This window comes from Hibiscus syriacus, unplaced genomic scaffold, assembly GCF_006381635.1.
Source record: "Hibiscus syriacus cultivar Baekdansim isolate YM2019G1 unplaced genomic scaffold, ASM638163v2 tig00110076_pilon, whole genome shotgun sequence".
Taxonomy (NCBI): domain Eukaryota; kingdom Viridiplantae; phylum Streptophyta; class Magnoliopsida; order Malvales; family Malvaceae; genus Hibiscus; species Hibiscus syriacus.
This window is the reverse complement of record NW_024062586.1, coordinates 1,818,623-1,890,711: the sequence shown is the minus strand read 5'-3', so window position 1 is coordinate 1,890,711 and position 72,089 is coordinate 1,818,623. Positions and strand designations below refer to the sequence as shown.

The 72,089-nt window shown below is 33.5% G+C and overlaps 1 protein-coding gene, 1 non-coding gene and 1 pseudogene across 2 annotated transcripts; 1 reads left to right on the top strand and 2 right to left on the bottom strand.

Annotated features, from left to right (window-relative positions):
• The first annotated feature begins 19,726 nt into the window (after positions 1–19,726).
• On the top strand, positions 19,727–19,833 carry LOC120214608. Its single transcript, XR_005524886.1, has one exon. It is a non-coding gene; the product is annotated as a small nucleolar RNA R71 (small nucleolar RNA).
• Positions 19,834–38,388: 18,555 nt separating this feature from the next.
• Positions 38,389–45,458, bottom strand: LOC120214593 (annotated as a pseudogene).
• Positions 40,482–42,523, bottom strand: LOC120214592 (putative 4-hydroxy-4-methyl-2-oxoglutarate aldolase 2). Its single transcript, XM_039212449.1, has 2 exons — positions 42,436–42,523; positions 40,482–41,196 (listed from the first exon to the last, which is right to left on the bottom strand). Exon 2 carries the CDS (start codon positions 41,179–41,181, stop codon positions 40,681–40,683), a length of 501 nt encoding a protein of 166 aa, XP_039068380.1. The 5' UTR covers positions 41,182–41,196; positions 42,436–42,523; the 3' UTR covers positions 40,482–40,680.
• Positions 45,459–72,089: the final 26,631 nt, after the last annotated feature.

Genomic DNA, 72,089 nt, shown 5'->3' with positions numbered 1-72,089 from the left:
GTTTGTTTACAACCAGCGGTCCCTTCGTCGTGAAGTTGAACTTGCGTTGTCTGGAGTCCAATATCCTTCGCTGTGAAGTTGAAATTGGCTCCGAAATTGGGAAATTGTTGGATGACAACCAGCGGTCCCTTCATCGTGAAGTTGAACTTGCGTTGTCTGGAATCCAATATCTTTTTCTGTGAAGTTGAAATCGGCTCCGAAATTAGGAAATTGTTTGTTGACAACCAGCGGTCCCTTCGTAGTGAAGTTGAACTTGCGTTGTCTCAAGTCCAATATCCTTCGCTGTGAAGTTGAAATTGGCTCTGAAATTAGGAAGTTATTTGTTGACAACCAGCGGTCCCTTCGTTGTGAAGTTGAACTTGCGTTGTCTGGAGTCCAATATCCTTCGTTGTGAAGTTGAAATTGGCTCTGAAATTGAGAAGTTGTTTGTTGACAACCAGCGGTCCCTTCGTCGTGAAGTTGAACTTACGTTGTCTGGAGTCCAATATCATTCGCTGTGAAGTTAAAATTGGCTCTGAAATTGGGAAGTTGTTTATTGACAACCAGCAGTCCCTTCGTCATTAAGTTGAACTTGCGTTGTCTTGAGTCCAATATCCTTCGCTGTGAAGTTGAAATTGGCTCTTAAATTGGGAAATTGTTTGTTGCAAACTAGCGGTCCCTTCGTCGTGAAGTTGAACTTGCGTTGTCTGGAGTCCAATATCCTTCGTTGTGATGTTGAAATTGGCTCTGAAATTGAGAAGTTGTTTGTTGACAACCACGTCCCTTCGTCGTGAAGTTGAACTTGCGTTGTCTGGAGTCCAATATCCTTCGTTATGAAGTTGAAATTGGCTCTGAAATTGAGAAGTTGTTTGTTGACAACCAGCGGTCCCTTCATCGTGAAGTTGAACTTGCGTTGTCTGGAGTCCAATATCCTTCGTTGTGAAGTTGAAATTGGCTCTGAAATTGAGAAGTTGTTTGTTGACAACCAGCATCCTTCGTTGTGAAGTTGAACTTGCGTTGTCTGGAGTCCAATATCCTTCGCTGTGAAGTTGAAATTGGCTCTGAAATTGGGAAGTTGTTTATTGACAACCAGCGGTCCCTTCGTCGTGAAGTTGAACTTGCATTGTCTGGAGTCCAATATCCTTCATTGTGAAGTTAAAATTGGCACTGAAATTGTCCCTTCGTTGTGAAGTTGAACTTGTGTTGTCTTGAGTGGCACGATATCCTCCTTCGTGGATTTGAAATCGTGAATGTTTGGCTTCGAGTTAGATATCCTTCGTTGTGAAGTTGAAATCTACTCTCGAGTAAATTGTGAGTTCGAGAGAAACTTTCAATATGTTGAGTTGGTCGAATTGTAGCTTCTTGCTACTGAGTTAAGAAACCAACATGAATCTTTAAAGGTGCTTTTGAATCGAGTATCCTTCGTCTTGAAGTTGAAACTTGACTCTAAAAGCTGCAAAAATTTATGTATGTGGAAAATGATAAATATGATGCTCTAAAATGTATGCATAAGATGCATGTACTGAATTGGTTATATTTTATCTCCTAAAAAAGGTCTGATAATTTGCATTAGGATATTGAATCCCCAAATGATACCCCAATATCCAAAAATGCCCCAATATTTGATGTTGAATCTTCAAAGATGCCCCAAATGTTCCTCATTTCTTGCTTCAACATTGATTCTGAGCATGAGTTTGTGTCTAAAAGTCACAGTCATTTACCAAGATCCACTCTAGAGAGACTGCCTTGTTTGAAAAAAATGTTTTTCTTTCTCTTTTATTTTCAAAGTTATGAAAATATCAATTAAAAGAGTTTTGAAAAATGTTTGATCCAAAGTTTTGAAAATATTGTCACTTTCACGGTTTTACAATTGAGACAAATCATAAACTAGAGTTCATCGGATATCAAAGAATTAATTACAATGTTAATCCTTCATTAAATTATAGTTATTTGACACGTGCCAAGATCAAAGCTATCTTTGGGAAATGGTTAAGTAAGGAAAGGATAAAAAGGACTCAGGTTATTGTGTTTGGTCAAAGGTTTGGCATTTGATGCTCAAAGGTTTGGCATTTGATGCTCAAGGGTTTGATGGGGTAGCTTGCATGCTCCTCTACTGGAAATGTTCTCCGACTCCCAGCTTTCATAGTCACATTTGGATTGTGCGGTGCCTTATCAAGGAATTTGTGTGATCGCCTCAGTTGCACAATTTTTATATTTGAGCCACCTTTTCAGGTTTTCAACTCGAATCCTCCTTTGGTTTCAAGATGTTATTCAGGATTTATGTCTTGAACCCCCCTTGTTTTTTTACCATGCATTAATTACATTGTTTTTTGCAAACAAAGATTAATCCTGATGGGCGGGATGAAATCTGAAGATAGTCTCTTCTGTTTAGAAATCCATGTATGATTAGAAGGGACTTTTAAGGTACGTAATGTAGGTTAGGGTTTATGGTTATGAAAGAAAAGAATAAATAGGCCCAAACAAGTGTTTCAGGGTGTTGAACCAAGGATCAATTCATTCTGATGCCTTCAATCATGTCTTGCTCAAAATGTCTCTTTCTTGAAGCTCTATGATCTTCGAGTGAAGTGATTCAGTGATTCGGGAATGTTTGTGCTTGATCAATCTCATAGTTTGAAGCTTGATGTACCATTTGTCTTTAGGGAATCTTTGCATGTGCTTTTTTGTCCCTTTTTTCTTTTGATTTTTGTTTTTTTTTGTTTTCTTCCTTTTTGCTTCTTTTCTTTTATGTTTTTGCCCTTTTTGTTTTGATTGAATCTTTGCACTTAGCATTTGGTTCACCTTTTAGTATCTCATCTGAATCAATATCTTCGCTCATGTGAGCATATTTCTTCCACCTTGCCCCCCAGTGTGGAGGGTGATCCTTGGTTAGGGTTGAATCAGAAGAAAAATACTACAGGATCAAAAGGGGACACAAGGGATATATTTTTTCTCCTGTTGTGAATGGATAAAGAAAAAAAGCCATTCATCATTTCATACATAAATCTTCACAGAAGAGGTATCCCCAGGGGGATAGATTTTCAAGATTAATTCTATTCACATGAAAACAGTGTAATTAATGTATGATAGAATTATTTCGAATGAATTCTTCTTCTTTTTTCCCAGATGTCTCAATATTCAGGCTCCCTGCGAGATGCCCCAAGTTGGTTCTTTAGAAGAATGCTTATGTTAAAATGAACAACTCAATGCCTTGGGTTTTAATGGTAAGAAAAGTTATTTTTTAGTCTAAAAAAGACAGTGGTGTGATCTTATTGACTCAAAGAAAGGTATGAGTGTATCAAAAAGATAAAGGCAATGTTCAAGAATTTCAAAAGGAGGTAATGTCAAAATTTCGTCTTTTTGGTAATGACCACGAGTTGTTTTGTGCAAAGAATCAATGTATTTTATTCTGGGGTTTGAGACAGGGTAAGAAAGGTCTAATCTTTCCATATGTCAAAAATCTATAATTCTTGAAGAATTAAAATAATCATTAATTCATTTAATATTCGAAGAACTAAAGATTAAAATTTGTTCAATTGCCCACCTTAGAAAGCAGCATAAATTCAATCATTTAAAAGATTAAGCAAACATGAAAGATCAAAGACGTGTTCAAACAAAACAATCCTCTAAGTGCAAATGGTATATGCCATGCCCCCTTCTTCGGCAAGCGCCTTACAGTTTTCAGAGGAATGTTTGGGGCTTCTTATGTGGTAACAGCTAACAGCTTTAACATTGTAGCCCTTAGGATATGGGGATTCTTTTCTTAGATCATCCTGACAGGCTTTGTCCTACAATCAGCTGATCAGGCTCCCACTGTATTGTTTTCAGTTTTTTTCTTTTGATGTTACAATCTTGCTTCCATGTGGTGTCATGTGGTTAAAACCACTTCATCAAATCCTTCATGAAGAAATTTCATGTTTATGAAAATTCTTAAAAATGAAAAGTAGATGCAAAATGCAAAAGAAAAATGCATGAGATGTTCTAGGCATTGATTCGAAAACATGTCTGTTATTATGAATAATCCTTATTGGGGACAAAAAGTGTTTTATCTTTTAAGAGACAAAAATATCTTGACAGCTTCTGACATGTTGACTAGTCTTCTGCCTTCGTCTGTCATCGGTTGAATACCCTGTCGAACCGTTCAGACTCTTTTGGCCAAAATGTGCAAGTGACAAGTTGTTTACCCCAAAAAAAGGTATCGAATGACTGCATCTCCGACTTTCACTCTCTGTCCCTCAATCCAAAGCTTATCGACTTGTTTCTGGAATTCATCTTGTTCTCGTAGTTTTTGAAAGGAATCTCCGGGTCAGTAACTTTTTCCTCGTCTTGCCCCTGCAATCTTTGCCTCTCAAAAATTTGACTTTAGTGTGCTTGGTGTAAATTCCGGTCCATTTGGAGTCCTTTACAATGTAGCAAGGTGACATATTCTTCGATTGAGGGTACCATGTCTTCTGGATTAAATGTGATACATAGTCACCCTGTAGATTGTCCTCTATATTTTCATCTCTTGTATTACAACCCCTTTGTCCATTAATGCATATTATTCATGTTTAATAAACATGTTTTTGGTGGATCAACACCTTTTTTAAATGATGCATATAATGTAAATAAAATAAAAGAGAAGAAATGAAATGAAAAGAGTTAGTAAGGTAAATCAAAATAATAAAATGAAAAATCCTACCCCACATGATATCTACCCCAGATGCTTTAATTCCTACTCGGACATGATCTCTATCCCGCATGCTAATTCCACACAAATCCTAACCACATATTTGTCTAGTTCGCATGCTTTGAACATAAAAATAATCATGAAACAAAACAGCCTAGGTTTTGGAATGAGGTTTTGGGGTGGGCTCTAATTCTCCATAGCCTCACGGTTTAGGTTCTAAAAAATAATACCCGAGTTCTCCTTGCCGGTGCCCCTTGGGCTTACCAGACCCTTAGTCCTAAACCCATCAGAGGCTTGTGTGGACTAAGTTAAACTCGATAGGACACATTCTCTTATGCCGCACGGTGAATAAATTCACACGAAGACATAAGGTGAATCCCGAAGGCTACTTGCTAGGCCGCACGGTGAATAAATTCACACGAAGGCGTCGCTTTCACCCCCACTTAAATAGGGTTCGGAGCTCGGGTATAGAGCCTTAGACTGAAAAAAGTTGAAAATCTGAAATCATTAAAAAACATCATTACAACTATTTATTTGAAAAATAATCAAAGACAAATAATTAGAATCGAATAAATAAATTAAAATTTAAACTTGTAATTTTCGCTAAAAAGACAACCAGAAATTAATTTCGGCCTGACTCACTTACCTGTCCCCAGCGGAGTCGCCAAGTTGTCGCAATCGTCTTTCGGTTGGGCACCGGAATTGGGCTTCGACTTGAAAAATGTGGGTTGGAGTCACCACCGATCATTTATTTAAAACAAATGCGTTGATCGGATACCCTATTTCTTACATGATCTGCGTCTTTCCAAAGATGTGTCGGGTTCGGGAGTCGGTTACGATCAAGGAAGGATTAGCACCCTTGAACCGCCCTTTCGGTACTACGTAATTTCCAGTTGTCTTTGATTAAGAAAATTGCAAGTTAAATTAAAAGGTAAAATTTGATCCGAATTACTTACCCTTAATGAGTTTATGGAAATACCCTTAAAAATAAGATGTTAAAAGAAAATAATAATAATAAAAGAAAGTAACAAAACTAAAGAGTAAACCAAGGAAATAAATGAAACCAATAATAATAAACATAAAATAATTGGATAAAACAAAAAAAATAAAATGAAATTGAATAAAATAAAATAAATGAAGATAAAATATATATAAAATAAGAATAAAAAAGGTAAAGTGTTTTTTTAAAAATGAAAAATAATAATAAGAGAAAAAAAACTAAAAATATAATGAAAATAAATAAATAGTATAAATAAAATAATAAAAAATATACATATATAAAAATATAAAAATGTATGTATAATATAATAAAATACTAAATAGTAATAATAATAATAAATAAATGAAAAATAAATATACATATAATATTAACTAAAAAAATAGTAATCATAGAAATATAAAATAAAATGATGATGTAAGAATATAATATAACGTTAAGAAAATATAGTAAAAAATAGTAAATAAGTAAACATAGATAAAAAATAATATATATATATATATAATAGGAAATAATGTAATATAACGTAAAAAATGAAAAAAAAGAGAACTATAAATAAATAAAAATATAATTAAATATATATATATATACATATAAATAATAAGGGTTAAATTAAAACAAAAAATGAATTAGGGGTCGAAATTAAAATCCAATTGAAGAAAAAACGAATCTGCGTGTATTGAAAATCAGGGGGACCGAAATGGGCATTAACCCACTGTAGAGGCAAAACACACACATCCACACGACCCGTTTATAAAAATCCGAATAATGTTTCAAAAAAACACAAGCCTCGGGGGCTAGATCTATAAAAACAGATCTTAAAAACGCCCCTGTTCATTGGCCAAAAACACTTCTCTCGGTTTTCTTTCGAATTAAAACAAAGCAAGGGTAAGGAAAAATAACATGCGAAAGTATGAACTTTACCTTTCAAAATATAAATGCTTCGAAAAATGGCTACGAGTTGCTTGTAATTTTTGCTTGGTATGAGACAAATAGCATTGTATGTCACACTTGATAGGAATGGTAACTTACTCAATTCCATAATCAAAAAAGTTGTTGTTTCATCTATAAAACTTGTGCACAACAACATCAGCTGAAATGTATTCGGCTTCAGTGGTAGAGAATGCAACACAATTTTGTTTCTTTGAAAACCAAGAAATCAGCATATTTCCAAGGAATTGGCAAGTACCGGAGGTGCTTTTTCTATCTAATATGCATCCTCCATAATCCGCATCAGAAAAGGCATGCAAGCTAAAGCTAGAGTCTCTAGGATACCAAAGTCCTAAACTAGGAGTGTTCTTAAGGTATCTAAAGATTCTCTTAACAGCTAGTAAATGTGATTCCTTAGGACATGATTGAAATCTAGCACATAAGCAAACACTAAACATAATGTCGGTCTACTTGCAGTTAGATAAAGCAAAGAGCCAATCATGACCTATATAATTAACATCTACACATTTACTCCTTCATCTAAGTCAAGCTTGTTGAAGAGCTCATTGGAGTGTCATGAGGTTGCCATTTTCCAGTCCAAACTTCTTGAGCATTCTTTGACGTACTTAGCTGATGATGAATATGTTATCTTTCTTTGCTGATTTGGAGTCCCAAGAAAATGAGAGCTCCCCCATCATGCTCATCTCAAAACTCACTTTGCATTAGCTTAGAAAATTCTTGGCAAAGAACATAATTAGTAGAACCAAATATTATCATCAACATAAATTTGAACTACTATAAATCTTTACCTTTATGCTTTAAAACAATGTAGTGTCAACCTTTCCTTTTGAAAAACCTTTTTCAATTAAAAAGTTTGACAATCTTTCATACCAAGCTCTAGGAGCTTGGTTTAAACCATAAAGTGCTTTTGTCAATTTAAGAACATGATCAGGAAATTTTGAATCTTCAAAACCTGGAGGTTATTCCACATACACTTATTCCTTTATAAAACCATTTAAAAATGCACTTTTAACATCCATTTGATATAATTTAAATTCATGAAAACATGAAAATGCTAATAACATTTAATTGCTTCCATCCTAGCTACGGATCATATGTTTCATCATAGTATTGCTTCTTCTTGAGTATACCCTTGAGCAAGTCTAGCATTGTTTCTCACTATATTACCACTCTCATCAAGTATTACTAAACACCCATCTAGTACCTACAGTAGATTTATTACTAGGCCTTTCAACTAATGTCCATACTTTACTTCTCTCAAATTGATTTAATTCTTCTTGCATAGCCATAATCCAATGTTCATCATTTAATGCTTCTTTAATATTCTTAGGCTCTATGCATGAAATAAATGCAACATAATTACAAATATTTCTAAGAGAATATCGAGTTGTTACCCCTTTGGATGGATCACCTATACTCTCACCATCCTTGACATAGTTGTACTCTCTTGGATAAGATACATCCCTTTCTTCAATAGTTGGATTTTCAAGAGGATCAGAGTTTCCTCATTTTTTGTTCTTTGATGATGGTTCTCCAACGTCATTTCTAACGTCATTGTATTTATAACACCTACATCATTCATTCACACAAGAATCCTTCCTCGGAAGGGGATTATCATCGAAAAACAACATGTATTAGACTCTTCTACAACTAAAGTTCTTTATTAATACTCGATAAGCTTAGAATTTAAGGAAAACCCAAAAAAATTCCTTCATCACTTTTAGCATCAAATTTGCCAAGGTTTTCTTTACCGTTGTTTAAAACAAAACATTTACATCCAAAAGGATAAAAATAACCAATGTTAGGCTTTTTATTTTTGAAAATTTGATATGGAGTTTTCTTTAAAATAACAAGCGGTATTTGTGGCTTCCGCCCAAAAATATTTTGGCAAATTATTTTCACAAAGCATGGTTCTAGCCATTTCTTCTAAAGTTCAATTTTTCCTCTCAACAACTCCATTTCGTTGAGGGGTTATAGGTGCTGAAAAATTGTGGCTAATACCATTAAAATTACAAAACTCAGTAAATCCAAGATTTTCAAATTCAGTGCCATGATCACTCCTAACACTAGTTTTAGAGTAACCTTTATCGTTTTGGATTACTTTTGAAAACGTGATGAATTTTTCTAATGCTTCATCTTTAGTACTTAAGAATAGAACCCAAGTATATCTAGAATAGTCATCTACCAAGACAAATGCATATTGTTTTCCACCCAAGCTTGTAGTCCTAGTTGGCCCAAAAAGATCTATATGGATCAATTGTAATACTCTACTAGTTGATACGTCATTAATGTATTTAAAAGAAACTCACTTTTGTTTTCCTTTAGCACAAGCATCACATATTTTATCATTATCAAATTTAAGCTTAGGCACCCCTCGAACTAAATTACCTTGAGTTAGCCGTTGCAAAACACTTATACTAGCATGTCCTAGTGTCCTATGCCATAACCAACTATCATGTTCATATTTAGCAACTAGGCACAAATTAGTCATATCAATAGAATCTAAATGCACCATGTATATGTTTCCTATTCTATGACCAACAAGCATAATCTGATTAGATGCAAAGTCAATGAATTTACAACCATTAATATCAAACATGACATTGAATCCCTTATCACAAAATTGACTAATACTCAATAGATTATGCTTTAATCCATTCACATATAAAACATTCTTAATTTGTATGGAAGAGGTATTACAAATAGTACCAATACCTTCAATGTGACCTTTTTAATCATCACCAAAAGTCACTTCTCCTCCATTTTTGGCGTTCAGCTAAATGAACAGGTTTTTATCTCCGGTCATGTGTCTTGATCATCCACTATCAAGGTACCATGAATTTGGATTTGTTTCTCGTGCCTTGTAGCAATGCTCATTTTTCTACAAACATAGATTAATTTCTAATTTTTGTACCCAATTCTTTTGTGTCCATATTCTTAGTTTCCAAATCCTAGTCCCCTTAGGTATCTATTTGTGTAGGATATCCTTATCTTTAGTAGTAATGAGCTCTTTAGGAACCCATATACTTCTAACGATTTTTCCATTAGAGGTTCTTTGGGGACCTCTATGATTGTAGTTTTAAAACTTTTTCTAACAAAGTTGGGTTTTGAATTTTCTCCATTTTCAAAACGTTTTGTTCCAACTTTATCAAAAGAAGTTTTAAGATCATCAATTTTATTTTGATGATCATCATTGACCTTTGAAAGTATATTTTGCAAATCCAAATTTTTCTTTTCAAACTCTTCTAGTTTGATTTGCAAATCTTTGATTTTACTTTCAAGATCGTTGTTGGTTTTGGATATGAGTTTATTTTCATTTTTCAATTTTGAAACATCATTTTTATATTTTAAAAACAATTTCTCATAATTCGAAGCCAACCCATTATATTCCTCTAATAACTCATCATAGGATAATTCATTAAAATCAGATGAGTTAGAGGTTACCTTAGAATCTTCCCCGTTTACCATCAAGCACAAGTTTGCTACTTCTTGTTCCTCGTCATCGAAACCTTCTTCATCGCTCCATGTAGCCACATGAGCCTTGTGCTTATTCTTTGATTGACCCTTTCTCTTCCATTGTGGGCAATCATATTTGACATGCCCCGACTTTTTGCATTCATAGCAAATGATTGGGTCCTTCTCTTTTGGTTCATTTTTTAGGCATTCATTTCGTTTGAATTTTTTCCTCGGTAAAGTCTCATCATTTTTCTGAACTGTTTGGCAAACAATGCCATTTCCTCATCATCGTCATCTTTATCCGAATCACTCTCATCTTTTGTGGATTTGAGAGCAACTCCAATGTTTTTCTTCTTCTCCTTGTCCTTTGGTGTCTCTTCAATCTTATCGAGGTCCACCTCATCTTTAAGCATCATTTCTTGAGTGAGGAGTGAACCGATTAGCTCTTCAAGAGTTAAGGACGTTAGATCCTTAGACTCGATGATTTCCGTCTTCTTTGATTGCCACAATTTTGGAAGGGAGTAAACTAGCTTCCTCACAAGCATTCCATTTGAAATGATCTCTCCATATGATTTGAGACCATTGACAATCGTTGAGAATATATCCGTCATAGCTTTGATATCTTCATTTGGTTTCATCCTGAAATTTTCATATCTATGCGTTAGAATACTAATTTTAGATTTCTTTACCTCATCAGTACCTTCATGAGTGACTTGAATTTTTTCCCATATTTCTTTGGCGGTTGTACAAGATGAAACTCTTCCATATTCATCTGGTCCAAGAGCACAAAATATAATATGGATGGCTTTGGAGTTGAGCTGGAACATTTTTATCTCTCCTTCACTCTATAATCTTGGATGAGTGAGAGGCTTGAAGTATCCTTCTTCTATGACATTCCATGCTCCCATGTCACTTGCTTGAATGAAGTACATCATTCTATTTTTCCAATAGGCATAGTTCGCCCCATTGAAGAAAAGAGGCTTGTTGACAGGCATCGAATCGAGACCGAAGTCGAAGTTTGAAGTAGAGGCCATTGATGACTTTGATTATCGATGTAACTCTTCCCAAATCGACTCAAGAGACGATTAAACCTTCAAATGAGTTAGGCTCTGATGCTAATTGTTGAGTTAATTGATTGACGAATATGGCCAAGAGGGGGGTGAATTGGAAATTAAAATTTTGGTGGAAGCTTTTGCAGAAAATTGAAAGAAATTTCCACAGCGATTTAGAGTGGTTCGACTTTCTCAACCAAAGTCTACGTCCACTACCTTAGCTATCCACACTAAGGATTTTCCATAAATTCACTAATTTTTCTTTCTTTTGAGGACAAAGAGTAACCTTACAAACCCTCAAGAATTATACCCCAAATTCTTGAGAACACTCTCTCTCAAAGAGAACAATACAAATTTGCAAACTTACAAGGAAATCCTCAATGGGTATATTGTTTGCACAATTCTAGAACAAAGAAAAGAACACTCAAGAATGAATACAATTGAGCACAATAAGTGTTCTTGAAAGCAAAATGAATATTGAATGAAAAATAGGCTTGAAATGCTCAAACTTGAGGTTTGATGCTTTCTCTTTGATTTTCTCTTGATTCTAGTTCGCTGATGTTTCTTGTTATTGATCAATGGCTTCTAAGCTTGCTTAAATACACGTTGAATCACTTCTGAACGTTGGGGATGATTAGTGAAGATAATATAGTCGTTTTAGTGTGAAAACAATTAATATTTCTGATTGGAGCATGGGGGGAATCGGTACCCCTAATGGGGAATCGGTTCCCTATGTGTAAAATTCAAATATTTCGACCATTGAACAGTGGGGGGAATCAGTACCCCCTGTGAGGAATCGGTTCCCTCCGAGCATACTGGAATTCTCGGAGCCAAACCATTCAGGGGGAATCGGTACCCCCTTGGGGAGAATCGGTTCCCTGTGAGCAATCTGGAATTTTTGGCTTTGAAATGGTTCGAAATATTTTGTAAAATTGTTTTGAGATTATTTTAATATTAAAACTTAATTTTACACTTGAGTAAGGATTAATAACGACATTTGAAAGATTTGGAGTAATATTTTGATATTCGAATAATTATATCGAATATACTTAGAAAATCTTTTCGGAAAATCTTAAAATTCATTTAACCTAATTTGTTATATCGAAATATCAAAATGTTTTAAACATACTTACCTAAATAATCACTATCCTAAAAAAAACCAAAGCTGATTTAGGAAATTGATGTATTATGGATCCTCACCCACTAGAAAAATTTTCGTTGAATTTTTCCAAAATTAAAATAGAGAGGGTTTTTAATTTTGAATAAAATAGTGGGAGTAATTTGTAAATAAAGTTCTATTTATAAATTTTAAAATTTACCTAAACACACACTTTATCACTACAATCACTCCTTGAGAAGGATAAACTTAATGGCATAAACTTCCTGACTGGTTTTGTAATTTGAGAATTGTTCTCAAACAGGAAAGGAAGGAATATGTCTTTGAGGAACTTGTTTCTGATGAACTGGAAACTAATGCTTCAAGAGCTAACAAAGACAAATTTAAGAAACATATAGATGATATGTTAGATTTGGATGTCTAATGCTTGCCACCATGACTCCTGAGCTTCAGAAGCAACATGAGGACATGGTTACATATGAGAGATTCAAAATCTCAAAGAAATATATGAATGGTAAGCACGTCAAAAGAGATATGAGACCTCTAAAGCTCTTTTTCAATGCAAAATGGCAGAGGGAACTCCTGTAGGAGCTCATGTCATCAAGATGATGGGATACATCCAAATGTTGGAAAAGTTGGGATTTCCTCTCAAAGAAGAATTGCCTATCGAAATTATCCTGCAATCGTTTCCAGATAGTTTTAGCCAATTTGTCCTTAATTTCAACATGAATGAAATTAACAAGACTTTGCCACAGTTACTTGGCATGTTACAAACTGCTGAAAGTAACATGAAAAAGGTTTGACCTAAGCCCATTCTGATAGTCCACAAGGACAAAGGAAAGGGAAAGAAAAAGGTAGTGGCAAAGTCTTAGGGCAATGGTAAGACCAAACCAAAAGGGAAAAATGCATTGAAATATAAAGGGGGTTAGCAAGGAAGGAAAATGTTTCCATTGCGATAAGACCGGACACTGGAAGAGAAACTGCCCTGTTTACCTTAAAGAGGTCAAGAAGGCAAAAGCAAACGGAACATTTGTTTCAGGTATTTATGTTACTGATGTTAATTTGTTAACATCTACTTCTTGGGTATTAGATACTGATTATGGTTCTCATATTTTTACTTCTGTACAGGGACTGCAAAAGAGAAAGAATCTGACTAAAGGAGACGTGGACCTACGAGTGGGAAATGAAGCAAGAGTTGCTGCATTAGCTATATAGACATATGCTTTATCTTTTCCTAGTGGACTTGATTTAAATTTAGAGGATTTTTATTATGTGCCTAGTTTGACTTATAACATTATTTCTATTTTTTGTTTGGACAAGATTGGTTTTGAGATTATTATTAAGAATAATTGTTGTTCTTTTTATCTCGATGGTGTTTTTTATGGTTCAACACAATTGGTTAATGGTCTCTATATTTTGGATCAAGAAAATACCATTTATAACTTAAATACTAAGAGATCAAAAACAAATGACTCGAATCAAACTTATCTTTGGCATTGTCGTTTAGGCCATATAAGTGAGAAACACATATCAAAACTCCATAAAGATGGATTCTTAGATTCATTTGTTTTCAAACAATATGATGTATGTGAATCTTGCTTGTTGGGAAAAATGACTAAAGCTCCTTTTAATAGTAAAGGTGAGCGAGAAATTGATTTATTGGGGTTAATACATAGTGATGTATGTGGACCAATGAATACACAAGTCAGAGGTGGATTCCATTACTTCATTACTTTCACTGATGACTTCAGTCGGTGTGGGTATATTTATCTTATGCGCCATAAATCTGAAGCCCTTGAAATGTTTAAGGAATTTAAAAATCAAGTACAAAATCAACTAGGCAAGAGTATTAAGGCACTTCAATCAAATCGAGGTGGAGAATACTTAAGCGTAGAGTTTAATGAACTCCTAAAAGATAGTGGGATTATCTCACAGCTAACACCACCTGGTACACCATAATGGAATGAAGTTTCTAAAAGAAGGAATCCAACACTGTTAGACATGGTTCTATCGATGATGAGTCATAGTGATCTTCTGACTTCTTTTTGGGGACATGTACTTGAAACAATCTCTTTCACACTAAATCGTGTTCCATCTAAATCGGTTCAAAAGACACCATACGAGATATGGATTGGGAAACGTCTAGTATGTCTTTTATGAAGATTTAGGGTTGTAAAGCTTATATAAAACATTAGATGTCTACAAAGCTCAAACCCAAATCTCATAAGTGTATATTTGTTGGATATCCTAAAGAAACTAAGGGATATTATTTCTTAAACCCTAACAAGAACAAAGTGTTTGTTGCTCGAACATGGGTTTTTCTTGAAAGAGAATTTCTATCAAAGAAAGGGAAGGGTAGAAATATTGAACTTGGAGAAGTTCAAGAACAATAGATAAATGAACTTGAAGTTGAGCATGTTTCACAAGTTGTTGAGGAGCATTCAACAGATTTAGAAACACAACCACTACGTAGATCCACAAGAGAACACTGTGCACCTGAGAGATTTGGATTTCTCGTTATGACACATGGAGATGTTCTTCTTATGGATCAAGATGAGCCCAGGACTTATCAACTAGAAGTGTCTAGCCCAGACTCTGAGAAATGGTTTGAAGCCATGAGTTCTGAGATGGATTTCATGTCAGTAAACCAAGTATGGACTTTGGTTGAACCACCTGAAGGGGTCAAACCTATAGGGTGTAAATGGGTTTTCAAGAAAAAATTGACATGGATGGTAATGTTCAAACATACAAGGGGCGATTAGTCGCTAAAGGTTTCTGAAAAATTCATGGTGTAGAGTATGACGAAATATTCTCCCCTGTAGCTATGTTTAAGTCCATTCAGATCTTGCTCGCAATAGCTACATTCCATGATTATGAAATCTAGCAAATCGACGTCAAAACTGCTTTCCTTAATGGAAAACTTGAAGAGGATGTGTATATGACACAACCAGAAGGTTTTGTCATTCCAGGAAGTGCTGGAAAAATTTGTAAGCTACAGAGGTCTATTTATGGACTAAAGCAAGCTTCTCGAAGCTGGAATCTTCGTTTCAATGATGCAATCAAAGAGTTTGGTTTTATCAGAAATGAAGATGAGCCTTGTGTTTATAAGAAGGCTAGTGGGAGAATTGTTTCTTTCCTAATGTAGATGACATACTCATCATAGGAAATGATATACCTACTTTACAGTCTGTTAAGACTTGGTTAGGTAATAATTTTTCTATGAAAGATTTGGGTGAGGCGGCGTATATCTTAGGAGTTAAGATCTATAGAGATAGATCAAGATGACTTCTAGGTCTGAGTCAAAGTACATATATAGACAAAGTGCTGAAAAGGTTCAGTATGGAAGAATCCAAGAAAGAATTTTTGCCTATGAGACATGGCATTTCTCTTTCGAAGAAAATGTGTCCTTCGACTCCACAAGAAAGAGAACGGATGAATAAGATTCCATATGCTTCGGCTATTGGTTCAATCATGTATGCCATGATATGTACTCGACCAAATGTATCGTATGCTTTAAACATGACGAGTCGGTATCAAGTGAACCCTGGTGAAAATCATTGGGTTGAGGTTAAAAATATCCTCAAGTACTTAAGAAGAACTAATGATAAATTTATTGTCTATGGAGGGGAGGAAGAGCTTAGTATAAAAGGTTATATTGTTGCCAGCTTCCAAACTGACAAGGATGACTCATGATTGCAATCGGGTTTTGTGTTTTGTCTTAATGGAGGTGATGTGAGCTGGAAAAGTTCGAAGCAAGACACAGTAGCTGATTCTACAATAGAGGCATAATACATTGCAGCCAGTGAAGTAGAAAAAGAGGTTGTTTGGATCAAGAAGTTCATATTGGAATTAGGGGTTGTTCCCAGCATATCAGATGATGTAGAACTCTGTTGTGATAATAAAGGAGCCATTGCACAAGCAAAGGAACCCAGATCTCATCAATAATCCAAACATATTCTTAGGCGTATTCATCTCATTTGAGAGATCATAGATCGAGGAGATGTCGAAATATGCAGAGTACACATGGATGACAACATTGTTGATCCCTAGACGAAGCCTCTTACACAGCAGAGGCATGATCGTCACACTGAGTCACATTGTATTAGATATGTGAGTGATTGGTATTAGTGCTAGTGGGAGATTGTTAGAGTATGCCCAAATACCAATCATATGATGATTATAATAATATATTTATTTACCTATTTTATTGAATAAAGGCATTGCCACTATTATTTTCAGTTATGTGTATGTGTTTAACATAAACTGAAAGATCATAAAGTCCATATAATAATATTATTAAAAGATCCATAGTCAAGTATTATTATGGGAATGGACAATAATAATACGCTTAAGACTAACATGTTATTGATTGATGACAAGGAGTTGTCATTGACAGAGAGATGTCAGAATTGATACATGATTATATTGTTAGAGAATAATGTATTGGATTGACCCGTCATGAGCATATGTCTTGGATTATTATGTAACGGTCATAACATTGCTCATGGTGATGACTATATGTATGATCCTTAGACTTGAGATCAATTTCATCCCAACATATATTCTTGTATTTTTTATACATTTAAACGCTCCATAACTGGTTGCACTATAAAGACTGATATTGAATATATTTCGATATATGTAGTGGGGTGTATATGGTTAAGATAAGATTTGTCCTTCCTACAAAATAGGAAATATATCACAGGCCACTTGATTGAGTGAGAATAGAAATGCATGGCCATGCTTGAATAAGTTGATATGTGATATCATATTCGTTAATTATAATCTACTCTAGATATCAAGAAACAATAAATGATCTATACAAGTGTGACTATTCTAAGACTTGTGACTATTCTAGATATAAAGGAAAAAAGATGTAATACATAAAAGAGTTAATCACAAAGATGATTTGTCGAATCATAATTTCTTGTAACTTAGGTGACAATGATATATTGCTAGATGTCACTCATTGTATGTAATATTAGAATTGTTCTAATAATTACTACTAACATTATAAGAACCTACAGGGTCACACCATATGATTGAAATGAGCAAAAATGTACAATTTGTTGTATGTTACTAAAATATATCTAGAGTTATGATATGTATATTTGATATACATATGATTTTAATTATCTCAAATATAGTAAGTAAGCATTAAAAGAATGTAATTTAGATTACAACTATTTTAATTGGTATATATAATTCAGAATAATTAAATAAGTTTTTAAATAAACATTAAGGATTATAATTCAGATTATAAGTCTTTAATGTATATTTAATTGAATTAACTAAATAATATTTTATTGTTTATTCAAAATAACATTGAAAACCCTAAGATGTTAGGGTAATGAATATAAAAGGTTGTGTTAGGTCTAGCAGTTGTTTTTATCACACACACATAAATCTTCAGCCATTTTCTCTCAAAATAGTTTTGGGGAAAACAAATATTTCTCTAAATCGTTTGAACGGAGTAGAGGCCAAGATGTGATTACGTGGAGGCTTACGATTTGAACCGATCTAAACCACCAGTATTCATTGTTGTCCTTGCTATTTTTCAAGGAACCTGTTTTAAGTATTCGCATCCCTTCCTCCCGATTTCGATTTTTCGTACTTGGATTGTTGGTGAGATCGTCGAGTTTTATTTTCGCTGCACCATGGGGTGCGCCGATGGTCCCAACACTAATGCCTTTGGTGATTGAATGGTATGATCATATTTCATATGCTCTGGCTGGGGTTTTAATTCAAGCTTTAGTGATTCTTCAATAGATGGCTTCGGTGCTTGAATGGTATGATCATTCATTTGAAAAGGTTCAATATTCTGTAAATATTTGCTAAACGTTCTTATTCTACATCATTCAAGAAACATTATTCAAGATAATGAAAGAATTGTGATTATCGTTCAAGCGCATAGTTAATTATATTTTTTTAACATCAATTAAAGCTCAACCTGTGGCAAGGAATGGGCGGCCAAGAATAATTGGAATATCTTTTTCCGCTTCACAATCCAAAATGATGAATTCTGTAGGAAAGATAAACTTGTCTACTCTCACAAACATTTTCTCCACAATACCACTAGGATGTACGGTAGAGCGATCAACGAGTTATAAAGTAACAGTAGTGGGCCTTGTTTCGTCACTCCCAAATTTCCTAAAGATTTAAAATGGCATTAGATTTATGTTGGAACCCAAATCACATAAAGTTTTACCTACAAATGTGTCACCAATGTTACAAGAAATAGTAAAACTACCTAGATCTTTAAGCTTCATTGGCAATTGACTTGTAACTATAGCGCTACAGCCTTCCATAAGAGCAGCAGTCTCAAACTCATTAGTCTCCGTTTCTTTAAAAGAACTTCCTTCATGAATTTGATATAGTTCGGGTTTTTCTTTAAAGTTATTATCAATGGAATATTAATTGTTAGTTAGCGAAAAACATCAATAAAAGCTTTGTATTAATGATCTTTCTTTGTCTTTTTGAAGCACTATGGTTATTGTTTAGGCATTAAAGTCGGTTGAACATCTAATACAATAGCGGTTTTTATCAGCAATGACTCTGAATTACTACTTTTCCCTGCTTCTGGTGCTATGAATTTACTCACAAGTGATTCGGGCTCAACTTCTTTGCTTTTCCCTTTACCATGCTTGTGAGCTTCCTCATTATTTCTCCTAGGTTGTTCGACTAGTTCCACAGTATGAATTCCACTTCTTTAAGTAATGGCCTTGCAATGCTCTTTACCATTTTCTTGAGATTCTCAATGTCTCTAGGAAACATTCCTTGCAATTGACTATTTAAAGCATTAGCCCTTTGTCCCATCTGATTTTCTATAGCCCTTAATGAGGCAGATTGGCTTTCCATATATTCTTTCAGCATAACTTCAAGAAGTGTTAAATTTGAAGTTTGGTTTGAAGATTGACCTTGATAATTCTACCTTTTTTTATGGTTAAGTAACTGGTTGTCATGGCTGTGGCTATGGCATGTGGATCTTCTGAGTATAATGTTGTTGTTGATACTGCTGATGTTGTGGATTGGCAACATTCTAACTTCTCCAAGAAAGATTGGGATGATTTCTGAAATTTTCATTGTATGCATTGCCAAAAGCATTATCATTCATTTGATAATTTTGCACATAGTAAATAGACTCTGAATTTTGGGGGCATTCATCAAAATTATGGTTATTTCCACAGTATACGCAAGTGATAAGAGATATGGCTTTCTCTTCGTACATTTATCCTGGCTTGTGCAACTTCTTCACCATTTCAGTCAATGTTGAAATATGAGATGACATAGAATTGAAAGCTTCAGAGTCTGTTGCTACAACATTATGTCAACCAAACGTATTACGCGTATTAGGATATTGACAATCATTAGTGGAGATTCTTTCTAGAATGTCATATGCATAATTATATGTCTTATCCAACAAAGCTCCATTTTCTAAAGCATCAACCACCACATGAGTGTGTATATTTAGCCCATTATAAAACATCTTCATTTGATTCCAATGTGGGAATCCATGCATAGGATAATTCCACAACAATTCTTTAAATTTTTCCCATGCTTCATACAAGCTTTCATCTTCCGTATGATTGAACAAAGATTAATTGTTTTCAAGTTTAGTATTCAAGTTCGGTGGGTTGAACCGTAACAAGAATTTATACGCTAATTCATTCCAGGATGCTATAGCACCTGGTGGTAGTGAACTCAACCAAAATCGTTCTTTATCATGCTACGAATAAGGAAATAGCTTCAGTTTCAGTACCTACTCTGGAACACCTTACTGAATAAAAGAATCACAAATCTCCATAAATCCTCTCAAATGAGCCCTAGGATCTTCAGCATTGATCCTCCATACTTTCACATATATTGTAGTAATTGGAACATAAATGGCCTTAATTTGAAATTCGCACCATTAATATCTAGCCTCATAATGCCCGAATGAATATCATCCAACATCGGTAGTGCATACTCTTGAATAGGATGATTACGATCATCCAAGTTCTGATATGGTTTCCCAGCTCCAATGCTAGCTGACAGCTCATAATTCTCTCCATTTTATAGTGGGGGGTAAAATATCATTCCCTCTTCCAACCATAGCAGCTTCATGGGGACATCTCCTAAAAGTTCTTTCAATCTCATGGTCAAATGGCTCTAATTGTTCGTCGCTTCAGGGTATACACTAATAAAAAAGAATATCTACAAAAGAAAACAACTATGTAAGAAAAATAAATAAAACCCTAAATTAAATCGATGTTCCCCGATAACGGTTCCAAAAACTTGGTGTTAGGTAAGATGATATAGCATTTAACGCAAGTATATGCATCACTCAAGTAATAAAGTGGTAACAATTGATGCTACAGATATCGAACCCACGATGAGCAAAGTGTTACCATTAGAGTTTGTTAAAATAGGATTTGTCAAGTATAAGAATCACTAAAAAGAATATAATAAAATCAATAAGGAAAAACACTAGTTCATGCTACAGTATTCCAGAAAGCACTTGGTCAGCTATCAAAACAATGGATAAAATATTATGAACTTCAAATCACATGCAAACAATGTACACTCAATTTATGTGATTAGTATTAACTAAGACCTTTTGAACTACTTTAACCACCTTCATTAATTAAAGGCTCAAAATATTGACAACACAAATCAATTGGTCGCATACTTTTTAGCACACACTATGCTACTCAACAACACCAATGCTGACAAAAGTATACAGCAAATTGACTAAAATTATTTCTAGAATTAATCAAAAATACTATATATTTAATTATAAGTGTTTTTACTCACAATCATAAAGTACCACACTAATAAATAACTATCAGATAAACCTAAAATAAGAAATTCACAATATCATCCAACAAATGCTTAAACATTCAAATCACTCCCTCTCTAAATAGAAGGCCTTGAACGGTGATCTGCTGACCACTGATGCTACTCAGCAAGCTTCCCTTATGCTGTAATAATCCCTAGCTGGGGGCTTAGGCTTCCATGGTGTTTGAAGGTTTAACGTGGAAATTTGGATACTTGGAAAGGCTCTCGATCATCACACTCTTTGTGCTCAAGTACTCCCCTTTTATAGCTTGGATAAGAATTTCATCTCCTAATAAAAAAAAGTCCATGTTTCAAGTGATATCCAACCAAATGAAAGTTACCCAAGCTAACTGTCCCAATCCAGAAGATTCTCCCAATATTCTAGAGCTTAGACGACAGCTGCAACATCCGTTCAACATTTCCTGCAATGATATGGCATCAGTGTAATAGTTTTTAACAACAAAATTCTATTTTAACCCTTAACAACCCGCAATGCTCCTCCAATGCAAAATTTATAAAACAAAGTAAATATAATCTTCAAAAGCTCCTAAACATGCTTAAGTTCAAACTAAACCTAGATAGAAAAGGCTATTAAAGATAACTCTTTTAGAGAGTTATCAGTTGCCTCAGTGGCTTAGTGTGGCACTTTTGGCTCAACTGGGTTTATGGTGTTACATTTAGTGGTATCATTGCGTCATTTGAGTTTTTCCTAGGAGTGGTCAGTTTTAGTTAGGTGCTAGTGAATACATGCCCCTAGCTACTTAAAGTACATGTATAAGTGTAGAATCCTGTTAGTGTTTCCTTTCTTAATCTGTGTTGTAGGGTGTTATGATGGTCGATAGTTCCGAGCATGGTTTTTAGGATAGGATTTAGAGCCAAACCTCTCATCCATACAGTGTGAATGAAGAGTTACTGCCTAGGGCTGAGGGTCATGGGATTCCGTTAGGAGCAGGAGTTGCAGATGCATCTTTCTTCAGAGGTTTGACCTCCACTATCAAGGAGATAATGGATACCATTCCAAGAGCGTATATTGTGCAGTCAACCACCTATAGTACGTTAATGTCAGATGAGACCCTAGTAGAGAGACAGATGAGGTATAAGACAATTGACTTCTATGGTTCAAGAGATGATGATCCGATTTCTATCAGTGGTTAAGAGAGATCATGAGGACTCTGAGGCCGCTTCATCTTACCCCAAAGGGTGAGTTAGAGTATGTCATTGCTTTACTCAAGGGTGATGTTATCGATAGGTGAGAGACTATAGAGATGGCTCTATAGTCATATGTGCCTACATAGGAATAGTTCTTAAATGAGTTTATAGGCAAGTATATTGGTGAAGAGAACATAGATGGTTTGTGGATACAGTTCTCCCAGCTAGTTCAGGGGGACCATCCGGTGTAGGAGTACAAGAGATATTTCCTCCGTTTGATCCGTTACACTCCAGATTTAGTTGTAACTTAGTCCTTGAGTAACTTCATATTGATATCCATGAGTAGTTAGAGGTAGACCTGACTATAGTGTTTTTTGAGTTGACATGGCAAGCTAAGGTCGTGATGATGGTGAAAGCTATAAGGAAGAGTTTGTTGGCCAAATCAGATAGCCCAAGTATGAGAACCTATGTTCCAATAGATCGATATTATTCAGTGGTCGAGAGAACTAGAGGTTCACGTGAGCATAGGAGAGTGACGTTAGCTTTGTCACTCTATTTGAGTCAGAGGTAAGACGTAGGGTCTCGTAGGAGACCGCCAGCTTCTTTGTTTGTGACAAGCTCTAAAGGCTCTTATAGAGTTTCGAGGTATCCATAGTGTGAGTATTGTGGCATTGGTTCTTATGGGTGTAGATCATTGGCACATATGGTGAGGGATTATACTAGTTCAGTAAGCGTTGGTTCTATGATTAGACAAGAGAGTAGAGGAGAGGTTAGACCTGTATCTAGTTCAATGATGTTCGATCCCTCTTGGCAAATAGCAGAGGGGAAGGGTCAAAATGTTGATGACGCAGATCAACTATCAGGTATTGTAACACCCATAACCCGTATAATTATACCTATACAGAATATGGATGTCACCCGAATTTCTTAAAACCATTTCCACTTTTACAAGTGATTTAAAATTTATTTTCTTAAAATGGTAATTGATATTATAAAAATATCATTCCATATAATTTATGATTCATTATAAAAAATTTAATTCAAAAGTTTTTTATATGAATAGTGAACAGTGACGATGAACAGTGGGGGAATCGGTTCCCTGTAGGGGGAATCAGTACCCCATTTATATACTGAAAAATTTTGCTTAAAATGTGGTTACTGTTCATGCTATAATGCTGTTACAGTAACTGCTACAGTAACTTTCAAAAATACATATAAATTCAATAAAATTCCATTTTGTTTACAAATTTGTTTAACAAAACAAATTAAACATTTATAAAATTAAATGCCACTATTTAAATCAAATTCCATCATAGGATGTCTTACTGATATTGAAATATACCTCTCGATGCTTGATGACGCTTCGAACTCTTTATTCTATTACTGGCTTTTTACCTACACGTGAAAATCATCAGACGCTAAGTATAAACTTAGTGAGGCAATTAAAACATTTAACAGTGCAATACAATTAATGCATGATTTTCAATCTCAAATTAAAAATGCCATAAAATCATTTTATTTGCATATCCAATATTTTATCATGATCAATATAATATAAAATCTTTTATCATTTATCTTATAAGCTCGTAAGTTTATTTTACCAAAATACTTACCATTTAAATTCCATAAGCTCTTAAGCTTATTTTATCAACATACTTACCATTTAAATTCCATAAGCTCGTAAGATTATTTGCATACTTACCATTTATTAACCAATAAACCATAACTCATAGACAATAGCCCAATATAAAACCCCAAGGACCCTGGGTATTCGAGTAAAATACATGCACCGTAGTGCTAAACCTGCACTAAGCTTACACCATAGTGCCAATCCAGATATGACACATAAGGTCGTGCCCACCACCTACACTAAGCTTACGCTATAGTGCTAATCCGAACACGATACATTAAGTCGTATCCACCTTACCGTAGTTAGTGACCTTTCACACTATAATGCTTTTATAAACTTGCAGCTACTATACTCTATGGCATGCCAACTATACCCTGTCCCTCAATGGCTTACTTGGGCATATAGTTTATTTCATTTGATTCATCCATGGCAAAGTATATTATCAATATTTAACATTGGGCAGTTCATACCCGAAAAACATTCATGGTAAATTATCATAATTTCCATAATCAATGCATTATATTTTTCAACCTTTGACATATTTAAAAATATATCAAATATATGATAAATGACGTATATCATGCTGATATAAACAAGGTCGACTTATCGCAAGTCTTGCTGATGATGTATACAACATCCATGTATAATTTCATGCATGTATTGGACTCACCTTGACACTTTATGTCTTTCAAAATATATGAACCTCACTATTCACCACCAAAAGCCCTTTTTATATTTGATTTGTTTCGATTACAAATCAAATCACAATCTGTATAAATCACAAATGTATAACGATACATATGTTAGTATTGTGCTAACATAAACATATCCCATAATAACTCTATATTCAGACAACTCGCACTACCTTTAAAGAATCCGTATTCTGTATTGATATACACACTGGAATTTAATTTTCGTTTATTCCGTTCAAAACTATACTCGAATAAAAATCTATCCATATAAATAACTCCTTCTAATTCATTCTGTACAATTTATGGTGAATTTTCAAAGTTGATCAACAGAATCTGTTTTGCAGAATATGCTGTCTGAAATTTCTGACCTTTCCTCGGTTAAAAATTAATATCTCTTTGTATTCACCTTGAAATTATTCCCGTTTATTTTAAACAAAACTAGATCGATATATGAACACAAATATATAAAAATAATCTCTAAATTATTTTTATATAATTTCTGGTGAAGTTTCGAACCTACTGCCAAATTCAGAATCTAACTGTTTCTTTTAACTTCATCCCTAGGTTCTTCATCAATTCTCCAAAATTTACGAATTGATCTCCAACTTTTAAAAAATTACAAAATGGTCCTCAATTTTTTCTAAGGCTTGTAGAATACTTCCTTCATCATCTCCAACCCATATATAATTTTTCTCAATTAAACCATTCATGGCCGAAATTTAAGGAAAAAGTTCTAGAAAGATTAAATATGTTCTAATCATCTTTCATGCTTGAATATGAATCTACAACATGTAAATCATCAAGATTTATCATCAATTTCATGAATCATATCATGAACATAAACCCTTAGATTTGGGATCTTTTAAATCCAACAAGATTAGAAAGCAATATTGGTACTAAATGATAGCGTTTTTCGCTTATATCACTTTCCTATCTCACGTCATAACTCCAATTCCAAAGGAATTAGCTCAAAAATGGAAAATAAATATTTTTCTTACCTTGGAAGCCTTCTCACGTGAAGATGCTGGAGAAGAACACTTTGGCATGATATTTTGTTTTTGATATCATGCTTATCATCCTTTAAAACATTATTTAAAGCATTAACTTGTGAAAATACCAATATACCCTTAATATAACCTCATAATTACCATAAAACCAAGATACATATCCTTATCATCTTCAAAATCAATTAAATATCAGCCTTGTCATCATTTAATAGTCAAAGATGAACAAATTAGTTTTCCACTTTACCGTTTTGCCCTTGCAATTTCCAAAAATTACAATCCAGTCACTTTAATCAAACAATTCAAATTAAACATGAAATTAAACCTTTAAATATTATTTTCCAACATTTTAAAAATGTGAAATAATATTTTTATTTATTATTTTCATGACCCATTTTTAACTTTTCCAAAATTAAATTTTGGTCCCTAAACTTTCCAAAGTTTATACTTTGATCACCAAACTTTACCAAATTTATAATTTGGTCATTAAATAAATCTATTTATGAAATAAAATTCTTTTTGAGAAAAATCACCACTTAATTCCTTAAACTTTTACCAATTTTCTACTTTGACATCAAACTTTCAAAATTGCATTTTGGTTATTATCTAAATTTTTAGGGTATTACAGGTATTTTTTCAGATGTCTTAGATTTTCCTGTTGCTTTAATTGGCATGAGGACATGCATTATTCTATAGTGTTAAGTGAACTAAATAGGAAAAGTATTCATGTAGAGTATCTTAGAATAAGAACCCAAGTGTCGAGTAGGTTGAATTTATCAAATTAAGAAAAGTTTACCATAGATACTCTTCGTGGGTTCGTGTGATTGACCCACAGAAAATTTTGAAATCCCAAGTTCTGCGTTGGAAAGGAAGATCTCAACGAGTGTGAAAATACCCAAGTCATTTTAACCAGTTTGTCAACCACTCTGTTTGCTAGAAATGTCGAAATGTACCTCAATCACTGTAAAGGCACTTCAGTTGCTAACTATGCACAGATGTCCCAAGTACTCTCGATGAGTAAGTTAGCAAATTACATATTACAATATATCAGTTTCAAAATTCCTTCCTAAGTACTAAGAGTACTAAAGGTCAGGTAGTGAGTTGTGAATCTTGAAGTGCAGAGATTCATTTTATTTCGTCGATGTTCATTCGTGCATGATCAGTAAGTGAACCAAGCCTCGTTAGTTATGTCTTCATGTTTGTATATGAGTGCGAGCTATTTACAACACATAGCAGTTAGCTAACTGAATTTTCTAGTGTGTTCCCTATGAACTATATGATTGTTTTATCTGTCATGGAATGTGATTTATCGAAGTAACTAAATTACTAATTCTTTTAATTGTTCAAAATTCTGAATTACTAGTTTATTTATTTACTATTTGTGAACTATGGCTACATTATATATGCTCTCTAGTTACCTATTTCCACTAGAAAATATAAGCATGCTTGATTTATGGATCCTGCAATTTACTGTTTATGATATGAACCGATTATTAGGATATTGTCTGGGTTGGATTATGGAGTATGAAGGTTCAACTTTGATCAAGCTGGTAAATCCTTATTAACCTAAGGTGACCTTGGGTAGGCTCTCAAGCCCCAAGGCATTCCCTTAGATTGACTCCTAGGTCCATTGGGCCTACAGTAAGTCCTTATGGATGTAGTTCTTGGGAATTGCATATGGTGTCAGGGTGGAGAGAATTTATGTTATTTAAATAACTACATTGTCATTTTTATATTATTCTATCTGATCATGATTTTGATATTATAGTTTACTTATCAATCTGATTTCTACTGGATAGTGTATTGGTAGGAGTCTGGAGTACGGAGGTTGAACTATGATAAAGCTGATATTTCCTTACGGACCTAAGGTGACCCTTGGTAGGCCCATAGGCCCCAATGTACTCATTTAGGGTGGCTCCTTTACTGTGTGCTTAGGGTTAGCCCTTATGGATGCAGTTTTGCGGGACTGTATATGGAGTATTCGGGTGAAGGGTATTATAATGATTTTAAAAATTTATTTTACTAAAATAAAATAAAACTATTTTTAATCTATGATTTTATTTATTTTGTATTTGTGGGAACACACTAGACACTCTATTTCGAACTCCTGAACCTGGTCCTCTGAACTTTTCCTCTGAATTGTAAGCTTCCTGTCTTTTACTTGAAGAAATATCATTGGAACCTCAGTTTACCAAGAAAACCTATAGAAGCTTGAATCAATAAGAAAATTTTTATGCTTGTTATTTATATGCATGTCCTTCAGCATCACCTAGTAGTTTTGTATTATTGAGCTTCCCAAATCTCACTATGTTATTCACCATTTCAGGTTAAGAGATCGATTTAGTGCAGCTATCGAATTTAGTTGTGGGAGTTCATTTGTCTTTGCTTATAGAGTATGGTACAAGTGTAATTAGGGGGCATGTAGGGTACATTTGATTTTTATATTGAGTCTTAAACTTTATGATGGGAGATATGAACAAATTTTTTTTACGATTTGAAAGATTTCAACACTTATATTTTTATGTTTTAATACCAATTTATAATTTCTCTATTTATTTTTATTGTAGGTCACTCTAGTGGCCCTAATGTGACACCTCAGATCGGATCAAGTCACTCGTATCTGTCTGAGGCTGTTACATTCAGTGGTATCAAAGTTTATGTTGAGTCGAGTTTTTTTGGGTAGGCCGAGCGGTCAACTGCATAAGATGTCTGGTGAGTACATGCCCCTAGACTATAATTGTACTTCTCTAAGCCAGAACTTCAAGGTTGAGCTCCTCTCTGTAATAAGCTAACCTAAGTTTTCTTTATGTTAGGGCTCTATATAATGCATACAAAGAATATCACTAACGTTTATCCAAATTCTGTAAAGTGCCTCATAAGTATTGTGAGAGTTACTTATCCGAGAAATTTTGACATGACTCTAGAAATGAAATTGGAATATGTTACCGCTCTATGAACCTAGCCTTATAGCCAGGGTTAATTTTTTTCCACAAGCATAATTATGTTCAGATTCTTTTATTATGATGAGGAAGAATTCTGACTAGAATGTATGTTCAACTAGTTAAGGATTAGTAGAGGACTCGTACTTTTGTAAAAGCTAACTGAAGATATTGAAGAATTGTTGAAAGCTTCACTTCTGCATTTATGTGACTCGAATGAATTTTGAGAACAAAATTCTTTTCATGGGATGAGAATTGTCACACGCCAACTTTTATATAAACTACATTTAACTTATTTAATTTAATTAAGGGACCAAAATGGGTCAATCTCGTAAGTTTGGGAAGTTTAGGGACTTAACCCTGGAATATTCCCATTTTTCTTATCAATAGAAAATTTAAAAAATGGGAAAACATGTAGCTGAGGGATGTTGAACCCCTGACATCCTACATGGCCGGCCATGCCCTACCAATCGGGCTAGGCCACTATTGTTGATAGGATGTAAAAAAAATTTATTTTATATTTTATATAATGGGTGATAACCCATTTTTTACAATCCCCCAACGTAAACCCAAACCATCCCCAATTTTTTCTTAACCCTATCGTCCTTCTTCAATCTGCTCCTGGTCCAGTTGTCGTGAGTGTGTATTATCACCATCAGCGTGACAGGCGACCTTCCGTGGCTAAAACCGCTCTATCCCCTTGTTGGGTAGTGTCGCCGATTGTCGTGAATAATGTAAGAGAAATTTGTCGAAAGTCTTTCCTCGTCGCTTGGTTTTTCTTCGATTACCGCCGATCTAGCCATTCGATTATCTCACTGCCTACATCGTTACCTTCCTCACAGTCATGCGCTCGAAACCCAACTAAGATCTTCACCAATGGTCAGTTGGGTAGGGTTTCGAATGTTTTATCAGATTGATTTAAATTATTTTGGGCTGAAATTAGACTATTATGGATTAATGGGTTTGTTGAAGCTGTTGGAGTGATCGGTCGACCTACCCAACCCCGTCACGTGAAGTCATACGCCGCTGCATATGCATGGGGGTCCTTCCCCAGCCTTGGTCCCTTCTAGAATAGTCCAGAAGGACCGAACCGGCCTAACCCGGTCGGAACCAGGTCTGTTTGACCCGATTGAGTCAACCCGAACTTGTCATGATGAGTCAACTCACTGAGTCAACCCGATTGAGTCAACCCGTTTATTTTTACCATGGTTGACTTTGACTTTGACCATTGACTTTGACCAAAAAGTCAAAAATTTGACAAGTCATATTTTATGTTTTTCGACGTTCTGAGTTTTAATCTGAGGTCCGTTTTGCCAAATTCGAACTCGGTAAGCTATTTTTGGCATTTTATCTCCCGATTCCATACAAATTTTCACGTTTAAGTTCTATTTCTAATGTAATTGGTTTTTCCATGTACCTGACATATTATGGGACGTGGACTTAAAGTTTGAGAGTGATGAAATGGAGATAAATGATCAACTGATGTGGTTAAAAAATTGAGGTAATAGTTTACTACCTCTTTGCATGCTTTATGGAACATGTTGATACAGGATAAATGCATGGATATTTATGATTGGTCTATTATGCATGTTTAGTTAAGAATAGAATCGAACTGAATATTGTTTAAGTGATAAATTGGTTAAGATTCGATTGAATTATACAAAGGAATTACTAAAATAATAGGAAATAAATTTAAGGTTAGTGATTAATAGACAAAGGAATTAACCTTGGAATCCTTAAACTATGAATATTATCGTTAAATGTTTTGATGTCGAAAATGTTTGGAAATGAAATTACCCTTTTGAAGTAAAAAGAGAATGGAATTGACCTGAATAGTGGAATTATCCTGATAATTTATTCTTGACCTGATGGAACTATAGATCAACTGACTGAACTCCTGACTCGTTTAGAAGACTTGTAAATTGGTTGGAAGACCTGAATATCAGTTCCTAATCCTCAAGATCAGTAATAACTAAAATAACCCTAAAAAGTAATCCTTGATCTAATAGACTACTTATTCACTTGATAAATACTTGGTTTGTTTAGAAACATCATGTTTATCAATTTTTATTCGAGAGGCGATAAAAGATTTAGAATTTCTGATTTTGGAATAATCACTCGATGATTAAATTACTGGTCATGATATATTTAATTGAATCAAAGAAAATGATTGAAATACCTTGAACTCTAATATGACCGAAGCAATCTCGAGTACAAAAATAATCCAACTACCCTCAAGACCTAGAAATAAGTGAATGTTATTTGATAATTTTGGAAACACTAAGAAAACTTAAGTATTATATCGTCCTTAAAGGTTGTCGAGTACGACTTAAGTACATCGTTCATGTTAGAGACTGTTGCAATACATAAATAAAACAAATACCATCGGAATATATATACATTTCCTCAAGATTCGTTCAACGATTGTTCTGAAGATGATCAGTTCAATTGGTATTGTCAGTATTAAGTGTTAATACTCCTGAAGTGCATCGATTTGAGTGGTTGACATGTATTGCATGCTGGGATTTATTCAGTTTGAGTTGATCTGATATTTTGATAAATCGATAAGAATATTGAATACGATAAATCATCGTTTCATTCTTAGTGGATTAAGTTCTAAAAATCCATTAGAAATCAAAGTGTCTGAACTACCCCTGATGGCCTAAATAATGGAATCACTCTGGTTATATCCAAAATCTTAATTTATTTTGATGTAATGGTTCCTAAATATATTTATGATACACCTAAAATCCTAAACGGTCCTTAAGTATCAATCTCTAAATATCTGTTTAGATCCCAATTAAACCCCTTTTCAGTAGGATCCTATTTTTAAAATCCAATCAACTTACAGAAGCTCGTGTTCCTATTCTTGATAATTACTATGTGCCTCCGAAAAATAACTAAATTTTCTAGTGTGTTCCTTCTAAACTATATGATTGTTTTATCTGTCCTGGAATGTGATTTACCGAAGTTACTGAATTACTGAGTCTTTTAATTGTTCAAAATTCTAAATTATAGATTTATTTATTTACTGTTTGTGAACTAGGGCTACATGATATATGCTCTTTGGTTACCTGTTTCCACTAGAAATATATTATGCCTAATTTATTGAACATGGAATTTACTGTTTATGACATGAATCGATTATTGAGATATTGTTTGGGTAGGATGATGGAGTATGGATGTTCATATTTGATCAAGCTGGTAATTCCTTACGAACCTAAGGTGACCTTGGGTAGGCTCTTAGGTGGGTAGTCTCTTAGGCTCCAAGACATTCCCTTAGGTTGGCTCATAGGTCCATTGGACTTAGGATAAGTCCTTATGGATGCAGTTCTTGGGAATTGCATATGGTTTCTGGGTGGAGGGCATTTATGTGATTTAAATAACTACATTGCCATTTTTACAATATTCTATTGGATCATTATTTTGATATTATAGTTTACTACTCAATCTGATTTCTACTGGATAGTGTATGGGTAGGAGTCTAGAGTACGGAGGTTCAGCTCTGATCAAGTTGGAAATTCCTTACAGACCTAAGGTGACCCTTGGTAGGCCCTAAGGTACTCCATTAGGGTGGATAATTTATTGTGTGCTTAGGGTAAGCCCTTATGGATGCAGTTTTGGGGGACTGCGTATGGAGTGTTCGAGTGAAGGGTATTAAAGTTATTTTAAAATTTTGTTTTACTGAAATCAAATAATATTATTTTTAATCTATGATTTTATTTGTTTTGGATTTGTGGGAACACACTAGATACTCTATTCTGATCTCCTGAACCTGGTCCTCTAAACTGTAAGCTTTTTGTCTTTTACTTGAAGAAACAATAGTAGAACCTCAACTCATTACGAAACCCTGTAGATCTTTGAATCAATAAGAAAAATTTTATGCTTATTATTTATCTACATGTCCTTCAGCATCACCTGGTAGTTCTGTATTACTGAGCTTCCCAAAGCTCACTCTGTTATTCATCATTTTAGGTTAAAAGATCGATCCAATGTAGTTATCGACTTCATTTATGGGAGTTCCTTCGGCTTTGCTTATAAAGTATGGTACAAGTTTAATTAGGGGGCATGTACATTTGATTTTTATATTGAGTTTGAAACTTTTATGATAGGAGGTATGAACAAATTCTATTTTTTGATTTGAAATATTTCTACAATTTTATTTTTATATATTTTAATACCACTTCTAAATTTTCTATTAATTTTATTTTGGGTCGTTCTAGTGGCTCTAATGTGAAACCTCAGATCGGATCATGTTACCCGTATCGGTCTGAGGGTGTTACAGTTTTAGCGATAGTAGTGAATGGAAGAGTGGCATTATCCTTGTGGAACATTCAGAGCGTATAGTGTCAGATAGAAAAGGTGTGACTTCTTTACTTTTGTGCTTTTCGAATGTTTTCGTTTAAGTTCAACGTTGGTAGTTCCTTCAGAAAATCGTAGATTAATTTGGCGAGTTTCAAGTTACTTCTTAGATTGTGAGGGTTTCTTCCTTCATAATCAGTTTTGAAATGAGTTTAGGTGCTTCAAGATTTCTATGTGTTTGACTTAAGGATGTGTTGTTGTTTGGACTGAGTAAATTTCAAGGACGAAATTTCTTTTAAGGAGGGGAGAGTTGTAATACATCAAATTTTGGGCTAGTATTTTTAGGTTTACCCGAGAGGTAAGTGTAACTCTTGAAATTAATAAGTAAAGTCGTTGGGCTTAATTGGGTTTGGATTCAGGCCCAAATAGCCTTAAAAATGGGATTTTTGATTATCAGTTAAAATGTCAAGGACTACATGTATAATTATATCGTCAAAAGAAATCAAGCTAAATTTTTTGGCGTTTTATTTGTGTTTAGGTGTGGGTTTCATCTTTCCAACTTTTCTTCTTTGTTTCTCTTCTCTTCCTTCATTTTCATTATCCATTGATAAGGCAAAAAATTGAGGTAAGTGTTTGGGGTTCTTCCATGCTCCCTTTAAGCTTCAAAATTCGTCAATAATCTTCCTTATTTCAATTTTGTATTAAGAAATCATTGTCTTCATTTGGCTAGAGAAAAAAAAGTGGAAAAATCAACAAAGTTAAAAAATGAAAGTGCTTGGTAGCTAAAGGAGGTTTATTTCGGGATTCAAACATCAAGGTAGTGTATTTATAGTCCTTTGGAGTATTAAGCTTTCATAACTTTCCAATATTTTGCTAAGATTTGTATAGTTGAGCATATTAGGGTTTATCTTTGAAATCATGATCAAATCACATTTTATGAATTAAGGAAGTGTTTTTATGACACCTTATGACCCTAATTAACTTATTAAATATTCAAAATAAGTTTAGAAACCAAACTAAGAGATTTGGGATGATTTTTGAGTGATGTATGGGCCTAAATAAATCATTTATGGGTTCAAGTATTGATACTATGATGAATAGTATCGATATTGGTTGAATTGGTGCTAAAATTAGGGATTTTAGGAGGGAGTATCGAACTGCCAAGGGGAGTATCGATACTGTAAGGGGTGGCAGTATGGACACTAGGGCCCTATTTTCATAACAGAATGCATTTTTGATACCAATACTCAAAGGGGTATCGATACTTAACCATAGGCTACCGTTACTACAAGTAAAGTATCGATACTACTCATTTTGGATTATTAGATTTGACCTATTTAAGGCTCGTAATGGCTAAGAATGATCTGTAATAGTAAGAATTAGTCTGTGAGGGACGTAAATGGCCAAAGGGGCCCAACAAAACTAGTAGGACTGCATTACAAAAAATGTAACCATAATAAGCCTAATACGCCGAAGTGTCTTCAATGAGAACGTATACGGATAGTTTGGACTGAGGATAGTTACAGGAGATATTTGATAAGAGGTACGATGAATATGTCAGAGTTAGTGATAGTGAAAAGCATGAGTTTTGAGAATATCAATGAATCAAGGAAAAGTCAGGCGTCTTTCCAAATCAAGAGGTTCTAAAGGGAAGTATGATAATGTCGAATAGAGTACTACTACTCAAAAATGAACCCGATCCAAATATCGGGCTAGCCAGATCCGTAGTTAATAAATAAGCCTTCACATAACATTCTATATGAGAGAGAGAGCAAAATATCAGCTAGTCACATTGACTTCACTTTAGTGAGTCCAACTATATTAAGGTATACCCAGGTTGCCTTAGTTTCCCTAGTTGGGCATTACTAGTGCGCGAGGTACTTCAGGGGCTAACAAGGGTACGAGGCTCGAGTATTCGCAAGGAGTGGGTTAGCGATGTCAGTGTTATGTACCCTATGGGTCTTAGATATACATGGTTAGTTATTTCAGTTCAATATAGTCAGGTAAACTTCGGATGCACGTAAAATTCTGGATTCATACCCTAGGATATTCCATATTCAAGGTAGGTTGGGATGTTGATTCGAGATGCACATAAAATTTCTCCTATCACACCACCAGATCTACTTCAGGTATGTTAGTTTAAGTCATGCATGGTTAGTCCCATCAGTTTGATATGTCGGTTATGTTAAATCTTTGTTTGAAGGTTTTGTGAGACCGAGCCAATGCTTCAGTTAGGCGGGAATTGTACCAATGATGTGTGACACTATGTTCCCCTCAATAATCTGCCTGATGGCTATGTGAGGACCAGGAGATCATCCAACACGTTTTATGGGAATTATGATGATGCTATGTGACACATGGGTTCTCTCAGTAACTAGTGTATGAGAGCTATATGAGACCAGATACTAGTCAGGTTTGCATTCAGATAATGCACAACATGTCAGGTTCACATTTAAATAATGCGTAGTAGTTCAGGCATTATGGTTAGAGACCCTTTAGAGGTGTACTCATGGCGAGGCCCTTAGCAGAGGATTAAGGGAAGTGTGAGCCCTTATTTCAATGATAGAGCAGTAAAGGCTTAGCACTTGATTTAGTATGAATGCACCAATAACTTAGTATGAAGTCTTCAACATGCTTATTTTATGAAATTCTTATGATGCTCTAGATTAGCGATTATATTGTTGGGCTTTGTAAACTCAGCCTTTAGATATTTTCCTTGGCATGTTAGTAGCTTGGGTAGTTCGTGGAGCACCGCCACAGCAGGATTTGCAGCATCTCCGACAGAGTATTTTACTATAGTTTAAGTGGGCATATGTATTCAAAGGACCTTACTCATGTATTCAGTTTATTAAACTCAAAGTCTGTATTAAATTGGTTTTTAAATTATGTGTCACTGAGCTCCAGTTTTGTAAAATATTTTATAATAATTATTTATGTTTTATTTATGATACCATTCAGTATGTTTGAAAAGGAAATGAACACGTTTAGAAAATCAGGGGTTACCTTGCTGACCCAATGTGGCACTTTAGGCCCAATCGGGTTTAAGGTGTTACATTATCAGCTAGCTCTACCTCCGAAATTGGATAAGATTCATACTGTATTTCGTGTGTCGATGCTTTGAAGGTATCAATCAGATCCTTAACATGTTAGTACATCATAGGAAATTGAGATACAACTGGACTTGAAATACGAGGAAGAACATGTAAATATCCTAGTACATGGAGTCAAAGAACTAGGGAACAAAACGATCCCGCTCGTAAAGTTCTTTGGAGAAAGTATAAGGTTGGGGAAGCCATGTGGGAAAGAGAAGAAGATAGGAAAAAAGTAGTATCCTCGTCTTTTTGAACAAGGTACGTACTGAAAATTCGATGTTAAATATGAGTCGTTAGATAAAAATGGCTAGATCGTAATTTTGGAAAAATTTAAGGGAAAAGTTGGTATCTATTAATAAGTTGGTTCATCTTTGACCATTGGATGAATAATTTTAACATATGGAAAAATAAGATACATGTGACCATAAGAGTAAAATGGTCATTTGGCATTAAAATGACAAATGAATTAAGATTTTTATTTAGAAATTTCAAGAATTCTTCATCATCTACAAGCCATTGCTGTTAGTTCCTCCATAGGTAAGAAAATATTTTCTTTTCAATTTTCAAGCCAATTTGTTAGGATTTTGGATGAAAGTATGAAATACAAATTTTTTACAAGAGATTCTCTATCATTTGGTACCATTTGTCCATGCTTTTCATGCTTGAAACGCTAGGTTCATGGATTGGATGGATGAAGGGGATGTTAGGTTTTGATGTACTAAGGTTTGTTTATGATGTTGTTGATTCATTTTCGTGCTTGAAAGATTATGAAAACCAATAGGAAATGGTTAAAATAAGTTTCGTCCAAGCTAAGTATTTTATGGAAATTGGATGTTTGAATTGAAATTGATATAGAATTGGTTGTAATTGCTTGGAAATGAGGTTTAGAGATTGAATTCATGTTTGAAACAAGTTAAAGACCTTGTCTAAAATTGCTCTTCATATTCGGTTTGAAGAGGGAAAATAGGGGAAATTTTGGAAAATTATACAATGGTTAGAGATGATGAATGAATGATTCTACAAGCTTTGTTAGAGATGATGAATGAATGATTCTACAAGCTTTGTAATGTTGTTCAGACCAATTTAAAAGCTTGTAAAGGTTTGGGACCAAATTGCATAATGTAAGAATATTGGGTTTGAAATGAAAATTGATTAAAAGTTTATATGCAATGATCAAATTTGTTGGAATGCTTGAATGTGTTACTAGATGTTAGGAATTTGAAGTTAAATGAGAAGGGACAATTTTGATATTTTTGGAAAGGTTGAATGTTAAATTGTCTCCTCTTTAAATAAGAGAGTCAATACATGCTTGCTCTAATAGTAGGAATATATCGACTACCAACAATATCATCACATAACGTTGAAAGAAAAAAGTCTCCTCCAAGGTCCAATGGTGATTATTGTCATCCGTTTAAGTATAAATGCGAACCAGGCTGAAAAAAGCCGTCTCTGTTTCAAAACAATATAGGCGGTTGTTCTCTCATCGATCGTGACTCTTTTTCCAAACCATAATGGGTGAACAACCAACAACTTATCACAAAATGTATTTTCCACCATAAGTCTTGAATCAAGCTACTTTATATCATTCCTTCGACCAAATGACTCTCCACCCAAACTAAATGGGATAAATTATCAAAGACCTGATTAAAAAAAAACTGCCAACGAACGACGAGACCAACGTGCTTCCATAAAAATATTAAATAATTTGTTGTAAAGAAATTTATATTTCATTTGTCTATTCGAAATTATTATGAATTTATACAATTTTTATGTATAACTTTCTAGCCTTTGTATATTTGTGTAGTGTTTTATTTTAATTGTTTTCTCGTGGCTTAATTAATAAGTTCTTTATATATAAACTTAGAAACTAAAGAATTACTTGTGGCGTATCAATTAAATGACTCTTTTATTTGATTTGAAGAAACCATATTTTTGTTGATAGATATGCTTAGACTTGATTCTGTGCTCATTAATTCTTACATTAAAGTGAGTAATAAAAGTTTCTGGAAAATTCTTTGATACAACTGTCCATGGGCACTAACATATTCTAACTTAGCATCTATTACTATATTTAAAAATAGGGTAAACTACGTCAAATACCACTCATCTTTATGTTCGGACTCGAAAATACCACTGACGTTTCAATTTTGCCAATTTTAATACGGACGTATATCTTTCACTGCAATTTTATCACTCTGCCGTTAATCTGTTAACGGGACGATGATATGACATCTTTGTTCCGTGATGGCGATAACACGACTCCCTCATCAAAACGATGTCGTTTTGATGCTCAAAAAACTTAAAATGACGTCGTTTTGTTGGTGAAAAAAATGCTTTTCATGGCTCTCTCTCTAACCTTGATTAAGGAAATATCATAGATTCAAAGGACCTTTTAAGATGTTTTTCACTGTTCGGAAACTAAGAAAACAAGGAAAAGTTTATGATCCCAGAAAGAAAGAAAGAAAGAAAAACCCCCTTTTTGATTCAAAGCAGCTCTTAATTCCCAGCAGGTTATATCAGTAGCAAAGTGGTGATCATTAAGATGAAGGTGATCATCATCAACCGCATCAAGAGGAAGAAGAAGAGCAGCCATTAGTTCCAACATGAGCAACACTATCAGTTTCGAAGTGATGGATCAGATTCTGACCATTTCTGTGCTCGCTGCTGCTGATGCTGCTGTTGTTATGTAGATGTTCTTCATGGTCGAGTCCAATACATTCAATTATTCCATCTCTCGATCCTCCAATGGCGTCTTTCTTTCCAAAAGTGTTATTGTTGTTATGCATCCAGACTTTTAAAACCCCTCAATCAACCCCAACCTCATGGCAGAATTCTTGAATGTCTTCTTCATCTCTTTTATGGATTTTCCATCCGATTTTCTCAGCAAACTCCAGCATCTTATCTTTCTGGTACTGACTGAACTTTGTTCTGAATCTTTTCTTCAAGTTCAAGTTCGACCCGAGATTCGCAGTGTTGGGTGCAAGGCCACCAGCTGGCAAATGGGAGTTTCTTAGATTTCCTGAAAGAGCTAAAAGCATGTGGGGAGCTGAAGGGTATTAAGATGATGAGATCGAAGGCGGGGAAGCTGAGTTAGGACTACGATATGGTTGGCTTGCCGATGGTGGTGGATGGTGGAGCTGATATTATATAGTAGCGGTGGTTGTTGTGGGTGGTGGATCATCGGGTTCACGGCGGTGGAAGTTTCGGTGGCAACCACTAGCAGCGCATTTGAGGGAAGTTGGGGTCAGTTGGGGTGGCTGTCGGGGAGGGCATGAATTAGCCGCAACTGTCTAAAGCGTAGCCGCCTAAGGTGGCTGCATGGTTCTTCATACATTCTCTGTAGGTTATGACAATGGGCGGTGCTTGGTTCTGAGGCTTGTGACGCTTCAGAACACCGTAGGTTATCAACAAAACGACGTCGTTTTGAGTTTTTTGAGCATCAAAACGGTTGTGTCAAAACGACGTCGTTTTGACGAGGGAGTCATGTCATCGCTATCATGGAACAAAGATGCCATGTCATCGTCCCGTTAACGGATTAATGGCGGAGTGATAAAATTGCAGTGAAACAAAAATGTCCGTGTTAAAATTAACAAAATTGAAACCTCAGTGGTATTTTCGAGCCCGAGTTTAAAAATGAGTGGTATTTGACGTAGTTTACCCTTAAAAATAATTTTTTTTTATTAAAAAATAATCAAATTTGAAAAGTTGTAAGGCTCGTCCTCTATGCAGTCTTGGATAGCTCTAGATCAAGGATGCTAATTGAGTGCAGCAGTTTACGAGTAATTTAAATTTGATTTGATTAATGTTCGGTTTGAGTTAATTCAATTTGATTTTAAGTTCGACTCAAAATAGTAATGAGTCGATTCAAACAAGGTTCAACAAGAATCGATAAGTTTATGAACAATTTGTTAATATTTTATAATTATTTAAGATGATATTTACTTCATTTTTACTATTGATTATGTATTGTTGATTTTTTTATGAATGGTTGTAATATATATTAGTTAGGTGTATTTGTGGATTGGTATTTTAGTTATAATATGTTAGTTTAGTGTATTTATGGATGTTATTTTAAAGTTTAAACTTTAAAATTGCTTTACACACTATTTTGGTAAAAAAAAATTTGTTAAATTTATTAATGTAAGTTTGTATTAAATTTCATATAGCTAGATTTTACATCTATTCATAAAGACAAGGTAAAAATTCTAACGAGATTAACGAGTCAAGTCGAACAACTATTTTTTTAACCAGCACGAGCCGAACAAAGTTTTAACGTGCTTAACGAGAAACAAGTAAAATTGAACAGTTGAACAATTTTCAAGTCATGTATTACTTAACTCATGATCGAGTCCCTTGATAAACAGCTCTACTCTAAATAAAAGTAATATGTCATTAAAGTGATTTTAATCGTTAAGCTTGTAGCCGATCAATAAGAAAATTGTGTATGGTATCAATAACAACATTCTAATGTATTTCAAAATCTTACGCCAAAGGCAAAAAGAAATAAGATAAAGTATTTCTGTTATTAGAAAAAATACCGATCCATTTGGAGTCCTAACTGTTTCTTTGAAACCTTGTGGCAACCTATGTTCTGGAAATCATGTAACTTCTCATGGAAGCCATGTGAGCCACAATGGATAAAAATTATTAACCATTCTCATTTATCTAAAACAATACGACAGACTAGCATACATTCATAGTCACAGAGTTAATGATACATCACGCATCTTTATCCGATGCTCGAAATCTCAACTCGGGAACAGAATGGCGGAAACACATAACTTACCAGGGCGGAATGGCATCCTGCACATTTTAGCTTTAGGTAGAAAAGGATCACTCAAACGGATAACTCAGTCTTGGAGATGAGGATACCATCAGTGTCTGCATAGAGCCAATCCCCATCACAGATCCTAGTCCCGGCAATGGTTATTGGGACATGTTTCTCCCCAATTCCCTTCTTATTGGCCTTCATAGGATGAGAATGAAGCGCTCTCACCCCAATGTCACAACCGTTTATCTCGTCAACATCCCTTACGCAGCCGTTAACCACTATTCCAGCCCATCCGTTATTTTGAGCTTGAACCACAGGGTTGCCTCCAAGTATGGCACACCTTAAACTACCACCCCCATCAACAACTAGAACTCTTCCGTTACCCTTCTCCTCAAGGAACTCACGGATCAAAACATTGTCTTCAAACACTTTAAGTGTAACTATAGGTCCAGAGAAAACCGGGCGACGACCATATATTTGGAATATTGGCTGGAAAGCCCGAAGCTCACCACCCACAATTAGCTGTGGATTTGCATCACAAACTTCAGCAGTTGTAACCAAAGCCATTAATTACAGACACTCCTTCAAGGTAAAACAACAATTGAAAAATAGTATCAAGGCCGAGAGAGATGAAGATACAATCACATTTTCTAAAAATTAGCTTGGTATAGAAGCAAAAAATTATCCTAATTACAGAAAAAAAGCCAAATATGAAAAAAAAGCCAAATATGAAAAAAAGACAAAGAAACGATGATAGAATGCACACGTAAAGGAAAAGGAAAATAAAAGTTTTGTAAACAATCCAAGGACTAAAAGAGCTCTCCTCTACGTATCACCTTCATTAAAACAATCAATTCAGATTCGGAAGCTCTAAAATGATAAAATTATGGACAATCATAAACATTTAAGGGTGATGAACCTGGGGATCAATCTACTTGATTCTTGCAGCTACTCTTAAAGAGGCAACAGTTTCCTTTACAGGACATACTCCTGAACAACCAAGCATTAGTCATGTACAAAACTATGAAACACAATAACCAATTCGTACTGTCATTGCAATCAGAATTCAGAAAAGTTGTCAAGGATCTATGCCCAAATCAAGAAGCATGAAAAACCATGGATTTAAATAGCGGTTTGCTATCGGAATAGCGGTAAAAGTGTCATCTGAAACCATTATTGGATGACTGTTATATCGCAATGACTGCAATGGCACCCACTAGTGTTGCAATCGCAACCAAAAACCCACAACCGCTATTTAAATCTATGTGAAGAACAGAACAAAAGTTCCAACGTCAAATCCAACGCATCAAAAACAAACCATCCACATTTAGACATAACTAAATCGGAGAAAAAGACCTTCGAAAAAATAAATCGGAGAAAAACAAGAGCAAATGCAGCAATAGTGGAGGGAAAAATGAAGCAGCTACAAGGAAGACATTAAGATCCATTATTTGGAACAAAATATAAGAATGCAATTCAAATTCTTCATATATGAAAACTTATTATGATTTAATAACTTGAAGTTTTCGCCTATATTAATATTTATCAAATTCTTAATCACACCTTTATGATCTATACCTTTTATCTTAAGTTCATGTATTTTATTATCATAATCTTTTGCTCACCGTTCAGCATATTTACACATAATAAAAAAGTGAAACTTCTAATCTAAATAAGCAGATCAAAATAGCCCAATTCAAAAGACTGATTAGTTTGCATAACACCATCGAATCAATACAATAAAAAAGCAAAAAAAAATATCACAGATTATCGGAAAACTGAAAATTGGGAAAAATCAAAGTGTTGGGTTTTCTTTTTTACCTAGTAATTGAGCTCGTCAGATAATGATTCAGAAGATGCAAAGTGAAAGTTGAAACAGAGAGTTTGTGGTTTCAAAGGAAGGAAATAGTATGTATGGCTGCTAAATCGCGTGATTGTTTGTTTGCTTTTCCTACAATATTTAGGGTAAAATACAAGCGTACTCATTAGACTTTATTCTCTCTCTTATTTTACTCATTTTACTTTCAATTTTTTTAATTTACTCATCAAACTTTAAACATTTAACTTTTTTGATCACTCGATTTTAATAATAAATATGTCACACATTTACTCACTGAACTTTACTCTTTCTCTTCTTTCACTCATTGTAATTTTAATTTAACAATGTTTTAACGCCTTTTAGAAATTTAATGGTCGAATGATGAAAAAAATTCAATGTCTAAAATTCAGTGAGCAAATTGAAAAAAAATAATAGCAAAGTAAGTAAAATAGAAGAAAATAAAGTTAAGTAAATAAGTGTGTAATTTACTCTTTTTAATTTTAAAGGTTCATTTCTGTTTCTGTTTATTATTACCTATTACTGTTCTTCCCATTTCGATGAGATGCTGACCTGACAAACGTTTCTTTGGTAATCAAGTATTTAACACAAACAAGAGTTTTTTTTTTCCTTTATCATTTTGGTTAATAAACTTAAAATAATCATTAAATTAATTGAACCGTTATAAAATAGTGATTGTCGCCTTACTTGTTAAAGGACGATTTGATACTTCAATAATATTTAATATCTCATTTATTTTATTAATTATAAATAAGATTTTATTATAGTACATTTTTAACGTCTTTGTAATAAATTTTAAAATAATTATAAATTTTAAAATATAAAAATATATATATTTTTAAAACTATAAAAAATTAAATTATAATGAAAGAGATAAGGGTGTCTAAAAAACTGTTACTGTCAACCTGTACAATCGTTACATTTAACAGGTTCAAGATATTGGCAGATGTACATACTTATACCGATGTTGTTAGGATCATTGGTACACCTCATGGCGCATCGGAAAAATTATCTAAGGATCTCTCCAGTGATCCATGTGCGAAAAATCGAATTCGGGAGGAAGAGTTACGATATATACCTTGGGTTCCTGGAATAACAACAAATCGACAGCAGTCACGAAAAGTTTGAATCCTAACCTCCACGAAATCATCTTGGCCTCTACTCAATTCACTCGGTTGAGAGTAATTTTCTTTTTCTCAAAAACTGTTTTTGAGAATTTCGTCTAAAGTGGGATAAGCAGCTACTAGACCATACTTTCCCATTTATATCAAGTTGCCCAACCCTTAGGGTTTTTATTCGAAACATATTTAATTTTGAATTTTATTATTATGATTTTATTTCTATTAAAGGAATTGTAATCATAATAACATTATTTAATATTTATTAAATTTGGGATAATTGAAATTTCACACACACACACATATATAGGTATATAACATTATTATTATTAAAAGATCCATAGTCAAGTATTATTATGGGCATGGACAATAATAATACGCTTGAGACTAACATGTTATTGATTGATGACAAACGAGTTGTCATTGACATAGAGATGTCAGAATTGATACATGATTATATTGTTAGAGAACAATGTATTGGATTGACCCACCATTAGCATATGTCTTGGATTATTATGTAACGATCATAACATTGCTCATGGTGATGACTATATGTATGATCCTCAGACTTGAGATCAATGTTATCCCAACATATATTGTTGTATGTTTTGATACAGTTAAACATGCTCCGTGATTGGTTGCACTATAAATACTGTTATTGAATATATCTCGATATATGTAGTAGGGTGCGTATGATTAAGATAGGATTTGTCCTTCCTGCATAATAGGAAATATATCACAGGTTACTTGATTGAGTGAGACTAGAGATGCATGGCCATGCTCGAATAAGTTGATATAAGATATCACAAATTATTTGTTAATTATAGTCTATCTAGATATCATGAAACAATAAATGGACTATACAAGACTATTTCAAGACTTGTGCCTATTCTAGATAAAAAGGACAAAAGGACGTAATACATAAAAGAGTTCATCACGAAGATGATATGTCGAATAATAATTTCTTGTAAGTTAGGTGACAATGATATATTTTTGGATATCACTCATTGTATGTAATATTAGAATTGTTCTAATAATTACTACTAACGTTATAAGAACCTACAGGGTCACACCCTAGGATTGAAATGAGAAAAGATTTACAATTTGTTGTATGTTACTAAAATATATCTAGAGTTAATATATGTATATTTGATATACATATGATTTTAATTATCTCGAATACAGTAAGTAAACATTAAAAGAATTGTTGAGTTAATCGATTGATGGAATCGGCCAAGAGGGGGTGAATTGGCAATTAAAATTTTGGTGGAAGCTTTTGCAGAAAATTGAAAAGATTTGCACAGCGATTTAGAGTGGTTCGACTTTCTCAATCAAAGTCTACGTCCACTACCTTAGCTATCCACACTAAGGATTTTCTAACAAATTCACTAATTTGTTCTTTCTTTTGAGGCCAAAGAGACAACCTTACAACACTCTCAAAAATATACCCCAATTCTTGAGAACACTGAGAAGATTACAAATTTGCAAACTTACAAGGAAATCATCACAAGGTAGATTGTTTCCACAATTCTAGAACGAAGAAAAGAACACTCAAGAATGAATACAATTGAGTACAATAAGTGTTCTTGAAAGCAAAATGAATATTGAACGAAAAATAGGCTTGAATTGCTCAAACAATGAGTTTGATGCTTTCTCTTTGATTCTCTCTTGATTCTAGTTGCTTGTTCTTTCTTGTTATTGATCAATGGCTTCTAATCTTGTTTAAATGAACCTTCAAATGATTCTGAACGTTGGGGATGATTAGTGGAGTTAATAGAGCCGTTTAAGTGTGAAAATAATTAATTAAAGCAGTTGGGAGCGTCAGTGCATCGATGCATACTCTAGGTGCATCGGTGCATCAGTGTAAAATTCAAATATTTTGACCGTTGGACTCTCAGTGCATCGGTGCACTAAGAGTGCATTGATGCATCAAGTGCATTCTATGTTTAAAAATAGCCAAAGTGCATCGATGCATGGCTGGTGCATCGATGTATCAAATGCATTCGATGTTTTCATAAAATCCTCAGTGCATCGGTGCATGGTATGTGCATCGATGCATGAAATGCATTAGATGTTCAATTTAATTCATGGTGCATCAATGCATGGATCGGTGCATCGGTGCATCACTTTGAAAAATTGATTTTAGGATTGATTTTGGTTCAAAATACTTTGTGAAAATTGTTTCAAAAATATATTAAGTATAAAACACAATTTTACACATTTAGTAAGGTTTGAAATTGATCTTAAAAGACTTGGAGTAATAATTTGATATCCGATTAATTGAATCGAATATACTTAGAAAATCATGTGTAAAATCTTAAAAATCATTTAAAATAATTTGTTATATCGAAACACAAAAATGTTTTCAACAATCTCCCCCTTTTTGATATAACAAAACATTTGTGTTATTTTAAGATTTTCTAAAAATTTGAAATCAATTTTGAAAAATTACTCCCCTTACTATAACACTTATCCCTTTTAAAACATTTTAACACTTAACATTTCTCTCATTTTTTGTTAAATCAAAAAGACTTAAAAATCGATTTAAACAAGGTTTTGAAAAACATAGCCAATTGATTATATATATATAGCTTAAGCTGCTAAGATCACAATCAAAAGAGAGATTAGCCATTAGTTCCATAAACAATATTCATAAGTAAATGTGAAATGGCATAATTGGTCATATATCTCTAATGATGAAAAAAATAAGAAAATTCAACCAAACCAAATATATATATATATATATATATATATATATATATATATATATATATATTAAGTTCAAAATCCAATCATCCAAACCATAACAAATTCAAACATTAATCAATCCAAAACAAACAGTCCTGAAACATCAAAATCAATCCATGTTTTTTTTTAAAAAAAAACAAGAAAGCAAGGAAAATGTCTAATCCATAGGAGGGTTGGAGGAGGAGGATAATGAGCTTGAACTTCAAGAGTGAGCGCGTCCATACGTTCACGCATCTTCCGCTGAAACTCAGTAATCTGAGACTCCATGGAGGCAAACCTCAGATCAAACGACTCCAAGAAGGATCGAAAATATGGTGGCATTTGATCTTCTTATCGTGCCGGTTCCGGTGCAGGCTCATTGTCTGGAACGTGATCGTCGATATCTTGCATAAGTTGTTGAAACTCAGGATCATCGTCAGCAACCGGTGGCATAGGAGGAGGAGGAGCACGAGAAAGTTGTTGAAACTCAGGATCATCGTCAGCAACCGGTGGCGTAGGAGGAGGAGGAGCACGAGAAGAGCTAGGAGAAGCTCGTGAAGAGCTAGCTCCCGGCATTTTCTTATAGGGTCGAAATACCCAAAGACCGGTTTCCTCGTCTTGCTTCCAATCCACTTTCTTCAAGGAAGTAAGATTGATTTGATTTTGGAGTGGGATAGGATTGTCGAGAGACGTCTAGACCAAGTTTGATAAAGAGGTTACTAAGAAGACATCCATAAATTATGTTTCAACATGTTTTGAAGGAACAATGTTTATGATGTCCACTAGTTGACTGAATATAATATCCATATTTTCACTCTCATTATATATACCACTATCATCTAACCCAAATCGGAAAGCTATAGTCTTGGGGTCAATATTAATATATTGGCCTAAAAGATAGGATCTAAGGCTATAGTTCAACATTGAGTTTCATTTTGAATACACACCGCATTGGAATAGAAAATGCGGACCAATTGTTGATAGACGATAGGTTTAAGCTGAATCAATTTATAAAACTTCCAAGCTTTAAAAATCGGAAGGTATTCGAAGTCAATATCAATCATGGCTTGAAGCGAAGGAATACGCTCTTCACGAATTCTATAAGTTTGGAAAGAATTTCTGTACCTAGAGTATAATTCGTCTATTCGACGCTCAGGCATGTTAAAGCAAGATCCTAATAGGCTATTAGGAGGTTGAGGAATGGGATTAGGAGGTTGGTTTGAACGAGAACGACTCGACGAAGTTCTAGGGCGTTTGGGATTAGACATGGTTTAGAAATCGGAATAAGAAATATAACCTACAAATTGAAACACATGTATGCAATTTAATCAATCCCAAAACTCAATTAAGTCCGCAATAATTCAAGGTTCTCTAAACCAAATTCTAATGGGCATAGTTTTTGAAAAACTATTTAGAAAACAACGTTTGAAAATTATAATATGTGTAGTTTTTCATGAAGACAACATAATTAAATCAAAAACATCAAATTTAAAAACTAAAATCATATTTTTAATTTTTTTTAATTTCGAAAATTCAAAAATTTATTGAAAATTTGTGAGTTTTTGATGAAATTGGTTGTAAAATCTAGTTTATAATCATCAAACAATCAATGCCCGATATAATGATCATCCTAGAACTAACCTAAACTAGTCCTAAGATAAAAAATCAATGAATTAGAGGTTTTTGAAATATTACCTTGAAAATTTTGGATTGATGAGAATGAGATGTTGTTTTGCACGAATTGATGATAGAAGCAGGATAAGGAATTGAAAAGCTCGAAGATTCTGACAAAATTACGTTGATTTTGAGCAAAGGGAGGATTTAGAGAGTGAGAGGGGCGTACGACTGATGAGGATATAGTTTAGGGTTTGAAATAAATGAGAAAATAAGCCTTTTAAACCCAAAACCCGACGGATACATCGATGCATGACCCCGTGCATCGATGCACATTCAAGGCGTGCATCGGTGCATCAACATGATGAATCGATGCACATTCAAAGGGATGCATCGATGCACTATTAAGTGTATCGATTCATGAAGCACAAAAATGTCAAAAATCTGTTTCTAACACTTAAAATGCTAAATTAATTAGCTCTAGTGGTATTGGTAACTCATATAATGAAAATTAATCATGTTCAATCAATCAAATTAATCCTTAAATTTCATTTGAACATAAAATTAATTTTCATCAAGCAACATAAACTCCCCCTAACTAATAGCAAAGAATGCAACCAAAAATTATTATTATAAGCATTTTTTATTTATACTTAAAAGTGCTAAAATTATTTTAAACACTAAGTGAAGATAGGTCAGTTAAACCTAATTCTCTCCTAAGTGTCCAAAATCTTTCTTTGTCTAAAGGTTTTTGTAAAGATATCCGCTAATTGGTGCAAAGTATCAATAAATTCTAGAACTACATCTTCCTTAGCGACATGGTCTCTAATGAAGTGATGTCTAATTTCAATATGCTTAGTTCTAGAGTGTTGGATGGGATTTTTAGTGAGACAAATAACACTAGTATTGTCACACTTGATAGGAATTGTACCTACTTCAATTCCATAATCAAAAAGTTGTTGTTTCATCCATAAAACTTGTGCACAACAACTACCGGCTGAAATATATTCCGCTTCAGTGGTAGATAATGCGACACAATTTTGTTTCTTTGAAAACCAAGAAATCAACATATTTCCAAAGAATTGGCAAGTACTGGAGGTACTTTTCCTATCTAATTTGAATCCTTCATAATCCGCATCAGAGAAGGCATGCAAGCTAAAGCTAGAGTCTCTAGGATACCTAAGTCCTAAACTAGGAGTGTCCTTAAGGTATTTAAAGATCCTCTTAACAGCTAGTAAATGTGATTCCTTAGGGCATGATTGAAATCTAGCACATAAGCAAACAATAAACATAATGTCCAGTCTACTTACAGTTAGATAAAGCAAAGAACCAATCATTGACCTATATAATTTAACATCCACACATTTACCTCCTTCATCTATGTCAAGCTTTGTCGATGAGATCATTGGAGTCTTATGTGGCTTCCCATTTTCCAGTCCAAACTTCTTGAGCATATATTTGACGTACTTAGCTTGATTGATGAAGATGCCATCTTTTCTTTGCTTGATTTGGAGTCCCAAGAAAAATGAGAGCTCCCCCATCATGCTCATCTGGAATTCACTTTGCATTAGCTTAGAAAATTCTTGGCAAAGAACATCATTAGTAGAACCAAATATTATATCATCAACATAAATTTGAACTACTAATAAATCTTTACCTTTATGCTTTAAAAATAATGTAGTGTCGACCTTCCCTTTTGAAAAACCTTTTTGAATTAAAAAAATTTGACAAACTTTCATAGCAAGCTCTAAGAGCTTGTTTTAAACCATAAAGTGCTTTTGTCAATTTAAGGACATGATCCAGAAATTTTGAGTCTTCAAAACCTGGAGGTTGTTCCACATACACTTATTCTTTTATAAAACCATTTAAAAATGCACGTTTAACATCAATTTGATATAATTTAAATTCATGAAAACATGCAAATGCTAATAACATTCTAATTGCTTCCATTCTAGCTACAGGAGCGTATGTTTCATCATAGTTTATGCCCTCTTCTTGAGTATACCATTGAGCAACAAGTCTAGCCTTGTTTCTCACTATATTACCACTCTCATCAAGCTTATTCCTAACACCCATCTAGTACCCACAGTAGATTTATTACTAGGTCTTTCAACTAATGTCCATACTTTACTTCTCTCAAATTGATTTAACTCTTTTTGCATAGCCATAATCCAATGTTCATCATTTAATTCTTCTTTAATATTATTAGGCTCTATGCATGAGATAAATGCAACATAATTACAAATATTTCTAAGAGAATATCGAGTTGTTACCCCTTTGGATGGATCACCTATGATTTTACCATCCTTGACATAGTTGTACTCTCTTGGGTAAGATATTTCCCTTTCTTCAATGGTTGGATTCTCGAGAGGATCATGAGTTTCCTCATCTTTCGTTTCTTCCTTTGATGATGATTCTCCAACGTCATGTCTAACATTATTTTTATTTATAATACCTACATCATCATTCAAACAAGAATCCTTCCTCGGAAGGAGATTATCATTGAAAACAACATGTATAGACTCTTCTATAACTAAAGTTCTTTTATTAAATACTCGATAAGCTTTAGAACTTAAAGAATAACCCAGAAAAATTCCTTCATCACTTTTAGCATCAAATTTGCCAAGACTGTCTTTACCGTTGTTTAAAACAAAAACATTTACATCAAAAATGATGAAAATAGCTAATGTTAAGCTTTTTATTTTTGATAATTTCATATGGATTTTTCTTTAAAATAGGCCTAATCATTACTTAATTAATAACATAACAAGCGGTATTTTTAGCTTCCGCCCAAAAATATTTTGGCAAATTGTTTTCACAAAGCATGGTTCTAGCCATTTCTTCTAAAGTTCGATTTTTTCTCTCAACAAATCCATTTTGTTGAGGGGTTCTAGGTGCTGAAAAATTATGGCTAATACCATTAGAATCATAAAATTCAGAAAATCCAAGATTTTCAAATTCAGTTCCATGATCACTCCTAACACTAGTGTTAGAGTAACCTTTTTCATTTTGGAATACTTTTGAAAACGTGATGAATTTTTCTAATGCTTCATCTTTAGTACTTAAAAATAGAACCCAAGTATATCTAGAATAATCATCTACCAAGACAAATGCATATTGTTTTCCACCCAAGCTAGTAGTCCTAGTTGGCCCAAAAAGATCTATATGGATCAATTGTAATACTCTACTAGTTGATACATCATTAATGGATTTAAAAGAAACTCGCTTTTGTTTTCCTTTAGCACAAGCATCACAGATTTTATCATTATCAAATTTTAGTTTAGGCAACCCTCGAACTAAATCACCTTCAATTAGCCGTTGCAAAACACTCATACTAGCATGTCCTAGTCTCCTATGCCATAACCAACTAACATGCTCATCCTTAGCAACTAGGCATAAATTAGTCATATCAATAGAGTCTAAATGCACCATGTATATGTTTCCTATTATATGACCAACAAGCATAATTCGATTAAATGCAATGTCAATAACTTTACAACCATAGGTTTCAAACATGACATTGAATCCTTTATCACATAAATGACTAATACTAATAGATTATGCTTTAATCCATTCACATATAAAACATTTTTAATTTGTATGGAAGAGGTATTACCTGTAGTACCTATACCTTCAATGTGACCTTTTGAATTATCACCAAAAGTCACTTCTCCTCCATTTTTGGCGTTAAGTTCTATGAACCGGTTTTTATCTCCGGTCATGTGTCTTGAGCATCCACTATCAAGGTACCATGAGTTTGAATTTGTTTCCCGTGCCTTGTAGCAATGCTCCTTTCCCTACAAACATATATTAATTTCTAATTTTTGTTACCCAAATTCTTTTGGGTCCATATTCATTAGTTTCCAAAATCCTAGTCCACTTAGGTATCCATTTGTGTAGGATATCCTTATCTTTAGTAGTAATGAGCTCTTTAGGAACCCATATACTTCTAACAATTTTTCCATTAGAGGTTCTTCGGGGACCTCTATGATTGTAGTTTTTAAAACTTTTTCTAACAAAGTTGGATTTTGAATTTTCTCCATTTTCAAAACGTTTTGTTTCAACTTTATCAAAAGAAGCTTTAAGATCATCAATTTTGTTTTGATGATCATCATTAACCTTTGAAAGTAAATTTTATAAATCCGAATTTTTCTTTTCAAACTCTTCTAGTTTAATTTGCAAATCTTTGATTTTACTTTTAAGATCGTTGTTGGTTTTGGATATGAGTTTATTTTCATTTATCAATTTTGAAATATCAGTTTTATATTTTAAAAACAATTTCTCATAATCCGAAGCCAACTCATTATATTCCTCCAATAGCTCATCATAAGATAAATCATCAAAATCAGATGAGTTAGTGGTTACCTTAGAATCTTCCCTGAATGCCATCAAGCACAAGTTTTCTACTTCTTGTTCCTCTTCATCGGAACCTTCTTCATCGCTCCATGTAGCCACATGAGCCTTGTGCTTATTCTTTGATTGACCCTTTCTCTTCAATTATGGGCAATCATATTTGACATGCCCCGACTTTTTGCATTCATAGCAAATGATCGGGTCCTTCTCTTTTGGTTCATTTTTGAGGCCTTCATTTCGTTTGAATTTTCTTCCTCGGTAAGGTCTCATCATTTTTTGAACCGTTTGGCAAACAATGCCATTTCCTCGTCATCTTCATCCGAATCACTCTCTTCTATTGTGGATTTGAGAGCAACTCCAATGTTTTTCCTCTTCTCCTTCTTCTTTGGTTTCTCTTTAATCTTATCGAGGTCCATCTCATCTTCAAGCATCATTTCATGAGTGAGGAGGGAACCGATTAGCTCTTCAAGAGTTAATGACTTTAGGTTCTTAGCCTTGATGATTGTCGTCTTCTTGGATTGCCATGATTTTGGAAGTGAGTAAACTAATTTCCTCACAAGCTTCTCGTTTGGAATGATCTCTCCATGATTTGAGACCATTGACAATCGTTGAGAATCTATCCATCATAGCTTTGATATCTTCATTTGGTTTTATCCTCAAAATTTTCATAGTTATGTGTTAGAAGACTAATTTTAGATTCTTTTACCTCGTCGGTGCCTTCATGAGTGACTTGTAGTTTATCCCATATTTCTTTGGCGGTTGTACAAGATGAAACTCTTCCATATTCATTTGGTCCAAGAGCAAAATATGATATGGATGGCTTTGGAGTTGAGCTGGAACATTTTCGTCTCTCATTCGCTGCACAATCTTGGATGAGTGAGAGGCTTGATATATCCATCTTCTACAACATTCCATGCTCCCATGTCACTTGCTTTAATGAAATACATCATCATATTCTTCCAATAGGCATAGTTATCTCCATTGAAGAAGGAGGCTTGTTGATGGTCATCGAATCGAGACCAGAGTCAGCGTTTAAAGTGGAGGCCGTTGATGACTTGATTATCGATGTAAATCTTCCCGAATCGACTCAAGAGGCGATTAAACCTTTAAATGAGTGAGGCTCTGATACCAATTGTTGAGTTAATCGATTGATGGAATCGGCTAAGAGGGGGTGAATTGGCAATTAAAATTTTGGTGGAAGCTTTTGCAGAAAATTGAAAAGATTTGCACAGCGATTTAGAGTGGTTCGACTTTCTCAATCAAAGTCTACGTCCACTACCTTAGCTATCCACATTAAGGATTTTCTAACAAATTCACTAATTTGTTCTTTCTTTTGAGGCCAAAGAGATAACCTTAAAACACTCTCAAGAATACTCAAGCATGAATACAATTGAGTACAACAAGTGTTCTTGAAAGCAAAATGAATATTGAATGAAAAATAGGCTTGAATTGCTCAAACAATGAGTTTGATGCTTTCTCTTTGATTCTCTCTTGATTCTAGTTGCTTGTTGTTTCTTGTTATTGATCAATGACTTATAAGCTTGTTTAAATACACCTTCAAATGATTCTGAACGTTGGGGATGATTAGTGGAGTTAATAGATCCATTTAAGTGTGAAAACAATTAATTAAAGCAGTTGAGAGCGTCAGATGCATACCCTAGGTGCATCGGTGCATCAGTGTAAAATTCAAATATTTTGACCGTTGGACTCTCAGTGCATCGGTGCACTAAGAGTGCATCGATGCATCAAGTGCATTCGATGTTTTAAAATAGCCATAGTGCATCGATACATGGCTGGTGGATCGATGCATCAAATGCATTCGATGTTTTCATAAAATCCTCAGTGTATCCGTGCATGGTATGTGCATCGATGCATGAAATGCATTCGATGTTCAATTTAATTCATGGTGCATCGATGCATGGATTGGTGCATCGGTGCATCACTCTGAAAAATTGATTTTAGGCTTGATTTTGGTTCAAAATACTTTGTGAAAATTGTTTCAAAAATATATTAAGTATAAAACACAATTTTACACATTTAGTAAGGTTTGAAATTGATCTTAAAAGTAATTTGATATTCTATTAATTGAATCGAATATACTTAGAAAATCAATTGTAAAATCTTAAAATTCATTTAAACTAATTTGTTATATCGAAACACAAAAATGTTTTCAACAAGAATGTAATTTTTATTACAACTCTTTTAATCATTATTTAATTCAGGATAATTAAATAAGAGTTTAAATAAATGTTAAAGATTGTAATTCAAATTAAATTAAAATCCCTAATATGTTAGGGTAACTGATATATTTAAAGTGAGGTAAGGTCTAACAACCACTTCTTCTTCAACTGTTTTTCTCAAAACTATTTTTGGGAAAAGAAGTTTTGCTCTTAATCGGGTGAACTAAGTAGAGGCCGAGACACGTTTTCGTATAGGCTTACAATTCAAAATGTTCGTGATCACCAATAGTCGTTGTTGCCTTTGCTCTTTTTTTCAAGGAACCCATTGTAAGTATTCGCATCCTTTCTAACGATTTCGGTTTTTCGTACTTGGATCGCTGGTGAGACCTTTGAGTTTTTTTTCGTTGTGTCATGGGGTGCGTCGACGGTCCCAACATATATATATATATATATATATATATATCAAATATATATATTAACTTCAATTATATACGTTACTCATGCATAATAAAATTGTACAATAACTCGTTTAAAATTTTCTCATTTCAACCCTGGGGTGTTACCCTATACGTAACACCCATTTCCCATATCCTATCCCGAACACGAGTCAGAGATGCCATAGAACTTTAACAGACATTTTGTAATTGAAAACTGATAAAAAAATTTTGTTTCTTTGAATTAATACTAGTTAATATAAATTATCAAAACTCTTTAATTGAATAAATAAAGGAGTAATATTTAAAAAATATATTTCACATCTAATTTCAGACAGCGACATGGTAGTTCAATACTATTTCCTATAATAATTGAAACTGCCTAAAAATTGCATAAACATAAATCCATCTTTATGCTAATAAAATATACTTCTACTATATCATGTATCAAAATCCATTTTAAAATATTACAGACTCTTTTTATATGTATACATTCCAACTAGAAATCAAAACAACAGTAGGATGCCATTGTCGATACCAGTAAGTAGTCTGCGATGATTGATGACAAGCTTAGCTCCTTACTCCACTTGTTTTCTTTTACCTACGCATGAAAATCATCACACGCCAAGTATACACTTATTGAGGCAATTCCATAACTATATAAAATAAAATAAGACAATACAATCATATAAATATCATAATAACCAAAGTATTGTAAATATCATACAAAATATATATGAACTTGTAAAACAAACTTATTAAGGTTATTTCTATCAACATATAACATGTAACATCAACATTTCATATATAAGACATATTATGCCAAACCAAGTATTCAGTAGGACATGTGATTTCATTGAAAACATATAATCTGTACCTATCATATTTATTTAGTTCATAGTATGTACTTATTCATAATCAAGTCATATAACCTATATTTTTCACATATGCAAATCACATCCCAAAGTATATCAAATGAGAATACATTGTACCTGAGTCAGACGAGTGTGCACAATTTGTATTCAAACTACCACATATACCATATGCACTTTAAGTGCTAAACAACAACATAGGTAATGTAGAACACAACATCACTATACTAATCATCGAAATGGTAGTGCACACGTCAAAACATCATGAGAACCATAATGGCACATATAGTGCTGGGAGTACACGAATGTACTAATACAGGAGTACCCAAAGGTATTAATATAGGAGTGCATGTATGGACTAATACAGGAGTACGATAGACACTGGATCCATGGCATGCCAATTGTACCAAAGACTATAAATGAACATACAGTGGGCATTTATTTGGAGTATTTGTAATGCCCAAAATTCCAGGTTAGGAGTTTCAAGTATATTCAATTTGGACCTTAAAATATTTTCCCCAAACCCATAAAGCTTTGGACCCCAAACAAATTTGATTTGGGCTTGTGATGAGCTCAATAATTATTAAAAGGGTGTTTCTAATTTGGACCAAAATGTGGAGGGACTAGGGAACTTATTATCCCTTTTTTAAAGATAAGGTTAATTTCCCATTAAGAATGATGACTTCACGTCTGAAACACCCCCTTTCATATCTTATTTTCATCACTTCATTGTCTTATTCTTATTTCAAAATATCATTTGCTCTCTAATATTCCAAGAAAGGGAGAAATTTACCTTGTTTTAGAAATTTTCCATCCACACCAAGGTAAGAATATTGATCTCATCCCCTTAAGTTTTCATTCAAGCTCAAGTTTGCATGTTTTGGCTTTAACAACCAAAAATAGGTTTTTGTGGGGGGTTATAGACTCTTTAGTTTCAACTCATTTTGTGAGATTTGAGTTATAGGGAAACCTTTTTAATATATTCCTAAGGCTTAAAAATGAGTTAACAACTCATTTTCATGGTTTTGGTTTAGTACAAGAAAAGGGTGAGAGCTCTAAGGCAAGGAAAAGGAAAAGCCAATTCTTGGGTGATTCAAGGCATTTTCAGTCACCTAACATCAAGGTAACACGATTCTACCTTGACCATACTACATGTTGTAATACCCCAAAATTTTGGTTAGTGGCCAAAATGTAAAATTTGAAAGTTTAGTGGCCAAAGTATAAAGTTTAGAAATTTTTTGGTACTAAAAGTGTAATTTTCAAAAGTTTCATAAATAAATAGTTCTACCCCAAGAATGAAATTTTGATGGTTAACAGTTGATTGATTCGAAATTTATGTTAAAAGCTATAAAGTGTTAAAGTCCTGTAAAAATTCGGTAAATCAGACCAAATAGAAATTCCAGGAAATTTTGAAGGTTATTAAATTAAGCTTATAAATATTATTTCCACATATTAAAATGATGGAAAATAAAATGAACCATTGGATTTGATAATTTATTTTCGTGTTTTGTTGGATGAAAAATGGTATGATTGAAAATTTTGGAAAAGTGCATGGGTAAAGTTGTAAAGAGCAAATTAATTTGTTTATATTTGGACTTTATAAAGATAATAAGGGTTATGTGGCTTGGTATTGATGTAATTATCAACTTTCATCAATGGTAAATTTGTCATTTCTCAATTAAATTCATTTAATCTTAAATAAAACATAAAATAACATGAAATTAAGGATAATTTCATGAAAGCTTGGTTCCTTCATCCTCCCATGGCCATGTACCCTAAAGCAAGGCAAGAGAAATTGTATTTCTCATTTTTTAGCAATTTCCTTTGTTTTTTTGGATTAAAACGTGAAATAGAAAATTATTCTATTCGAAAAAGCTATAATTTGGTACCATTATTGCATGCTAATTTTGCTTGAGTTCAAAGATCCCAAATTCTAGGGTTTATGTTCATATTAGGGTTTTAGGAATTGTTGATGGATTTGGAAGTTATTGATTTTGTATAATCGTTTCCAATCTTGATTGATGATTAAAACCATCTATATAAGCTTATAGTAGGTTCAGTCTAACCCTAAGTTTGGGAAAAAGTTATGATTTGATGAAATTAAGTTAAGGGTTTGGTTGTAGGGGTTTCAAAATGATGAATAGAGGTTGCTTTCATGCATGAATCAAGTGAAAACCATGAAACCCTAACCCTATGATTTTGTACCCTAAGGAAATAATTAGGGAAAAATTATGAAAAATATCCCTAAGATTAGAAATGTATTTGAAAGATTCTACAAGCTTTAAAAAATTATTTGGGCCAATACCCCAAAATTTTGGTTAGTGACCAAAATGTAAAATTTTAAAGTTTAGTGGCCAAAGTATAAAGTTTAGAAACTTTTTGGGACTAAAAATGTAATTTTCAAAAAATTCATAAATGAATAGTTTCATCCCTAGAATGAAATTTTGATGGTTAACAGTTGATTGATTCGAAATTTGTGTTAAAAGTTATAAAGTGTTAAAGTCCTGTAAAAATTCGGTAAATCAGACCAAATAGAAATTCCAGGAAATTTTGAAAGTTATTAAATTAAGCTTAGAAATATTATTTCCACATGTTAAAATGATGGAAAATAAAATGGACCATTGGATTTGATAATTTATTTCCGTGTTCTGTTGGATGAAAAATGGTAAGATTGAAAATTTTGGAAAAGTGCATGGGTAAAGTTGTAAAGAGTAAATTAATTTGTTTATATTTGACTTTATAAAGATAATAAGGGTTATGTGGCTTGGTATTGATGTAATTATCAACTTTCATTAATGGTAAATTTTTCATTTCTCAATTAAATTCATTTAAGCTTAAATAAAGCATAAAATAACATGAAATTAAGGATAATTTCATGAAAGCTTGGTTCCTTCATCCTCCCATGGCCGTGTACCCTAAAGCAAGGTAAGAGAAATTTATTTCTCATTTTTTAGCAATTTCCTTTGTTTTTTTGGATTAAAACGTGAAATAGAAAATTGTTCTATTCGAAAAAGCTATCATTTGGTACCATTATTGCATGCTAATTTTGCTTGAGTTCAAAGATCCCAAATTCTAGGGTTTATGTTCATATTAGGGTTTTAGGAATTGTTGATGGATTTGGAAGTTATTGATTTTGTATAATCGTTTCCAATCTTGATTGATGATTAAAACCATCTATACAAGCTTATAGTAGATTCAGTCTAACCCTAAGTTTAGAAAAAGTTGTGATTTGATGAAATTAAGTTAAGGGTTTGGTTGTAGGGATTTCAAAATGATGAATAGAGGTTGATTTCATGCATGAATCAAGTGAAAACCATGAAACCCTAACCCTATGATTTTGTGCCCTAAGGAAATAATTAGGGAAAATTATGAAAAATTTCCCTAAGATTAGAAATGTATTTGGAAGGTTCTACAAGCTTTAGAAAATTATTTGGGCCAATATGTAATTTTTTGAAAGTTGGGGGACCTATTCGACAATTATAAAAAGTTATGAGGTTAAGGTGTAATTGTTTAATACTTGTTGAACTATGCTGGAAATTAATGTTAGAATGTTGAAATTGATGTTAGAGTGTGAAATTGGGTTACTTTGGAAAGTTGGTAAAAGTTGAGGATATAAATCACAAATATGAAAAAGTTGGGAACTTAAGTGAAAGTGTTATGTGACGTTTGGATAAATTGGATGAAAAGGAATTGGAATAATCATCTTGAACTGATAAAGTCAACATTTACGTTGAGACATAGAATTTGTATCGAATGAGCATCTAAATGTCTTTAGAAATTTATTTTCTATTGTGTTCCTATGTTAGATTCTAACATATGGTTGAAATGTATATGTCTTATAATGATGTATATTTAAATTATGATTAAAGTCGGAGAAAGTAATAATAGAGTTAAGGATGAATGAGAATTTCTAAGGAAGGTTTGCAAGCTATGGACACCAGGTGAGTGCATATTTATTTCATATTTATGCTATTGCAAACATTGGCTTGCGACGAGCTATTGGAAGAGTTTTTATGGTAAAAAGTGACTCCTAATGTTGTGTGAATTTGGGATTCATGAATGTATGTACATTTGGTGAACTAAAAAAATTAGTGAATAAGCTGAAAATGCAAATCGATGAAATCTGCCCAGATATGTGATCAGAACAATAAGTTTAGAAAATCACTAGAAATTCTATAGAAATGATTAGAGAATGAATCTTATACCGTTGTATTTTTTTATCAAAATATATGGGATTAAATCAAACATTTACTGATTTCGAGGAGTATACAAAACAATATAAAATTTTAATAGAGGATAGGTCAGAAAACAAGGTAGTAGATTCTGCTCAAAACAAATTATGTAAGTTAGCTTTGAATTTTTTTAGGAATTGTACAAGATGAACTAGAAGGAGTGTCTTATATGGTTAGATTTCTATTTGAGTCTAGTTTCCAGTGGTATAAATAGAATAATTTTTAAGTGTGTATATTAATACATAATATTTCTTTGAAGGTAGTACAAACTGCCAGAGTAGGAAGTTGTGATAAACTTCCTAATAGAAGCGAATTTAAAGAAGAAGATCAAGCTTAAATCTTGGTGAGGCTTATATTTTAACTTGTATATAAAGTGACAAAGTGAGTACATTTATTATGTACTTATATGATATGAGGAAAACTTGCGATGAGTCAACCTCAAGTGTTTTTATTAAACATATTTTGAACACATTTTTAAATATTTTCATAAAGTTTTATGAAATTGATTTTTATTAAATGATTTTAGGGTATGAATTGTCGTAACATGAATTGATGTGTTTCACACTATTGATCATCTATTGATGTTTCGGAATAAATGTTTAATCTGCTATTTGGATATAATAGCCCATTGTATGTACATTGAGAGTCATAGGTGCAATTGTAATACCTTGAATAAGGTGGTTATCAATCGATTTTGTTAAATTCATTATTGCATTCTTGTAGTAGTACTTTTTGTACTTTGGCACTATATGTGCAATGATGGTGTTCATAATGAGTTTGTGAATTGTCGACCCAAAAAGTTATCGATCGATTTTGCCTAATGCATTATTATGTTATTGTAGTAGTACATTTGTTGTACTATGGCACTATGTGTGCAAGGATGGTATTCTTAGTGAATTACCACTCCATAATTGTTAGTATAGTGTCGCAGTGTACCGTAGTACCTATACTTCATTGTAGCACTTAAGTGTTAATTGGATACCTTGCATTCTCATCTGTCATTCATTGATACATCAACTGGTAAATATGTTATGCACATGAAATGGTATTTCGTGGGTTATGTGACATAAACTTGGCTTATCAAGTCAGCTTTATGAGCTTATATATTTTATATAATATAATTCTTATTTTGATATTTTATGGTTTATTTATGTTTTAAAATGCTTTACTTAATTTCTTATGCCTCACTAAGTACATACTTAGTGTGTGATGATTTTCACGCGTAGGTAAAAGACGCAAGTGAAGTACAAGCTGATCTTGGCATCAATTATCGAAGACTACTTACCAGTATGAGTAATGACATCCTACTATTGTTTCAAGTTTTGGTTAGCATGTATACATATAAAAAGAGTCTTTATTATTTTAATATGAGTTTGACACATTTTATAGTAGAAGTATATATTATTTTATATTAGCAAGCCATATTATTTTAAGAAACAAAATTTTATAGATTTTTTGAGTAAAAAACTGTTTTAAAAAGCATGTGACATCTCTGACTCGTGTTTGGAGATGTATACGGGAAAGGGGTGTTACACATGTAGGTCATTTTATATGAATATTTGGTATGTTAAGCTCATGAAAGCATGCTAGAGTAAATCCATGGAATAATTTGTATTTGATGTTTGTAAGCATGAATGATAACACCTTTTGACCTTTAAGATATCAAATAATACTTTAAAAAATTTAGCTAATATTAGAGGAGTGAATGAGTGAGTTTTAGGTATTATTTCGTGCTCAGAATAGAGTACCCAAGTCCATCAGTATCGGTAATGGAAGAATAATACTGATACTGTTCTTCGTGAAGGGTAAAAACAAGGAAAATTATAAGGGAAGTATCGATAATTCATCAAAGGGTATCGATACTTGGGGTTCAATATCTATACTTAGAGGGTTAGTATTGATACTGAGGCATTTTTGAAAACATTGAAGCCAAATTTGGTATTGATACTCATGGGAGTATCGATACCCAAGGTAGAGTATCCATAGTCCCCATAGGAGTATTGATACCAAGGTATTTTTCAAAACATCGAAGCTAATTTTGGTATCGATACTCAAGTGAGTATCGATACCCCAGGGGTTAGTATCATTACTGTTGGCACAGTATAGATACCCACTGTGATTTTTGGCAATTTTGGTTCAATCAGTTTGTTTGTTCGGGCTTGGTGTTTGAGTTAGTATAAGATACAAGTATTCAATGTAACACCCTTAATCCGTATACGTGTACTATTACGAGTTAAAGATGTCAAATCAAATATTCAAAATGTTTCTTAACCCAAATGGGTAAAATTTGTATGATACAAATTTAATAAAATCATGAGATAATGATTTTCAGGTCCTTGATGAGGAAAAATTACTTGAATAAATTGGTTTGGATATTTAGTGATTTTATTGGAATTTAAGTTAATGTTTTAAATTGTTATGATATTATTAAGTTTTAAATTTAAGTTAATGTTTAAAATGTTTTAATTTGTTAAGTTGTTTGATATTTATATCACTTTGGTTTGTTTATAATGTCTCATTAAGTGTATACTTAGCGTGTAACGATTTTCACGCATAGGTAAAGAAGAGCATGTGAAGTAAGGAGCTGAGCAGGCATCAATCAATAAAGAAAACGTTACAGGTATCAGTAATGACATCCTACTATTTTAAAGTTTTCTAGATGGCATTTATACGAATAAGAAAAGTCTAAGATTTGTTATTATGGATATAAATACAAATTTAAGTTTTGTGTTTTAGATAAAAAAAATATATTTTGACAAGGTAAAGAAACATTTTAAATTAGACAGTAATTAGATAGTTTATCTTATGATATGGAACAGTATAGAACTGTCTAGTTGTTACCTGAAACAATATTGATTTGAAGGCTTAAATACTATAATATGATTTTATGTGATTATATTATTTATTGAAAGGATTAAATTGGAATTTTTTAAAAAAATCAAACTTTATCGAATTTTCAACCTTAGAATGTATGTAAAGCTATGCGACATCTTTAACTCACATTCGAGTATGTATACGGGGTGTTACACACACATTAGAAAATAAATTCTTAAAAATCTTCCGATGCTTATCAATACTAATTTCATGTCACCAAAATCTATGTTAATCTTACCATTTCAAATTGATCATTGAAGTTCTCTTTAATCCATATTTATCCAAACTTCAAATAACATTTTCACTTAAGTTCCCAATTTTTTCATATTTGTGATTTTATCCTCAATTTTTACTAACTTTCCAAAATGGCCCAATTTCACATCCTAACATCAATTTCAATTATTTAACAAATACACATTGATCCCATAATTTTCCATAATTATCGATTAGGTCTCCCAAATTTCATAAAATTGCAAATTACACAAACAACTTTCTAAAGCTTGTAGAACTTTCCAAATATCATTTCTATGCTTAGACAAATTTTCATATTTTTCCTTAATTTATTCCATAGGGATGAAACATTAGGGTTTCCAATTTCATGGTTTCTACTTTGATTCAAGATGAATTTCACCTCTAAACAACACTTCAAAGCTTCTAAATTCAAACCCCTAACATAATTTAATCAATTCACAACTTTTCCCCATTCTAGGGTTTAGGCTGAATTCAACATAAGCATATATAGGAGTTTTAATCATCAATTAAGCTTGGAATTGATTCTACAACATCAATACCTCAAAATCCATCATCAAATCATAAGACCCTAACATATTTATAAACCGTAAAATTTGGGAACTTGACGTTCAAGCAAGATTAGCATGCAATAATGGTACCAAATGATAGAGCTCTTCGAATAGAAAAAATTTCTATTTCACGGTTCGACCCAAAATCCAAAAGAAATTGCTCAAAATGAAAATAAAATTTCTCTTACCTATGGTAAGAAGAAGCACGAAATGGAGCTTGAAGAAGGCCTTATTTTCATGAAATTTCTAGTTAATTACATTCAATAGAAGTGAAAATAAACAATTAACTCAATTCTCACCTAGAAATTAAGAAAAATAGGATGGCATAAGATTGGCCATTGCATGATGCTCGGGAAATGGCTAGGACACCCTAGTTACTCTAGCATTTTGACGATCGTCCTTTATTTGTGAATATCCATATATTGTCTGTTTGGTATGCATTTGATGCACATAAATTCCGGGTTATACCGGTACAAATTCTAATGCACATAAATTTTGAAATAGTAAATTAAGCTTGACTAGGTTCGGAGTGTGAGCTTTCGGTACAAGTAAATTTCGGATCTCACCTAACCTATCGAGGATCCGAGGTAGACTAAGGGCTACAAGTTCTGATGAAAGTAAATTTTGGTTCTTACCTCGAAGTTATATAAGTTTTGATGCACGTAAATTTTGGTTTTTACCCGAAGCTATCCTGTTATAGATGGGCTACTGTGTCGTCCGAGATGCACGTAAATTCCTCCTATCACACACTTAGCCTATCTCATGTTGTTCTGTACTTTAGCATATTATGACTCTGCACACCAACATGTTCATGTAAGGAATGCATATAATATTTCATAGTTATTTTCGTGGCACTAAGCTTGTGAGCTTAACGTATAGAATGTGTTTCCGTGCACATGTTAGTTGAGCGATCATCAAGGAGCCTATTGCATCAGTACACAATTCAGTCATTGCAGAGTATGTCTTGAGTCTATTTTAGAGGGCATGCATTTTATTGGACCTTTTTAGATCGAGTCATAACTCTTTTTGATTTATAACTCACTGATTGTATTTGTACATATTTGGTAGACTCCCATATTTTGTAAACATGATTTCTATTTTGTTTATTTTATGATGAATGATTTTGATGTTATTAAATGTTTTAAAAACTAAAATTTTAGTGACCATTTTGATGGTTCCGCATTACATCTTAATCCATGGATCTTTGGGTCGGATTAGATTAGGGTATTACATTTAGTGGTATCAGAGCGTCCAGCTTTAGTCATTCCTAGGACCCGCGTGCCAGAGTTAGTAAGTGTCTATGTGAGTACATGCACCTAGAGTGTCAAGAATATTTATGTTTATGGGATGCCGATAGTGACCTCACTTTTCATTCTAATTTCATGATTTCAACATGGTCGACAATACGATCCCTTGTCATGAGGGCCAAGAGGAGAGTCGTGAATCATTGGCTATAGATTTTGGTGACGAGTTCGCCCTAGATTTTTATCAGGTGGTACCTGCAGACGCTGGTGTCGATGAGGTGACATTGTTTTGTGATCTAACCTCAACCCTTAGACAGATTGTCTGAGCTATACCGAACCCATCCACCATGCCACCTCCCCCACCTGTACCCCTAGCTCAACTTGCTGTGGCAGCTCAATAGTTCCCAGTCGAGAGGCTCTGTTGTTACATGACGATAGACTTTTATGGATCTAAAGATGATGACCCCATCTCCACAGATTAGTGGCTTCAGGAGACGTTATATACCCTTCATTTATTGTACCTCACTCAATAGGGTAAATTGGTGTGTGTCACCGCCCTTCTGAAGGGTTAATTGATTGATTGGTGGGAGACTATAGAGTTGGTAATGAAGCCAAAGTTGCCCACCTGGGATCATTTTTTGATAGAGTTTAGTGAGAGGTACATCGATGAGGCCCACACTGATGATCTATATGACTAGTTTATGTACCTGACCCAGGGTGATCGAACCTTACTTGAGTACGAGATAGAGTTTCTTCCGCTAAGCAAGTATACTCTAGAGTTTATTTCGACTGAGGCTCATCATTGTATAGTATTTATTGTAACAATGAAATTTGGTGACTATAATTAACTTATCGGAATAAAATATTTGTCACAGTCAATTAACTATTTCATCGCGATAAGTACATTTTTTCATAACTAACTTATATTTAAACATCAAATATAAAGGGTTTTTGTGATGAAAATACATAAGGAAACAAAAATTATTTTGTCACAGTTACTATTTCGTCACTAAATATAAGTTACAGAGATAAAATATTTGTTAAAATAAAATAATTATTTTGTCGAAAAAAATAAATTTCTTCACAATTAACTTAAATTATAACATCAAACAAAAGGTTTTGTTGAAAACTTTTTGATGTTTCGATATAACAAATTAAGTGTTATTGAATTTTAAGATTTTACAATCATTTTTAAAGTATATTCGATTCAATTATTAAAATATTACAAATATTACTCCAAGTGTTTCAAAGATCAATTTCAAACTTTACTAAAGTGTAAAATTGTATTTTAAACTTCGAATATTTTTTAAAACAATTTTACAAAAGTATTTCGAACAAAACATTAGCCAAAAATCAATTTTATGAAGGGATGTACCGATGCACTCATTTGATGCATCGATACAACCCATTTCGAATGCATTTTGTGTACCGATGCACAAGCCATGCATCGATGCACTCTTGAATATTTTGAAACATCGAATGCATTTTGTGTACCGATGCACAGACCATGCATTAATGCACTCCTGACATTGTTTGAAACATCGAATGTAATTAGTGTACCGATGCACCCCTAGTGTACCGATGCACTAAGTCTTATAAGGGTCGAAATATTTGAATTTTACACATAGTGTACCAATGCACCTTGGCTATGCATCGATGCACACATGCTCCTAACTATTTTATTTAATTGTTTTCACACAATAACGGCTCTATTGACTCCACTAATGATCCCCAACGTTCAGAAGTGATCCAAGGAGTATTTAAACAAGCTTAGGAGCCATTTATCAACAACAATCAAGAAGAAAAGAGAAGATCAATGAGAAAGCATCAAACCTCAAGTTTGAACATTTTCAAGCCTATTTCATTCAATATTCATTTTTTCTTTCAAGAACACTTATTGTGTTAATTGTATTTTTCTTGAGTGTTCTTTATTTGTTCTAGAATTGTGAAAACATCTTACCTTGTGAGGTTTTTCTGTAAGTTTTCGAAATTTGTATTGTTCTCTTTAGGAGAGAGTGTTCTTAAAAATTTGGGGTATAATTCTTGAAGATTTGTAAGGTTACTATTTGTCTCAAAAGAAAGACAAATTAGTGAATTTGTGGAAAATCCTTAGTGTGGATAACTAAGGTAGTGGACATATACTTTGGTTGAGAAAGTCGAACCACTCTAAATCGTTGTGCAATTATTTTCTATTTTCTGTAAAAGCTTCCACCAAAATTTTTATTGCCAATTCACCCACCCTTTTGGCTATTTCGTCGGTTGATTAACTCAACAATTTGTATCAGAGTCTCACTCATTTGAAGGTTTAATCACCTCTTGAGCCGATTCGGGAAGAGTATATCGATAATCAAGTCATCAATGGCCTCCACTTCAAACTTCGACTTTGGTCTTGATTTAATGCCCGTCAACAAGCCTCATTTCTTCAATGGAGCCAATTATGCTTATTAGAAGAATAAAATGAGGTACTTCATTCAATCTAGTGACATGGGAGCATGGAATATCATAGAATACGAATACATCATACCTTCCACTCCTTCAAGATCGTGGAGTGAAGCAGAGACGAGAATGTTCCAGCTCAACTCAAAGGTTATCCATATTATTTTTTGTGCTCTTGGACTGGATGAATACGAGAGAGTTTCATCTTCTACAACTTCCAAGGAGATATGAGATAAACTACAAGCCACTCATGAGGGCACAGACGAGGTAAAAGAATCTAAAACTAGTCTCCTAACTCATAGTTATGAAAATTTCAAGATGAAACTGGATGAAGATATCAAAGCTATGACGAATAGATTTTCAACGGTTGTCAATGGTCTCAAATCATATGGAGAGATCATTCCAAACGAGAAGCTTGTAAGGAACTTAGTTTACTCTCTTCAATAAGCTTGGTAATCAAAGAAAACGACAATCATAGAGGCTAAGAACTTAAAGTCTTTAACTCTCGAAGAGTTAATTGGTTCACTCCTCAATCATGTAATGATGCTTCAAGATAAGGTAGACCTCGAGAAGATTGACGAACCAAAGAAGGAGACAGAAAAGAAGAAGAACGTTGGAGTTGCTCTCAAATCTACAAGAGATGAGAGTAATTCGAATGAAGATGACGAAGATGACGAAGAAACGAAATTATTTTCCAAACGGTTCATAAAATTAATGAGGCCCAACCGAGGAAGAAAATTCAAACGAACCGAAGGCTTCAAAAACAAACCGAAGGAGAAAGACCCTATCATTTGCTATGAGTGCAAAAAGCTGAGTCATGTCAAATACGATTGCCCACAATTAAAGAAAAACAAGGCACATGTGGCTACATGGAGCGACGAGGAAGGTTCCAATGAAGTGGAACAAGAAGTAGCAAACTTGTGCTTGATGGCCATCGGGGAAAACTCTCAAGTAACCTCTAACTCATCCAATTTTGAAGATTATTCTTTTGATGGGTTATTAGAGGAATATACTGGGTTAGCTTTGGATTATGAGAAATTATTTTTAAAATACATAAATGATATTTCAAAATGGAAAAATAAAAATAATCTCATAATCCACGACCAACATTGATCTTGAAAGTAAAATTAAGGATTTGCAAATCAAACTAGATGAGTTTGAAAAGAAAAATACTGATTTGCATGATTTACTTTCAAGAGTGAATGATGATCATCAAAAGAAAATTGATGATCTTAAAGCTTCTTTTGATAAAGTTAGAACAAAACGTTTTGAAATGGAGAAAGTTCAAAAACCAACTTTGTTAGAAAAAGTTTTAGAAACTACAATCATAGAGGTCCCCAAAGAACCTCTAATGGAAAAATCGTTAGAAGTATATAGGTTCCTAAAGAACTCATTACTACTAAAGATAAGGATATCCTACACAAATGGATACCCAAGGGGACTAGAATTTTGGAAACTAATGAATATGGACCCAAAAGAATTTGGGTGCCAAAAATAAAAAATTAAACTATGTTTACAGGGAAATGAGCATTGCTACAAGGCATGGGAAACAAATTCAAACTCATGGTACCTTGATAGTGGATGCTCAAGACACATGACCGGAGACAAAAGTCGGTTCATAGAGCTTAAAGAAAAAAATGGAGGAGAGGTGACTTTTGGTGATAATTCAAAAGGTCACATTGAAGGTATATGTACTATAGGTAATACCTCTTCCATACAAATTAAAAATGTTTTATAAGTGAATGGGTTAAAGCATAATCTATTTAGTATTAGTCAATTATGTGATAAAGGATACAATGTATTATTTGAAACTAATGGTTGTAAAGTCATTAACATTGTATCTAATCGGATTATGCTTGTTGGTCACAGAATATGAAACATATACATGGTGCATTTAGATTCTATACATATGGCTAATTTATGCCTAGTTGCTAAGGATGAAATGATAGCTGTAATGGCATAGGAGACTAGACATGCTAGCATGAGTGTTTTACAATGACTAATTCAAGGAGATTTAGTAAGAGGGTTGTCAAAGCTAAAATTTGATAATGATAAAATATGTGATGCTTGTGCTAAAGGAAAACATACAAAGCTTCCTTTAAGTCCATTAATGATGCATCAACTAGTATAATATTACAATTGATCCATATAGATCTTTTTGGGCCAATTAGGGATGTTAGCTTGGGTGGAAAATAATATTGCTTTGTAGATGACTATTCTAGATATACTTGAGTTATATTCTTAAGTACTAAAGATGAAGCATTAGAAAAGTACTAAAGATGAAGCATTAAAAAAGTTCATCACGTTTTCAAAAGTAATCCAAAACGAAAAATGTTACTCCATTACTAGCGTTAGGAGTGATCATGGTACTGAATTTGAAAATCTTGGATTTACTGAGTTTTGTAATTCTAATGGTATTAACCATAATTTTTTAGCACCTAGAACCCCTCAAAAAATGGAGTTATTCAGAGGAAAATTCAAACTTTAGAAGAAATGGTTAGAACCATGCTTTGTAAAACCAATTTTCCAAAATATTTTTGAGCGGAAGCCACAAATACCACTTGTTATGTATAAACTGAGTAATGATTAGGCCAATTTTAAAGAAAACTCCATATGAACTTTTCAAAAATAAAAAGCCTAACATTAGTTATTTTCATCCTTTTGATGTAAATGTTTTATTTTAAACAAAGGTAAAGAAAATCTTGGCAAATTTGATGCTAAAAGTGATAAAGGAATTTTTCTGGGTTATTCATTAAATTCTAAAGCTTATCGGGTATTTAATAAAATAACTTTAGTTGTAGAAGAGTCTATACATGTTGTTTTCGATGATAATCCCCTTCCGAGGAAGGATTCTTTTGTGAATGATGATGTAGGTATTGTAAACACAAATGACGTTGGACATGACGTTGGAGAACCATCATCAAAGGAAGAAACAAAGATGAGGAAATTCATGATGTCCTCGAGAATGTAATCATTGAAGAAAGGGAAGTCTCTTACCCAAGTGAATACAACTATGTCAAGGATGGTGAAATAATAGGTGATCCATCAAAAGGGAGTGAATTCGAGATGAACATGATGGGGGAGCTCTCATTTTTCTTGGGACTCCAAATCAAGCAAAGAAAGGATGAAATCTTCATCAATCAAGCTAAGTACATCAAGGATATGCTTAAGAAATTTGGATTGGAAAATGGGAAACCTCACGCCACTCCAATGAGCTCATCAACAAAGCTTGACAAAGATAAAGGAGTTAAATGTGTGGATGTTAAATTGTATAGGTCAATGATTGGCTCTTTGCTTTATCTAACCGCAAGTAGACCAAACATTATGTTTAGTGTTTGGTTATGTGCTAGATTTCAATCATGCCCTTAGGAATCACATTTACTAGCTGTTAAGAGAATCTTTAGATACCTTAAGGACACTCCTAGTTTAGGACTTTGGTATCCTAGAGACTCTAATTTTAGCTTGCATGCCTTCTCAGATGCGGATTATGGAGGATGCAAAATAGATAGGAAAAGCACCTCTGGTACTTTCCAATTCCTAGGAAATATGTTGATTTCATGGTTTTCAAAGAAACAAAATTGTGTTGCATTATCTACCACTGAAGTGGAATACATTTTAGCTGGTAGTTGTTGTGCACAAGTTTTGTGGATGAAACAACAACTTTTAGATTATGGAATTGAAGTAGGTACCATTCCTATCAAGTGTGACAATACTAGTGCTATTTTCTCACTAAAAATCCCATCCAACACTCTAGAACTAAGCACATTGAAATTAGACATAATTTCATTAGAGATAATGTCGCTAAAGAAGATATAGTTCTAGAATTTGTTGATACTTTGCACCAATTAGCGGATATTTTTACAAAACCTTTAGAAGAAAGATTTTGGATACTTAGGAGAGAATTAGGTTTAACTGACCTATCTTCACTTAGTGTTTAAAATAAGTTTAGCACTTTTAATTAGAAATGAAAAATGCTTATAAAAATAATATTTTTGATTACATTCTTTGCTATTAGTTAGGGGAGTTTATGATTCTTAATGAAAATTAATTATATGTTCAAATAATGTTTAAGGATAGATTTATTTGATTGAACATAGTTAATTTTCGATATATGAGTTGACAATACTACTAGAACTAATTAGTTTAGCATTTTAAGTGTTTAAAACGGTTTTTTGACATTTTTGTGCATAATGCATCGATACACTAGAGAGTGTACCAATGCATCCCTTGAATGTGCATCGGTGCACCATGAAGGTGCACCGATGCATTCTTTGAATGAGCATCGATGCACTCTACTGTGCATCGATACACCCATCGGGATTTTGGGTTTAAATGCTTAATTTTCTTCATTCTTTCAAAACCCCTAACTCCCATACACTCTGTCGTCGCCCCTCTCTCTCACCCTAATCTCTAAAATCATTCCAAAACCAACAAATAAATCAAGTCGAAATTAGTTCGTTCTTCAACTTCTAATCCTACTAACATCATTAAATCTGTGCAATCAACAACAAAGTCCACTCAATCTAAATTTTCAAGGTAAAATTTTCTAAAACCCCTGTTTTATTAATTTTTAAACTTAGGACTAGTTTTGATTAGTTATAGGTTGAAGAAAGTATTGGGTATTGATTGTTTAGTGCTAAGAAACTAGATTCAACAACCAATTTCATCAAAAACACACAATTTTTCAACATTTTCTTTGAATTTTTGAAATAAATAAAAAAAATTATTATTTTCGAAAATCATTGTTTTAAATT

Bases quoted from the DNA above. Each gene is read 5' to 3' on its own strand.
- LOC120214592 (XM_039212449.1), bottom strand. From the start codon at position 41,181: ATGGCTTTGGTTACAACTGCTGAAGTTTGTGATGCAAATCCACAGCTA.